The sequence below is a fragment of the Henckelia pumila genome, chromosome 2, assembly GCF_033568475.1.
Source record: "Henckelia pumila isolate YLH828 chromosome 2, ASM3356847v2, whole genome shotgun sequence".
NCBI classification, from domain to species: domain Eukaryota; kingdom Viridiplantae; phylum Streptophyta; class Magnoliopsida; order Lamiales; family Gesneriaceae; genus Henckelia; species Henckelia pumila.
Window position 1 is genome coordinate 5419264 of NC_133121.1, and position 57339 is coordinate 5476602.

Genomic DNA, 57339 nt, shown 5'->3' on the forward strand with positions numbered 1-57339 from the left:
ATGAAACACATCTTATAGTCACTGTATATTCTAAATAGTTCCTAGTCGATTGAGCCGTCCGTTAATAAGGATAAGGATCGCTCGAGATTGAGACTAGCATTTGCGATGCCGAGTACCACGTTTCATTGGTATGGAACATAGAGATGTTCAAAGCATGCAAATGGATATTCATACGATGAATGATCGAACTATCCTATCCGGACTTTCCAAGTGGTTATCATTTATCGAGTGGATAAAGTCCGCGGTTTTGGTTGTACACCATTAGTCCTTACTACTTGAAACATCATTGAGACTCTATATGCTATTACTGTACTTTGACTCGTTTACCGACTCTATTGGGGTCATCAGGTGTCGGGATTGGGTACAGTTACGACACATATAGGAGTCGATGCTTTGTTGTCAAGGATTCACCACATACTTGCTAGTGTGGATATCCTATGCAATCTGAGGAGATATTAGTGTGACGAATCTCTGGCCAGAGTACATGATGTGTTTTAAGAAATGGTTTTTTAGTAGCACATGCGATGTCACTATTTGATCTTCAAGATGCATTGCATAGTTATCGAATCTCGAACGACTCTCGATTTACCAATAGTTGTTGATTCGATCTGGATATATGGATGAAGGGACCGTATTGTACGCTAACCAAAATCTATTGGTTCTTGCAGGCACTATCAGTGATACCTAGGGAATCATGGGGCGATGTTGCTAGGCGCTCTTACCATGATTCGATGGACAAGTCGGAAATTATTGTTCCGAGTCACAAGGAGTTATGAGCCCACGGCTAGCTGTATCCCTGAACCATTGAGGGTCACACAAGTAATGGATTTTTAATCCCCGTTGAGATAATTAAATTTAAAGAGTTAAATTTAGTGAATAAAGAAGTGAAACTTCTTATATCAGAGTAGAAGAGTAAGATTTCCTAAAATGACATAGGGATGGGCATTTTTGGAAATCACTGAATTCGGATTCAGAAAATTTATCTTGACTTTAAAAGATGCAGAAATGGTTTATGTGCACATTGGTGAAATTGGTTTATCAATCTGAGTCACGATGAATTTTATATTAATTTTTGAACATGCGGGTTTTGCTTGTCAGGCTTGAACTTATGACTAATGGGCCCTAAGCTGTTAGCAGCCCACATTATAAATAAGTTATTGCAGTACAGAAATTACACAACAGAGGTCACAAAATTTTCGAAAACCCTAGCTGTTTTCTCTCTAGTGGCCGCCGCCCCCCTCCTCTCTCTGTTCGAAAATTCCAGCCTGTGAATTTCGAATTTGCAGTCTGGTTTAACGGATCAAATTCGTTAATTCTCTTCGTAGAAACTTCTGATAGATTTTCTAGTGCAATCTATCAGAGGGATTAAACTTCTGTTCGTGGACCTGATTGAAAAATTGTTCGTCCATCAGTTCCTGGGATATACAACAAGAGCAGAGTTATCTGTTGGTGTCCATAATCTCGTTTTGAGATTTCAAGGTAAAAATTTAATTGTTATTTAATTTTTACACGCACAATTTAATCGTAAAGTTTTGATACCCATGATATGGAATCGTTCCATATAAAATTTTAAAACTTCCGCTGCACCGGGTGTCAATTCTGATTGATCTGAACACCGTTTTCCAACATTTACAATTTTCATTCAAATACTTTTTCACAAGATTTCTAGCATACTGTATTTGACACACAAAAATTCCACCATGCATTTGTTTCACTTGAAACCCCAAGAAATAATTCAATTCACCAACCATACTCATTTCAAAAGAAGACGACATGCACTTCACAAATTCATCAACAAGTTTTTCACAAGAAGCACAAAAGATTATGTCATCCATAAAAACTTGGCAAATAAGAATATTACCTTGAGACTTTTGCACAAACAATGTCTTATCAATTTCACATCTTTTGAATCCAAGATTGAGCAAGTATTTGGTTATTAATCTTCCATACCATGCACGTGGTGCTTGCTACAATCCATACAGTGCCAACCTTTTTGGTTCACTGTTTGACACAAAGCACGAAAATCTTACCTGTGAAAACGTGGAGCTCATGAAAATTAGTCCAGCCATCTTTCGATAATCCACATTTTCTTTCCTTCGGGTTTGCATATCTCCATGCACATCTCCAATGACCTCACTGTCTTCATTGTCATTTTCAGCAGTGGATTGTTCAAATTTTTGTTTCTGGAGATTCTGTAGGAGGTGTTGTCACAGGTGTTGTAACACCTTGGACAATATCTAAAATTCCAGAATTTTCAAACAGATCATAAACTTCATCTTCGACAGTTTTCTTCTTCAAATCTGCAAAGTCATCAAAAACAACATTAATAGACTCAAAAATTGTTCGAGTTCTTAAGTTAACCATCATGTAAGCTTGAATATCCGAAGAATAACCTAAGAACAAACACTTGTCACTTTAATCATCAAACTTTGCAAAATGATCAATATCATTCAAAACGTAACATACACAGCCAAAAACATGAAAGTACTTAAGGTTCGGGCCTTTTTCCCATGAGAGTTTCATAAGAAGTCATAGTAGAACCATTTCTCAAATATACTCTATTTGAAATGTGACGTGCTGTGATTAAGGCTTCTGCCCAAAAATGTTTTGAGATATTTTCAGAACTTAACACTCTAGTCATCTCTTGCAAAGTTATATTCTTCTTTTCAACAAATTCATTCTGTTGTGGGGTTTTGAGAGCAAAAAATTCATGATAAATACCTTTTCTTACCACATAAATTCTCAAAAGAAGAGTTTTCGAACTCCTTACCATAATCAGTGAGAATTTTGGTCACCTTCAAGTTGTGAAGATTCACAATCCTAGTGAGCAAATTCTTAAAAACATCAAATGTAATTGATCTTTCTCTAAAAAAACTTACCCATGTATGTAGTGAAAAATCATCTACACAAAAAACATAATATTTATTACCTCCACAGCTTTCCACATCCATTGGACCCTTCAAGTCCATATGTACAAACTTAAGACAGAGTGTTGTCTCAGATGTTGGCAACATCTGGTGCAACACCCTGGTATGCTTTTTTTTTTTACATGCCTCACAAATAAATGAAATTTCAGATTTTGAATTAGACATACCTCTAACAACATCAAACTTACTTAAATTCTTCAAAGTCTTGAAGTTTTCATGTCCCAACTTTCGATGCCAAAGGTTAAATTCATCCATATTTGTATGCGTACAAGTCATCTCTTCTTCAAGTTGGTAGCGATTATCAGATGACCCTGTACCTGTCATAACACACATGTTAGAACTATCAAAAACTTTGCATAGTTTCTTATCAAACTGCACATGCAAGTTGTCATCACAAAGCTGACTAATGCTTATTAAATTTGAAGTTAATCCTTCAACATGAAGCACGTTGCGAAGCTTAGGCAAACCAGCAACATTCAGTGTGTTTTTTCCTACAATATTTCCCTTTGTTGCTTCTCCATACGTCACTTTTTCACTCTTCTGTTCAACATAATCTGTGGGAAACTTCTTAGAACCTGTCATATGACGTGAACTTCCACTATCAAAGTACCAAGCATCTGAAACATTAGTTCTTAAAGCAGTATAAATCATGTAGCAGTGAATATCAGCTTTTGGTACCCAAACCTGTCTTACAGTAGATCTGTTTTTGGAGATGTTGTGGAAAGGTGTTGGCAACACCTTCGGTGCAGATCTATATCTGTAGTCTTCCTGCAACTTAAAACAATATGGTTTTATATGACCAGGTCTATGACAGTAATGACAAACATACTTACCTTTCCTTCTAGGCTTTAAAGATGCAGCAGGTTGTGACTTTGGTTTTGGAGGATCGGTTGTTGTGACCTTTTCTGTTAAGTTTTCTGGACAGCTATTTTCTTTGACAAATACAAGAGCTTTTGAACATTCACCAACCTCAAATTTACTGTTTTCAAAACCTAGTTGTGGGGATCCGGGTTGCTAATCTTATCTTAGGGCAATTTATTATAATTAACAATTAATCAAGTACACAAAGGACATAAAGAACCAAGAGCTAATTTTTTTTTTTTTTAAATTACACTGTCTCGCTCGATCGGCAAAAGTTGCCCGATCGAGCGAGCTCAAACTCAAAGCTCTCGGTCCAGGACATATTTGGCCTCGCTCGATCGGTGAATTTTTACCAATCGAGTGGGCACAAAATTGATTTCTCTGCCTTGCACAAAAAGAGCCTCGCTCGATCGGTGACTTTCTACCGATCGAGCGGGCTATATTTTCCAGAAAATAGCAGGAAATATTTTTGTTGTCCAACTCGAAACATATCAACACATACTCTGATTAAAGCTTCAAAATAATAAACATGCATTCTAATAACATCTGATAAGCTTTCCTACACAAGTTACACATATAGTTAACAACTTATACAACATTCTTGTATTCTTTTCTAACATGTTTATCCACTCAAAGTACATGTCTTGCTGCTACAACCCGTATCCTCACATGCTAAGACTCTATCTCGAGCTATCCCTGTCTTTTCTGACCAGCTCCTGCCTCACCTATTGCCATGCACACATACAAAATAAAGCAATAGCCGGATACCTCCTGTGAGAATAAAATCTCAGTATAAATAACAAAACATGCAATAACAATAGCATCTCATCTAATGCTATAAAATAAATGCAATGCATGTTTGAAGAATAGGCTATCAAAGCTGATATCAATAAATCTTGGTTCTTTGGGATCCCGAGGAATAAAATAACTATCAAACCGCTGACACTCCCAATCGAGGCGGCATCAAGTATTTTAATCCTCTGACTTTGGTGCAATTATAGAGAGTCTTCTGGCTCTGAAAGCGAAGGCTGCAATCCATGCCACTCAACTATAATTCTCCAAACGTCATTTCGCAATCTAGGCTAATCTGCCCTTATGCTTTACAGGCTGGAGTTCAAGATGAATGCAACATAAGTTGTATGCATTAAAGACTGTAAAACATCTTGAACATATAATCACATAATCAATCAAAGCATCAAAACTCATATATATCACATAGAAGCACATAACAAAACAATAGCAAGAACGTATGTGATTTACTCGAGAATAATAGCTATCTCGAGGGTTCTATCCCATCTGGATAGCTGTCATTTATACCTTTCGATGTCGAGTCTGAAAGTATTTTAAATCTGTAAATACAATCAACAACAACATGTCAAAATCTGCTCAGCTTCTAAACTTCATTTCAAATACAATACTAGCAAACCTTGCTTCAACTCCTTCTCGGTTCGAATCGGGATTCTCGAATCGTCAATCTTCGAATGAAAGCTGAGAAATAACATATCGAATAACTAACAATATCAGATGCAACTCAACCATACTCCTTTTAATCAATAATATCAAAGTCTTGACATTTTGCGAATTGACGGCGTAACGGCTACAAACCGGCAATCCAAACAATATCACAATCGATCCAACAATCCATATAACTCATTATCTCTAACATATCATCACACATAACTCGAAAATCATCATAATCAGATAGGTTAGGGTTCGAATTTTGCTTCATAAAATCATATAAAATCCGAACGATAGTCTTTTTTCCGAACCGTCTGCGAATACGTAATCGGTACAGCTCATAAATGCTTATATTTTAAAATCATAAATTTCCATCTTCAACATAAAAATAAAGTCTGATAAAGATGAATGAAACTTGTACCAAAACGAAGGTCTCGGAGCGGTGATCGCAGATATATATTTATCTGGAATTTCTGACAACCGGAGCGCGAGTTATCGAAGCTTTTCCGGATCAAAAATGGAGTTTGGAGGGTTTCAGCCGATTTTCTGCCTTCTTGTCTGATGCTTCACGTGAGAATGATATATATTAAGTGCAAGTTGAGATAAATATAGCCAAATTGCAGTTTAGTCTCTGAATTTTTGGCTATTTGCAATTCAGTCCCCGGAAAAGCGATTTAATTCAATTTCAACCCTTTTCAATTTAAGAATATTAGAATTTAATTCTAAACTCTAAATATTCTCAAATTAAATATTCTCGAATTAAAATTAAATAATCCCGGGCCTTACACTAGTCCAGCCTTACCATCTCTTCCCATCATGAGCAAAGAATCAAGCTTGGTTGTGCTTGAATTGAATTTAGACAGTGTAGCCTTAGCTTTCATGAGTTCATCCTTAACCTTACACAATTCCAGGTCCTTCTTACTCAACACTACTTCAAGTCTTGACATAGAAGCCTTCAAATCAGCATTCTCCTTTGAGAGAAAAGTGTTCTTCTTATTCCGTTCAACCCAGTCAGCATATAACTCTTCATATTGCATTCGCACATCTTCAAGAGACATTCTTTCATCACCTGCATCAGTATTACACACATTATCAGTAGTAAAAGAATTTAAACATACTGACCTTTGGGAGATGTTGCGGCCAGGTGTGGCAACACCTAAAGGATTGACTTGCATAAGCTTCTTTCTTTCCATCAAAGCTGTCAGGGATGTGTGGCTTTCTTCTTCATTCTGTTCTTTACCTTCTTCAGAATATTCACCACCCAAAGATGTGCTCATTCCTTTACGAAGCCTGTTTGCACATTCATTGGCAAAATGACCATAGCCTTGACATTCATGACATTGCACCATGTCAATCTTCTTTGCAGTAGGCTTTTTATTTTCTTCCAGCATAAGTAGAGGCTTTTGAGAATCAGGAAACTTCCTTGATGATTGATCAGGCCCGCCTATTTTCAAAGTTTTGTTAGCAGCCGGAAAAAATGGAGCTTTGAGTTTCTGATCGGTCTTCTTTGTCTCCCTCATCTTCTTCAGATAATCACCAAACTTCTTTGTGATGAGTGACAACGAGTCATCTCCCAAATCCGATTCAAAAACTTCTTGAGGTTTGAAGAATGAGTTTGCTGTTGTTGACTCCATAATATTCCTGAAAAAATAATCCAGAATCAGCTCTTAGTGTATCAAGAGTAGGCTCTGATACCACTTGTAAGGGATATCATGGTTCATAAAAATTATCAGAATCAGATGTTGTCTCTAGGTGTTGACAATATCCTACACAACATGCAGCGAAAATATTAAAACGTGAATAGTAACAGCAAACTAACAGTAAACCAACAATAAAAATAATCAAGAGTAAATATGCACAAATACTAAAGTAATAAAAAGTTGCACATACAAATATATTCAGATGTTGTCACTAGGTGTTGACAACATCTTCAATAACACCTTGATTACCATGCATCAAAATTTTTGAAAGCATAAATAAAATAGATAAGCAACCAAACAAATCAGACTCAAATATTTAAGCAAGAGTATAAAATACTCTTGCAGCGCCTCAGGGCAAAACTTTCACTAGAAAATAATCAAAGAGTTTTACAAACCCTAAAACTAGTGAATTATTGTAAAAATCAATTTTCTCAAAGCATGTGAGAAAATAAAGAATAAATAAAAACAACTCCCTTAAAAGTCTACTGAAAGTAGAACAATAAAACCGAATAAGGAGTTGGTTCTGATTGCCGAAATATGAGAACAACAAAAGGTCTTTCGACCAACACTTTTGCAAGTGTAAAGTACTCCAAGTGTTCTGGAAAAACTTCACGGCAATACAGAAACGCAACAACCACTGTTGTGCTATCTTCGATCTTCTTCTTCAATTCAGAGCTCTTGATTTCTCGTGAATGTATCTCTGAATTGTCTATATGAAGCCCTGTGGTGCGCTCTCTTTATCTCGCTCAAACTCTATATTTCTGCACACCACGTTCTGCACGATCTGCTCTCCTATTTATTCAATGTGAAGGACACCCAATTAAGCTTGAACAATCTTATCTCCAATAAACCTTGATCTTCTTTCCTTTCAAACTCGAACCAATCTACAAAGATAAAAAAAAATAAAGATAAGTTAGGAGATACAGATATATTATGATAAGTGAATAATATCTCCTACAAAATAATCAAGTAAATATATAAATATTTAAACTCTTTCAAATATAGGAAATATCATTCTATAATCCAATCAACCATATTTTAAATCTAGAAATATTATATTATCTCAATTCAAATCAAAATTATTCCTAGTTTAAAATATATCAAGCATATAGATAAGAAACACAATATTAACTATCAATCCTAGAAAGACAAAACACAATATTATAATCTTTCAAAACATCCTTTCAATTTGAATTAATTTATGACTATAGGAATTTCATTCTTTTTTTGGATAAAATAATTTATTTTTTTAAAAAAATTTCTAACATAAATTCAAGAAAACCAATTGAAAAGTTTAATCAATGAACAAAACCACAGCTCATAATTGATTTCTCTTCACTTCACACCATAATTTATTCCAACTTGAACAACACATTTCCTCGAATATTCATTACAAGTTGAAGATAAAGCTTTTAGCACATAACTTCCATCTCTAATATCACAAACAACCAGCATTAACTATAACTATCAAGGGTGGAGTTCGTTTCACAAGTTTTGGCTATCTGATATCTTCATCCTCTTCACATCGTACGCAGGGACGTTTACGTCGCTTATGTTGCTGCCAGATAGCCCAGCTTGCTGTTCTTGAACCTGCACAAGAATAATACTCCCTCAGAAACTATCTTCATCGTCCAAGAAACTCTAGAATTTTCGATTCTGTATCCCGTTGGTGCATTTTTCTTCCATGTGTTATAATGTGAAATAGGATTTCTACACATTCATGAAGTTTATGACCAATGCAGTTCCAGGTAATTTAACACCATAAAGATATATATTCATGCCACTTACATTTTCATCTGGAACAACTGCATATCTCTCTGTCGGAGAAACCGAAGATTTTTCTGATGAGAGAGCTTAATTTGGTTACTACAAGATTATGAAATGGATGAAAAGATAATGTACTGTGAGATACAAAACAGGAAGTGCTTAAGGCACCTGATGATGCGTCAACTTTTGAGACTTCGAAGTGTTGTCCACTTGATCCATCTCTACTCAAGGCCACTATAATTTTAGGAGCATTTCTACAAATTTCATATGGTAGCTATGAATTTCAAGAGTAAGCAATGGAACATGAATAAACAGAAGGGAGGGTGATATGATATTACAAGTCAACAGTGTCGCCATGGCCGAGTTGACCATTAGTACCCCTTCCCCAGGAGAAGACATTTTGCCTTTCAGTGACAGCAAGGGTATGCCTCCAACCGCACGAGATTTTCTCAACTTTCTGCAATGATCAAGTAGGATAGGAGAAGCTAACAAAAAGAGAATTCGACGTAAAGCTTCACTGTTGAAAGAGTTCCGGAAAATGGCAAGGTGAAAAGTTGAACCAGTCAAAATTGAAGGAATTGAGGCTAGAAATGAATACATGCCTGATCAAGTGGAAATGTGATTTGTACCGGTGAGCAATGATCTATATTGTCGCCAACGCCAAGTTGTCCGAACTGTGAGGCAAAGAAGTGCAGACATTTAAAATGGTTCCAAAGACCATGAAAGTTCAGGTATTACGCGAGGCATACTATTAAAAACAGAGAAGTCAGTAATGCAAATAGTTCTTTGAAGTTGGAGTGACATGATAATGTTCTGGCAACATAGAAACGAACTAGATGTCCGACCTTATTCCAACCCCAACCGTAGAGTTTTCCATCTGTTGTCAGTGCCATGGTATGCCTCCAACCTCCCGATATCTGAAAAGATAACAGCCACCAGGGAAACACATAAACAAGAGTATAACAAAGAACATCCACCAGTTGTAGTTACACAGTCCTTGAGCTTTGTTGGAAATGAGTCCATTTAAAAAGCCTATAAAAAACAGTTTGTTTCAACTTAACAAAACGACCAAGAAATGCGAGGAGTTTACAAGGATCCACAGTGGCTCGTTCCGGTTTACATTAGGTTGAACGCAACCAAAACAAATAAATAAAAGGTTTTCTGCTTCCTAAATTATGGCAGAGAGAAAGCTTACTTGAGAAATACAATTTCCACCCAAGGATTCCAGCCTATGAGGGATTAAATGATCCTCAAAATCCCCATGTCCAAGTTGTCCATATTTGCTCCATCCATAAGTAAACAAACTACCAGAAGAGGAGACTGATATAGTATGCCGCCATCCGCATGCCACCAAAACCATCTTTTCACCCTGCAACATGGTACTACTATAATGGTAACGGAAAGGCACTCAACTAAACTTAGAATTAGCAATGAAATTTGACCCATGATTAGCGACTATATGGGTAGACCCCCTTTTAATGATGAGCAAAGGAGATTTCTTTGCGCATGCAATTATGTCTCAGACACTTTTCTTTTTCAGCACAACATATGAATCTCACACAACTTTGATGAGCTTGTCCAGTATTTATTCTTACAACAAGTTACTAGGGTCTAGGAAGGACAAATTATCGAAGTCTACAAGACTTTCAGGAACAAAATATATGGTACCATAGTTCCAAGCTTCCTTGTGACAAACATGCACATGTCAGACCTTATTTCCTCTGCTAGTTCACTTCCTTGCAGTAATAGCCTTCTTCGTGAAGCAAAAACTCAGAAACTGGGAGATTTTTAAAGTATGCCCTTTTCTGACCTTCTAACATTGTGCACGAATAGGACTAAGACATTAAGGCAACATCTAATTAAGAATCAAGTTAGTGAGAACTGGTTTTTCTCAACTTGCGCATTCTCATACTCTTTACGCATTAAACAGTGAGAATATGTAGATACATAGATATTATGATACCAGAATGAAAAAATTATGGCAATTTACTCATATATTAATAAGAGCAGTAAAATACCTCCACAGATGAAACTATCCCTGGTACTAAACGGTCATCTCTATCACCTAATCCCAAATTACCGTATCGACCCCAACCCCAGCCATAAAGCTCACCATCTTCTGTTACTGCAGCTGTATGTTCAGCACCAGCAGCAACCATTTTAATAGATATTCCCTACAAAATGCGAAAAACTTTTGTTTTATCTGTAAATGGATTAATCAAAAGTTTGCAACATTAAATACATTAATGTGGTTCTTCCCAAGATATAGTTTGAAAGAAATATTAGGAAGGGAAAAGAATACATATATGCACCGAGTTCTAAGATTATGGTGCATTTTTTGTTAAGAGGACCAACAAAGGAGAGACAAAGAATTCCATTCCGTAATTAATACATAATACTATTTAACTAACAATACCTGGAAAGCTTCAATCTTCCTGGGTACAAGTGAATCCTCTGTGTTCCCAAGCCCCAGTTGACCATTTTGATTCCTTCCCCAACTGCAGTTAAGTGGAAGTAAGATCCAAGTGCAAAACTAAGATATACATAAATCTTCCTAGGATAAGTACTTTAAACTGCACATGGCGAAAGTTTTGCAAATCATATCACAATCCTTGAATATATAATATTTTCATATGTTGCTTGCTGGAATAATTTAATATATGACTTACCATGCCATGGAATCGTCTGTATCTCACTCAAACCTTTAACCATTGCCCAAAAAAATATTCCCCTCTTGGTAGATTCATAGTTTTAGAAGAGCAAAGTGGGACAAGCATTTGCTTCCAAATTTTTACAAAGTAAAAGAAAGATTTTCTTTGAAAGGAGTATAAGAAGCATTATCATCAGCTATAGAAATTCTAGCTTTGTCATCTCATCCAGGACAAAAGCAGCTCCTGTATAGGGAATTGAGCATCTTTTACTATCATAGAGATAGTGATACTAACAATAGATTTTCTGCGGTTATTTGTAACTCATCAAGATTTATGAATAAAGCTTTCTGAAATTCCGGATTCTTATCTAAGCTCATAAGAGTATGAACGTGAAAATGCAGAGAGTCCACAGCATTGGAAACCAACCTCTGAACCTCGCCTTCCATTGTCACAGCCAAACAATGGCTGTCCCCACAAGCAATTTGCTTGATCTGTAGGCCTTGTAAGGCTTTGATTGGTTGAGGAGAAAACAAATCACTCGAGTTTCCATGGCCTAACCTTCCAAAATCACCCCTACATTTTTGGTATAGTGAACCAATATTAATGCAATGATTTAAGATAGTTTAGAAGCATTCTAACTCCCAAGAAACCAAAGATTGTGCATTTGAAAGGAAAGAAAGCTTGCTAACATCATTAATAGTTGACGACTAAGTTCTGTTGCAGGTGAAAACTAAAAGACAACACTCTTGCACAAGTCAAAACATCATTTAAACACAAATATTTTGCAACAGAAGACATACCATCCCCAGCTATGTACTTGTGTTTGTGACTCCGAGTAAGCAGTCGTATGGTCAGCTCCACAAGACACAGACACGATTTCCTTACCATCCAATCCAATCAAGTGAGTAGGCGAAAACCGATCATCTGCATCTCCATGCCCTAATTGTCCATCTTCACCTCTTCCCCAAGAACAAACAGCATTACCAGCTGCAACATATGAATAAAATAATTAATTCACTGCATTCAGCCCCTACCATCAAGATTGTCAATTTAAGGCAACACAGAACTATAACTAAGTTTCTCATCACTTCCCAGTCCCATGAAGCGAATTCAACAGATATGAACAGCATGAAAAATGCTCACCAACTATTAGCAACTAAGTTCACAAGTGATCCCCCAAAGTTATTTTCACTAGGATTACAATAAACAGATCAAATCCAGGATTAGACAAAGAAACCAACTCCTACACCCCCTAAGCCATTTTATCAGCTTCATTTTTTAACTTTTCTAGTCCGCCTCCTTTGTTCCTAATATCAAGAAATTCAACATGTTCGAAATGTTCATCCTGAACTTCACAAGCACACAGGGAAAATAATTCCGGCACACTTGAAATTTGCCATACATGTCACTTGCTTTGGATTTTCGGAACACAGTTAATATAAATGCAATTACAGGTAACCGAGTCTCAGAATAAATTGTCAAATGCATGCATATAAATCAAATATTTTGTCAGTAATGTAATCATAAATCAAGAAAGAAGTACTTATGATTGAGTCAATCTAAGAAAATACTATAAAAATCCAACAAAAAGATTGGAATCTTATAACCATTATAAATAAGATTATACCATTTTAAAGTGTATTGTATATCATCAAAATCCAACAAGTTGCAAAGTTTTTAATTAAAAATAAGCTATAGCCAATCACTCTCCTCGAAATTCACCCCCGGTCCAAGAAACAAGAAGCAGCATTAAACTCCTATTTGTACCCCCAATATTTGTCAAAACATAGGCACCAGCTAGTCAAGGAAATATCCAAGCAAGAATGCATCATCGACCCCACATAAAATTAAGCAAGTGTAAACTGCATTAAGTGGAGTACCCCAGTCCACGAAGAAAATATCTATGAATTAAATAAGCACTTACATCAAATCAAAGTCTTATCTTATATTAAAGAACAAATAAATGAATTGCCAATGTTCAAACCAAGATTAATTGCAGACACAAACCTATGTACCACGATTTGCCAAGTACAAGCAAGTGGGGACCGAACCGGCCGATTTGTCGACTGGTTGCCCCCTTAACTGTGCAAAAATACTAACAAATTCTAGACAGAAATGTTTCAAATACATTTTGAACATGAACCCAGGCCAAGATTCTTACTTTTTTCACTGATTCAAAAAATGGATTCAACCCCTGTTGACATGGATCATCTGCAGAATCTTACAAGATACTTGACCAAGAAATGGTAACCATTTACAAAACAAGTCGCCCCTGATTTTCCCCCCATAAAGCACAAACTTTAACCCAAAATATACCAAAAGACAGCTCATTTCCTGGTCTTACGTTACGTATGAAACATAGACATAAACTTACCGAGTACAGCAACAGAGTGACTTGCGCCAGCAGAGATGAGAAGAACCCCACGAATCGGGCCAGAAATATCCTCATTCCCAGAACTACCGCCACTATGCATTTGCCCTTCTGCCATTTCTCCAAAACGCAAACTTTCAAGATTTTTTTTGTGGGTCTTTCTCGGTTTCTTCAGTGAAAACAATTTCTTGGGATCTTTGGGTCGAAGCTATTTTTTTTTCTCCAACTTCCAAGCAAGAAAGTCAAAGAAAGTGGGAAGAAAGAAAGTGCTTAGAAGTGATGAAGTCAGGATTTTGACAGTGAATATTGAAAACGAAAGAGATAACAGAGGAAGAAGAGTGTGGTATAAGAGTATTTATAGTGAAGACTGATAGTGATTGAATGAATGCATGTGTCCCCAGCATGTATCTGTTTTCAAATTTGGCGTGAAACATATTTTTTTTAAGAGATATGCTTGTGTCCGCGGGTTCATTTCTTACCTTTATAAAGGTTACCACATGATAGATACAAGAGTTCTTATTCATCAATATATGTTGAGTTATTAAAAAATAATTAATCTCATATTTATTGGTAAATGTACATCGTTAAATCTATATCAAAGCATATATCTGTATAGGTAGGATCTAACTTACCGTGTTCGCCCATATTTGTATATTAATTTCTGGGTAATAAAAATTTTAATATAAAAATTTTGTAAAATTTCATGATATATTAAATATAAAAATTAATGATAATAACAAAATCTCAGTATATAATTAATGTAAATTTCGATATAAAGTATATCGGATTTTTTTAAATAGTATAACATTATTTGTTACATTATCATTTACTTTTGGTTTTGACTTGAGCTTTGGGCTTAATCTTTGCATGACATAGGCTCGACTAACACATTAATGTAATATTTGGAAACTTTTTTTAAAATTATTCTCAGTTTTTTTTTACTTTGAAAAAATGAAAATTATTTTTTTAAAGCATTTATATACATTACCTGAATGATTTTGAATTTGATTTTGCGGTTTCTTATTTTAGATATGAATGGAATAATTCCTTCTTTTTTATTTTAATAATATGAATGGAATAATTCTTGCCTATGAATCAAATTGGAACATTTATAAAGAGTAACATTTTATAAGAGTATTGAACTGTATTATTTTAATCTCTTTTTAAAATTTTTTTTTTGTCAATTTATATATTGTCCCAGATGAAATTCATAGTTACTTTTCTTCGATGTGTATTAGATAAATTCAAGCTAATGTAATAACTTATAAAATACGCTAGTCATGTAAATTGTACCAGACAGAATTTGTGCGACAGGCTGTCTCGAGAAATTTTTGATAGGAAAATTGAACGCTGGAGCATTAATCAAACAATCACATACTTCATCAACTCGAACATGCTTCATAAGTTATTTATTGTCATTTCTTCGTTTTACCGCTGTCTTTTGTTGGTTACGTTTTATTAATATAATTTTATTTTAATAATGAATATTTAATATTTACAATCCATAATTTTTAATTTATAGCTATTTGAAATATATATATATATATGTGTGTGTAAGTATATTGTAGTTAGCATGTGAGACTAATAGTTAACATATACCGTCAAAAAAAAAATAGTTAACATACTTGCTTTGAAAAAACTAAATATGTATCATTTTGAAAAAACAAATATCGAGACGAAGATATAATAAAAGATCTAATTTTTATACCAAAAAAAAAACCTATTGATTTGTTATTTTAAAAATTGTCTTTGTTAAAAATTAAGAAATTTTAACTGTATCTTTGACCGTATAAACAATGTGTTCAGAAACTGTAAATAAAATAATAGAGATTAAAAAAAAACTGTAAATAATTAAGAGCAAATTGGTGATAAATCCCCAAACCCAAACTTGACTTAGCCCTAACTCCCTACCCATAAGATTTTTTGCAATAGCTCCCTAGGACCACAAAACTTGAATATTTAATTGTTTAATTTTTGTACTGGATTTATGTTTTTTTATACTTAAAATCTAAAGACTTTATGCTAAAACCTGAAGATTTTGTGCTTATTCATGGTACAAAGAATTATCCGTAAAAATGGTATCAAAGTCTTAGGTTAATTATTCAGACATAATATTATTCGATAATTCATGCTTTTCTTTGTTGAGAAGAAGATTTTTTTAAAAAAAAAGATGACTTCAAACGAAGGTTTGAATCAAGAGGATTTTATTCATATGAAATCCTATAAACAAGTTAATCTATTCACAATAGATTACTTACAACAGGTTGTGATTAATGCTCTTAATTTTGAAGAGATAAAGAAAAATGATTTCTAACTCTCTATTTTTAGAGATTACCCCAGATTCCTCTAAACTCTCCGGAGATCTTAGAGAAATTCAAAAGACGGTACAATATTACAGCAATCAGCTGTATGAAATATCTCGGCAAATTGAAGAAATCCTTAAGAAACAAGAAGAAATTCTTGGAAACCTAAAAGATCTTCAAAATAAAATCATAAATCTAGAACACACTTCGGGTTTTAGAAAAAGAAATACAGGAGGAAGGTTACCACTCTCATTTGGTACCGAACCTTTGTTACATCAGAAAGGTAAAACCAAAATGGTCCAAAAACCTTTAACCAATGATGAAATGATGATTAATCTTATAAAAGCAGTATCAGAGAAAAACACTATCTGATGACTACTTTAGAAAGATTAAAATCTTGAGGATCTACAAGATCTTGCGGATTCTTTTGCGAATCTCAAAGTAGTAAATCTAAAAATGAATTTCCCTGAGGGTGAACAACCCATAGGAAATCCCCCAAGATATGTGGTTAAAACAGAAGAACCACATAGTGAGTTCCAGGTTGGAGAAAATTCACATCCAGCAGGAACCAGATCAAGAAGGAGTAAAATCTCACTCCATCAAACTCCTTACGAAAAAACTGTTTTAGATCTTCTTACGGGGTTATGTTAAACCTTGATGTTTTGGACTTCAAAAACAAAGAAGATCTTATAGATGATTGGACGTCAGCTATGAGAATAGCAACAGGGACATTAGATCTCAATAAAGAAGGATTCATTAAACTTCTAGAAATGAGTCTAATGGGATCTGTTAAGATCGCATGGGAGATGACTATGCCAGAAACTAAGGAATCAATCTTAGCAGGAGAATTCCTCAGCGAGATTGGAGAAAAAATGGTCACCCTATTTAAAGCACAATTCATAGGGGTAGACTATTTCAATAATCAAGATACAGAGAAAAAGAGAAGATATACTCAAGCTCTTTATAGCCTCGAGTTACATGATATCTGCTTAGTTGATGAATACATTATGTTATTCACTAAATACAGATGGAATTCGGGAGTCGAGGAAAATATAGTTATTCAGCTATTTTTTTCAAAAATGTTAAGTTCTTGGAGAGAAATGCTGATTAAAGAATATGTTCCAGACAATCTTGATACATTGGCAAGACGTGCCTCCTTTTTTAAAGGAAAATTAGCAGAATAGTGCCATATGGCAGCATTACAGAAGAACTACAAGAAAATAAGGGGTATAGATAAGCGTACACCTTTGTGTTGTAGAGAAAATGATCTTCCAACGATCATTGGAAACAGATCACAAGGATTTAAAAGGAAGAAATTCAGAAATAATCCCTATAATAAAAGAATGAAAAGTTCTTGGAAACCAAGAACATTTTGGTCCAAACAAAAGGCCAGATCCTATAGATCAGGTAGAAGAAGTGAACCTATAAGAACATCCCCAGCAACAGGCTCATCACAAAGCAGGGGAAGAACACCATCAAGAAGAACTTTCAAAAGAACTCATACAAGAGCAAGTAAAAGTTTCAAGGATTGCAACTGCTGGACATGTGGAGCAAGAGGACATATATCTACAAATTGTCCAGAAAACAAGAAAAAAGGAGTTAAACTCTTTGAAGCAACACCAGATATGGATGATGCGGTCTTCTTTCAAGATCTAGTCCAAGTATATCAATTTGAGGATATCCCCTCAGATGAAAGCATATACGAAGAAGAGATATTGTTTAGTCGAGAAGTTTCTGAAGATGAATCAGAATCAGAATCAGAGAAAAGAGGAAGTGTTTCGCCATGAAACACATGAAAGTTTGGCTGGGTTCTTTAGTCAAACCACGATATCTCATAATATGGTCCAAAGGATTATGAGAGAAAATCCAACATTATAGAAGTACCAAGGATTTTCGGCAGGACAAGTTGAAAGAGTCTTAGGAAACCTAGGGCTAAGACAAAGAAGACATAATTTGATTTATAAGGTATCCAGAAGGGAAATGGCGATCCCTATGGAACTAACCAGTAATCAAATTGAAATGCAGTTAATTCTCTTTGAAGAAATTCGAGAAGAATTACAGAAATTAAAAGCAGAAGTAGCAAAGACAATGTCTTGGATTCATATTGGAGCAATCCAGATTATGATCAAGACTACTTTTAAAGAGGGAATAGATTCACCTATAGATATCGTAGTATGCGATAAAAGAATGGGGAATATACAAGATGCGGTTCTAGGAACTATCTCGGGAAATTTATGTGCAGGAAAAATTGTGGGAGTTATTTATCCAAGAATAGCCTACAATTTAGCTGATAGAGATTTTAGTCGAGCCTTGACTTTGCATCAAAACTTCAAGGAAAAAAGACTAATGAAGGAAGGTAATAGGCCATATTCTATTACGTATCAAATTTCATATACTCTTTCTAATACTCACCATTCTGAATTATTTATTAGAAATGAGTTCATTGAAATTCCAGAGATCTTTGGGAAAGTTGCTCAAGCAATATATCCGGAAAGAATCGAGTTTCCTTTAATTCAGGAAACAGACATTCAAATTCAAGACAGACCGGTTCTATACAGAGACCTTAAAATAGAACCCCGAAGGTTATCTTTCCAAGGAGACAGAATGACAAGCAGGAGATGAGACAAATCTCCTATTCAAGAAATTTCACCAGAAAAAAAAAAGTTTTCTATAATAGGAAAACTTAGATCTCCAGAAGGATGGAAAGAAGTGAAAATAGTATTCGAAATTACAAGTCATCGGAACTTGTTTCCTTGTAACTCGATTTACTATTTGGAACAACAGGAAAAAGGAACTTACCAAGGAGTCATAAATATTGGAGAATTGGAAGTTCAAATCTGGGGAATTCCAGGAAAAGAAATAGATCAACTCATTCTTGGTCTAAAATTCCTGGAGGACCATAAACCATGGAAACGCCTTGAAAAAGGAATAGAGTTCATGGCAAAAGAAAAGACTTGGAGAATTCAATAAGAATTCTACGAAATGGAAAACCAAGAGAATTGGATAAGGGACAATCCCTTAATCAGATTCGAGAACTCTGTTCACAGACAGAGGAAGAAGCAACAGTTGAAATTAGTAAGTCATGAACATGATTTATTAGAACGCATTGAAGAAGTAGAAAGGAGTAACCATACTTTACCTTCTGAGGCCTTAGGGAAACTAAAGGTAAATAGTCTTAATCGGATTACTGAGTTACAACACAGTCTGTTAAAAATGGCAGGGCCATTTAGTAATCCCTTTAAAAAATGACAACAAGTCCTTTCTCCATATACATTCTGATAGGGATGTTATATGAACAATATAAGGCTGAGTATTTTGCAGCTTATATTGACTCGGGAGCAGGAATTTGTACAGCAAAAAGAGGAGTCTTCCCTGAAGAATGTGAAGAGGAATTGCCAAAAATTGCTGGACGAGATTTCTCTCAAAGAATTTAATTCTTTGCAAAGGAATAAAACAAGCAGAGATCCTTATGGGAGGTGCAGGTCAAACACCTTGGTACAAGGTAAAAACACCACCAATATATTTCCATGATACAGGAGCTGATATCCTGTCAGGAAATAACTTCTTACAAATGTTTAAGAAGTACACACAAGACAATGAGTCAAGAAGACTTATGTTCACTACAATTTGTGAGCATAAAATTATCGTTCAAAGACTCAAGGTTGCTTTTTATCGACAATTGCCGATAATATTTCGCAGCCAGCGTGGTGATAAAAGACAACTTTTTCACCCAAAAATGAAAGATCCAAGAAGGTTTGGAGAAACCATGTTGAAAATAACAACATAACAAGAACTCCAAACAGAGGATATGGAGCTTCTCAAGGTAACTCTAAATCATAGAGATATAGAGTTAGAGAATAAAGTATCCCTTGAAGATGTCAAAAAGAGGCTCAAAGAAAGTTACAACGAGCATCCATTGGCATGGTGGGATAGAAATCAACTCAAAGCCAGTTTTACTCTAAAGGAAGGCAAATAGTATGAATTCGTCAGATATAAGTCTATCCCGATGAACATAACAGATCAAAGGGATATGAGAATGATTATCAAGGAACATTTGGACCTTGGTTTAATCAAAGAAGGAGTTTCACCATATAGCAGCCCAGGTTTTCTGGTAGAAAAATCATGGTGAAATAAAAAGAGAGAAACTCAGGCTAGTTATTAACTACCAAGATATTAATAAAATCCTGGAGTTTGATGGGTACATCATACCGAGTAGAGAACACCTAATTAGCTGTGTACGAAATGCTAGAGTGTTCTCAAAATTTGATTGTAAGTCTGGATTTTACCAGATTCGAATGGAAGAAGGAAGTAAGAAATTCACAGCCTTCTCTACTCCACAAGGACACTATATTTGGGAAGTTATGCCTATGGGATTAGCTAATGCACCCCAGATATTTCAAAGAAAGATGGATAACCTTTTTAAAGATTATTTCAACTTTATGTTTGTTTATATTTATGATATTCTTATAGCATCAAAAAATATAGACGAACACGTTAAACACTTAGAGATTTTCTCTAAAATTTGTAAACAAGAATGACTGGTTTTATCTAAAAAGAAAGCAGTCATAGCAACGAGAAAAATTGAATTCCTCGGTATTGAGATTGATGAAACTAGAATAATTCTGCAACCCCATATTGTGGAAAAGGTAAAGAATTTTCCAGATAAACTCAAAGATGTAAAACAACTCCAGAGTTTTCTTGGAGTAGTTAATTTTGCAGGGATGTTCATTAACAATCTAGCAATGTACAGAAAGGTGTTCAGTCCTTTGTTAAAAAAGGATGCTAGGTTTATATGGACCGATGACCATACTAAAGGGGTAAACCAATTAAAAGAGATATGTAAGAATTTCCCAAAAATGGCTATACCCGTAGATGAAGATGATCTGGTATTATTTACGGATGCCAGCGACGATTGGTGGGCAGCAGTCCTTACCAAGATCACTCCAGATGGGGAAATACCATGCAGATACTGTAGCGGTCTTTTTTCAGAATCTGAGGCTATTAGATGGCATATCAACGAGAATGAATTTTATGTAGTTAAAAGGGCTTTTGAAAAATGGCCATTATTTTTACTTGCTAAAAAATTCACTCTGAAGGTTGATAACACCCAGGTAAAAGCTTTCCTAAAAAATAAGATTGAATCTAAACCTGAGAAAGCTAGGTTATTAAGATGGCAAGCATTATGTCAAAATTATATTTTTGATATTGTTATTATTAAATCTCATGAAAATATTCTTGCAAATTTCTTAACAAGAGATGGAAGGCAGTGACGTGGATTCCATCATGAAAATGCAGAGGCATCTCAGGGAACGCCTTGGGTTGCTTCAAAACGAGTTCAACCAGTTAGCCATTAATGCTGAAATGGCCGGCAGGTTACAACAAGCTGATCGGATCAAAGTATCTAATCTAATTACAGGATGTATGCAAGCTCAAACACAACTATGGGCTGCTATTCAAGGGCCAATTGTGAAGGCTATAGAAAAACCATTGGTTTCTCATAAACAAGATATGCTAAAACCATTGGTTTTACAAGAACAAGAAATACAACCACCGGTTGTGAAACAAGATGTTGAGGAATCCAAAACTCAAGAAACAAGTGCTAATCTATCATCAGCCTTTGATGATCTGGATGAAGCAACAATTGATGAGGATAACTCATCAAGTCAACCCTCCGCCTCTGGGGTAAAAGATGAAGAGATCAATCTTAGGCCCAACACTGACAAGGGAAAATCTAAGATTGATACTAATCCATCTATTATTTCTCCATTCCAGGTTTATCAACAAAGGTGGGAGAAATTGAATACAAGGAGTGAAATCAACCCGAACACTTGCAGGGTTGATGTTGCAGGAATATATCCAAGGGTTTGGCTAAAAAATAATGTCAATCCTAAAGATGTAAAACTCTGGTATGAATTTGGGGCTTTGGCCTCAGTTTATACAACGTCACCAAGCTTTTCGGAGATATCACAGTTACCAAAATGGATCCAGGAAGCAGTCCAAGAAACATGGGCAAATAATGATCATTTGTCCAGAGGAGATGTGCTTGAGTTATACTTTTTTAGTGCAGCTCCAGAACCAACAGTGAAAGGATCACACGAACCCTTTCATTTCATCAAGCTGAGGAGACCTGATATAAACAGTCATAAATTTATCAAGGATCCTAAAACTGAAGAAATACCCTTGGTGTCCACTTTCGGGGAAAATGAGATCTCAACCATAAGGGCATGAGGTATTTGGGTTTATCTTACTGAGATGGACAAAGTCAAGTTTCCATTCAAATTTTATCAGAATTCTGTGAATGGATCGTTCCTGTTGAACACAATGACAGGAAAAACTACAGCATTTGCGAAAGAACTCTTCGAAAAGAAGATAAATCTTTTGTGGAACAGCAAGCTGCCGGGGAGTAAAGAAACTCGCCGAATATTTTGTAACATGGCTCATATTGGACGATGGTCAGAGAATATCTGTCCAGAATGCCCAAATCAGAAGGAGCCAGAATTTGGAAAAACCTTTAGACCCCGAACGGATCGAAAGGGTTTTTTCGAGACAAGCAAAGTTGGACAAGAACCACCGAAGATGCGTTTTCACAGGGGTCTACTTCAAAAGCAAAAGATGCCCCAACAACAATAAAGCAGGCATGTGAGGAGAATAAAGCCAAAAGAAAGTGGCAGGCATGTGATTCCTCCACTAGTAAAAGATGCCATCAATAATGGCATAAAAAATTCCAGACAGCTGCCTCCTCCACTAGTAAAAGATGTCATCAATAATGGCATAAAGAAATACAAGACAGCTGTGAGATTCCCTAAAGTTTCTCGGTAAAACGAGTGGAACTACAGCTATAAATACAGGCATTTGAGGAAGCTGAAGATATCGATCATTTCCTTCAGTTTTTTACAAATAAATTGTTGTAATATTTCTCTTTCTATTGTATTAAGTTTTCTTTTATGTATTTCAAGAACAAGGCTACTATGAGTAGCTAAACAAGTTATCTTCTCCTCTTCAAAGGAGTTGATTTATGTAATAATATTATGTCTGAATAAATTTTCTAAATCTCTCGTTCTTCATGCTCATATTTTATAATTAAATTCATATACCATACGCCTTAAGGTAGAAAACGAATTAAGGCTGTGCTGGGTGTCGTTGAAGGAGCTTGTGCAGAAACCATCTGTTGCGACTGCGTGGTTGGAGTGTGAGGAGCACTTCATAAAATTCGGCAGGTATGACCCGACGACATTATGGTCAAAGAGGTATTTAAATTTAATTCATCTTACGGAAGCATATTGGACCCTAATCTGGAGTATATCGGCTGGAAACCTTGCGTAACTAATAGTCTTGCATGGTCGGGACTGATTCGATAGGTACAACAAAGCCACGTACAAAGGATTAGTTTTAATTATATTTTAATTCAAATATGGGGACCACTAGGGAGTGAAAATAAAGAAAATGGTGGGTAGAAAGTTAAGTTAAAGAAAAGTTTGGTAGTGTGGAGTTTAAAATAATTTGCCCAATAATTAATGGCCTATACATACGGCAGTAAAGGAGTGGCTAGCTGCCTAGCTCCTTGATCCATAAATTTATCGCACTTGGTTAGGTTTTTGGTCCCCAAAACAAATATTTATTAAGAAAATTAAAGTTACCCCTTTTTTAGATCCTATAAATTTCTTGGAAATTTTCCTTAAAAAATTTATTGAACTTGTTGAGTTTTGAACGTGGATATTTACAAAAGCACGAATTATATTTCAAGACATTTACATCAAAGAACGTCATTCGGTAAACGACTTCTTCATTGGTTATTAAGTTATAATTAACGGTCTATATTCATGATTAGATTGAATCAACTCAAATTTATGATAAAAAATAATATTTTTAACATAAAAATAATATTTTTTATATTAAAAATATTATTTTTTATTGATCAAATCGAATAAAATATTTATCTCACAAAATTAACACATATAATTCTCTCATGATATTTTTTTTTAATCTCAATCTTAAGATAATAAGGCCAAACATGGTGGTGAGAGAGGCCCTTAGTTGGATGAAGACTAGAGGCTTTTCGAATGTAATTGTTGAATCAGATGCAAAAGTGGTGATTGATGCTTATGTTTTGGTGGAACCCGACTCATCTAGTTTGGGTTTTGTTTTACATGATTGCATAATCCTTTTTAAGGATTTTAATTATTGTAGTTTTGTTTTTGCGCATAGATCAGCGAATCAAGTGGCTCATGCCTTGGCAGGGAAGCGGTTTCTTTAACTGATTGGGAGATTTGGGTCACTCCGTCTCCTTTTTTGATTTACAATGTAATTATGCCGGACTTGGTGTAATTTATATCAGTGTTTGTTAAATTAAAAAAAAAAGGCCAAACATGGAGTCATGGAGTAATTGTTGGTGAATATAAATAATCTAATAATTTTTTCTCGAAAAAAGAATAATAATAAATCATCTAATAAATAAAATTTGGGAATGGTACAATACGAATGCGACGAATGGGAGATAGGTCACGTGGGATACTGGTAAATTGTAGTAAATAGCTACCCCAGGCAGCAACAATATTTTTGTTAGGAAGTATATCCCCATCGAATATTCAATGCATATTCCACAATATAATTATGATTTATTGATAAACTTTTTTTTTTTTTTTAAAAAGACGTGAAACAATTGTATATAACGATTAACGACACGATTTTACGTAAGGAAAAAAAAATCAGAATAATTTTACGATCTCGGATATCAAGTCTCGCCACAATTTTTATACCGACTTGTAAATGGTAAAATTGAAATTGAAACGTTTGAATGTAATGATTCATAAGGGTCTCGTTTATGTTATCTTTGACGTGTTTATATTTGTGTGTTTTTGGTCGACTATAATATTAAAATCGAGTTTTATTCGGATGCCTTTGAAGTTACAAATTTCTAATCTATGTATTAATAATCTTATCTAATCTCACGTTTTTTTTGCTATATTATTTATTCATCTTTAAATTATTTATATCACATCAATCAAATCATTAATTATTTATATTACATCAATCAAATCATTAAATTTAAATTATTATATTACCCTTTATAAATAATATTATTTATATTTTATTAATTATTAAAAAGGATAAAATGATAATTTACTATTTTTATATAAAATATAACCAATCAAATCAAATCTTATATTAACTATCTTTTTTAATTAATTTTTTATTACAATATATTATTTATCTCTATATTATTTATCTTATCTTCCACTCCAAACGAATCCTTTATATACAGAAACAGATGGATTATAATATGGACACCACTCGACAATTTCTCTATAGGTTTTGCCCAAATTTTATAATACTCGTTAGTTTTTTGGTTTTACTGCATGGTTAATTGCATCCCTTCATTTTCGAATTTTCCTATAACTTTCTGGTGTTGGTTGAATATGCATATGAAATATTAAATGCTAGCTTACCGTTTAATTAATTATATTAAAAGTAATTTTGTTGATTTTAATTAATAACACAAATAAATAAGCGTGAGTACAAATTAAAATTCAATGGCAGCACTCATAATAGTTTAATCTAAAATATGATGGAATATTAAATCGAGAATAAAATTTAAACTAAATATATTTTTTAATTTATTGCTAAATATAATGAAAAAAGTATGTTAAAGGTCAATAATTAATGACCTTGAAATTCAAGTATTAGTCTTCTTCTTAAAATTATATTGTAATTTCTCAAAATTTATCATTAAATTAATTCAGGAACAAAATTTAAGCTTGTGATGGTTTATACATATGAATAATTTATGATAATGATTTTAATGTGCGATAAATCAAGTCTTTTTCTTCTTTCATTTTTTTCCCCCCTAAAAAAATTACTGGGTTCTTATATATGAAAATTTTATAATTATTTTAATTTGGTATGCACATGTACGTATTACGTCTGCTAAAATATTGGTATACCTTAAATGTAAGGAGGGTTTTGTAATTGATTCGACCTCCCTTTTTTTTAGCTTTTTTTATTTTTTTTTATTTACTAAAATGTCACTAACATTTGTGTTTTTATTTTCCCCCTTACAAAATGACACCTATTTCATTTTGATGATTATTTTATTTGTCCACGAAAACACTACATTTTTTTCATTTTACCTTTTTTTTTTGTTTAAAAAAAAAACTATATAAATACACAACTCGTACAAGTTATATATTATGGCTCACCTTCCGACCCTTTGTCCCATCTCTCCAACTGGCTGTGTGTAGGTGGGTGGGGTGGCATGCCCGAGCAGGAGACTATCGAAATGGTGTGTGTATGTGTGGTGGGTGAGTGAGTGAGTGAGTGAGTGACATTACACTTTCTTTGTCTGTTTTAAGGAAGACAATTCTTTTAGCAGATTAAAGACTTTTGTGTTGTATGTTTCTCAATCAACAATTTCGGTCTTGATTTACAGCATTTTGATTGATAATAGAAAAGGTCTTGTAATGAAGAAATTTTTTAAAAATACAATCTATGTTTTGGACTCTCAGATTAGTTATCAATGGAAAAATGTTATATTTAACGAAATAGAAAAATATGAATAGGGGCGTCTTGTTTCCATTTTTTCTTTTAAAACAAAAAAACATGTTTCCAGTTCACCCCACCCTGTTGGGCACCAGAATATATATTGGTATGCAAGGATTTTAATGAACAATTATGATGAGATGTTGGAGGTTTATTTTCTGTTTAATATAAATACTCAACAAAGAATTATGCGGAGCAAAGAAAGTACGGGAGGAAAATGATGAACAATGAATTGTCAGTCTTTCACTTCATCTCATTGCATTTTATAGTGCAATGATTTTAAAACATACAATGCAAACATGATCACGCAAGCTATTAATTAGCCTTGACTTTGAACATTAACTTTTGAATACAATGCATGTGATGGCTTCCAATTTTGACAACGAGAACAATCTATTATATATATATAAAAATGTCACTTTAGTTGTGAATTTACATTTTTATCCTCATTAAAATTCATTTAATGATTAATTTTTTGTTATTTTCAAGACTTTTTGAGGTTTTTTTTATGTAATTCTATAGATTTATTCAATGCATATTTAATTTGTCACTATTTATTTATTCTAGGTAAAATTAATTGTTAATATTTAATTCATGTCCTAAAATTAAAGTTTAGTTGTTAATTTACATTTTTATCATCATTTTAATTCATTTAATAGTTAATTTTTTTGTCATTTCCAAAACTTTTTGAGGTTTTTGAGGTCATTCTATAAATTTATTCAATGCGTATTTAATTTGCATGTCACTATTTATTTATTCTAATTCATGTCCTAAAAACTATGTCCTAAAATTAAAGTTTTATTAATTGAAAGCTATATTAAATTTTTTTTTCTCTACATCAAAGAAATTTATTTATTTTGTGAAATTATTTTCAACATTTATATTCAACGCTATGCTTTTAGTCTTCATTCTTCTAACATAATATTTTGATTATTAAAATTTTAAACAAATAACAAATTAAATCAAATCATTAATTTTAATCATCTGATTCAAAACAAATAGAATCATATCATAATCATAAATCGATATTGTATTCTACTTATATGGGAAACGTATCTCATACTTTATTCAATCAATTCGTTTATTTTTTTGGAATTTGGTAATTTAACTAAAATTTCTTGTATTCCTGTTTTTAGGAAGAATAACTATAAAATTAACAATGATGCCTTACTAAGTAATATCTTAGAAAACTTTAAGGACAAAAAATATTTTAGTGTTGAACTAAAAGTGTAATCAACATTGATATTTTTTTGTCCAAATTAAAAAAATATATAATTATAACCAACTTTCTTGTTGATGTTTGAACTACATTATAATATAATATTTATTTATATAAAAGTGGTTATTTAGTTATGAATTTAAAGTTTTGTATTTATTTTATTTCATTTAATGACTAACTTTTTGTCATTTTCAAGGTTATTTTATGTCATTTTGTAGCTTTTTCAATGAGTATTTAATTTATGTCTATTTATTTATTTATGTGAATTAATTATTAATATTTAATTCATGTTCTAAAGTTAAAGTTTTATTAATTGAAAGCTATTTTAATCTAAAAAATATATATTACTTTTAAAACTTACTTTCAACCTTTATCACCATCGCTATGTTTTAGTCTTCTAAACTTTTTAACATAATATTTTGGTCATTATAGTTTCGCGAAAAAAAATGAATAGAATCATTAATTTAGTCATTTGGTTCAAGACAAGTAAATCAGATCATAAATAATTGAGACTATATTTCACATATAAATGAAAGATATTCTCATATTTTATCCAATCAATTTGTTTTAATTCGTTTATTTTTTTTTTTTGAATTTAGTAATCTAACTAAAATTTTGGTATTCTAGATTGTAGGACTATTATTATAAAACTAATGGTGATGACTATGTAATCTAACTATGATAGTTCACTGAAAAAAAATATTACAAGATTTGAAGAAATAAAAAAAGTTTACCTTGATTATTGCATGTTATATGTATATGATTTTTCAGAAAAAGGTAAAAAAAAGAGACATTTACATATTAATATTTTTGATTTTAAAATAAGATTATGACAAAATTATGAAACAATTATGTTTATCATTAATTAAATAAATAATTGTACGACTAAATTAATTTTTTGGCATAAATTTGTTAATATTTTAACATAAGAGTTTATGTTAGAAAAATTTATTTTGTATTGTATTTTTGTTAGGACAATAATTATTTTATATGCTAAATATTATTTAATGTATATTAAATTTGATTTTCAAAGCTAACGAAACAAAGTTATTCAATACGCTAAAAAATATACACAAACTTGTGAATGTATTATGCATGAGCAAAAAACTTGAAAATCAAAGCAAGTCATATAGACATCATGTTTTATCAGACGTAAAATATATATATGATTTATATACACTTTATTCATAGAAGATCAAATTTTATCTTCAACTAAAACTTTTAAATTAAAAAATTATTATTATTTTTCACTAACTTCTTAAATTTTAGGTTTTGGTCACTAAGTTTTCAAAATTTGTTTTTTATATACTAAATTTTATTTTAATCTATTTATACCTAATTGTTATGGTGACACTGGAAAATGCTTTATTTTGCATCAAAAAATACTGACATGGGCATTATAATAATGATGCAACTTAAAAAAATTTTGACTTATTAGATGTCACGTCAACAATTGGATTAAAAATAGTCAAAATTAAAAGTTAGTGTATTAAAACTTAAATTTGACAAATCAATTGACTAAAAAGTAAAATGTGATGTGTTAATGGAACTAAAAAAATTATTTTTTTCAAACAAATTATTGTTTTGACTTTCAAATAAATTACTGTTTTAACTTACAAATCAATAGAAGTAAAATTATTATTTAACATATATTACTTTTGTTGAAGTGCAATAACTATTCATACTGAGAAGAACAATCGAAACATGATGTTTGAGATACAACATAGTTTAAAATATTGGATTAGTATTGTTACCAAATACCAATGACTATAATTATTGAAAATGCAATAAGCATTCGGCCATACAATATGTATTAAAGTAAATGTCATGACTTCGATTCACATTGATTGCGAGCATAATTATTGGGAAGGAGATTATTGGGTACAATAATTATCTCTTTGCTATGTAAAACAATCAAAATGTAGTGTTTGAACTGTTACACATATTAAAATATTTGAATTGCACAATTATATATCAACTATATATAGCTTTTAATAAAATGCAAACGCTCAGTCTTACAGTTTATAAAAAATCAATGTATTTTTTTTACATTTCTCGACAAATATATAACATATGTTATTGTTTTAAAGTCATTAATTAAAAAAATAAATTGAATCCAAGGTGTAAAACATAAAAGCATCGATTAGATACCACAAATCGATCGTAAAGAGAAAAAATTAATGACATAATGTTCTCACTTCAATAACTAATTAGAGATCATTTCATTATAACCAAAGTTTGAAATTGATAGTAAAATATATAACACTTAATTAAAAAAGCTAAGCAAACAATTAATAAAGTTATTATAATGTGTCAGGTGCGTTGCACGTGCAATTTTCTAGTTAATACAAAAGTCAAATGGATAGAAAGCCTACATATTTTGAATGCTATTACGACTCATCTTTATTGACAACTTCAAAATATACGCATGTCCTTTTAGCCTACCAACAATGACTAATAATTGCATGTCACGACATTACAAATTAATAATATTTTACACACACTCCAACATGTAACAACTCGAAATTATCAGACAAAATCTATTGATTTCCTGAGATTTTTATCAAAATCTTGGATTCAACTTGAAGAGATTTTTTGGAACTTTGAAGGGTCACTGAGGTTAGCGGGAGTCTGCTTGTGGGAGTCAAGCAGAGGCACTTGTTTGTCTCATGCACAACGAACATGTCGAAGAAGGTTTCGAACATCTTTGAGGTGTCTGATTTCAATTCAGAAATTGTGCATCAAAGAGGAGCAGACTAGTTGCATGCAAGAAACAAACATTCATGCGCAAGCGCAATGAAATTTTAAGCGGCGACTACCTACCTGAAAGCAAGTCACCAAACTTTGAATGGAAATGTATGAGATTGCTAAAAATGACTAACAAAGTAAAATAAAGTAAAGGCAACTCTTTGAAAATAAAGGGTTGTTGTTGGTCAGTGAATATATGAGCAAAAACTCTTAAGCGAACAGCCCCTGCGACGCATGTTCACCAGCAGGAACCAGATATATTGACCTTAAGCTCTTCGTATCCCATTTCCAGCTGTTCTTTTTGGATTTGTAGAGCTGAATCTGCTACCGATTTTCTGCACGAATGTATGTCGATGCTCTGTAGTGTTGAAATATCCCCCAAGCTTGATGGGAATTTCTTAAGCTTCCAGCACTTGTGTATAACAAGTTGTTCAAGCTTAGGAAAATGCTCGCTGGACATGTTCCATCTACGAATCTGTAGCGCTTCTAGCTTCAAGAATTTGAGCTCCTGGAACTCATCCTCATTCGTCTTCCATTCTTTCCCATCAAACCGAGTATACAGCAATTTCAGAACCTCGAGTCTCGGTAGTCTCCCGATCATTGACATCTCTAAAGAAGACAGTTTGAATTCGCGCAGAGTCAGTTTCTTGAGACTTTCAGGAAAGTTGATCGTGCATGAAGACTTGAACTCGCTGTCTAAGCGGGATATACTGAGTGATTCAAGCCGAGTAAGGCGATCTAGCACGAGATATCGACGACACATCTCTACAGAATCCCACAAAGGTTTAGTTTCACACTTCAACCTGCTAAGGGATGGTAACCATTTCAAGATTTTCTCATCATTCTCATGAACCATTCGAAGATTAGAAATGCTTTCCAGGTTGCTCATTTGCATGCCCTTTTCCATGATTACGCGTCTGGTGAAAGAGTCACTGAATTGTGCGTGCTTCCTGATGTAAAGATTTCTCAGTTTCACCAGATTCAGGAGCGTCTCTGGGATTTCTATGGTTCCATGGCCATCAAGAACAAGAAACTCCAGTTTCAGAAGGCTCCCTATAGATGGAGTTATGCAGTTTGCTGTTAATTTCACTTCCATGTATCTCAAATGAACCAGCTGCTCGACTCCAGTTAGATCAAGATCTTCTGCTTTTCGCAAGTCCTCGGGACGTTCTGGTGTGGACAAATCCAGGACCCTCAAAAGTTTTAGCCGCGAAGAAATTAATGTAACATCTGGCCAATAACCAAACCAAGAGCGGATGTGATGGCCAAAAGGTCTTGATTCATTGTGTATGGAATCACTGTTGATACACAGACGGTGATGCCGCTCATATATTGAAAATCGACTGCAAAATTACCATTATTCATCAGCAACCCCCAGTATAGTATGCTAACATGGAAAAGAAAATGAAAGACAAAGATGAAGTAAAGCTTACTCTTTGATCAAGTTTAGAAAGTTATCTTCTTTAGCTTTTCTCAAGCACATCTCACGCAATAAATCATGAATGCTACAAGATTTTATTCCACCATCCGGTCGTCTCCGGGATACTAGCACGAGACCTCTATTTATCATCTCCATCAGATAATCCTCTGCTACCTCATTTAAGCTCTTTTGTTCTTGTTTTTGAACAAACCCTTCTGCAATCCACAGTGATACTAACTTCCAAACTGAAATTTCTCTATATTCCGGAAATGCTCCGAAATATAGAAAACAAGGCTTCAAATGAGATGGTAAATGCTCGTAACTAAGCTCCAGCACGCTCATCAACTTGTTCGGGTCTTCAGAAATCTGAGAACTAAGGCTTCCGGCAACCTCACTCCATAAGCTCTTTTTCTTGTCCATGTTTGCAAGAGCTGAAGCAATCACAACTACAGCTAGAGGCAGTCCCTGACAATGTTCTGCAATTTTCCTCCCCAAGTCTACCAATTCTTGAGGGACATCGTCTTTCTGGAGCACCTTTTTTCGAAGTAACTCCCAACACTGATCATTCGACAGAAAGGGGAGTGGATGAATAATGCTATCTGATGGAACCACATCTTTATGTCGACTGGTGAGCAAAATTCTGCTTCCGTTTCCATCGCCCGGAAGATATCTTCTGATGTCATCCAACTCATATGAACTCCATACATCATCCAAGATAATCAGGTATCTGCGTCCCATTAAATTTTTGTGAAGCTCAACACCCAAATTCTCAGTCTCCATACCTATTATTTTGTCATGCTCAAGGTCACTGACAGTACTCAAAAGGTGGACTAACAGATTTCTTTTCCGATATATCTGAGAAACAACACACCAAGCACAACAGTCGAATCGCATGACAACCGTAGGATCATCATACAATTTCTTGGCTAAAGTGGTCTTGCCAAGTCCTGGCATTCCGAATATGGAGATGATTTGTAGCTGTTTCGGTCCTCCGGTTAACTGATCAGCAATTTTTATTATCTCATCCTTGAATCCTATGATGCCATCAACTCCAGTTAATTTTTTGATTTGTGGTTCTGTCTCTACCTTGGGATCTCTAGCATTTCTTGGAGCTCCAACATAATGATTCTTGATCTTAGGGGTCGGATACCAGATAGGAATATCTCCAACCAAGACTGAGTTGATGATATATCTGGAATCAACTATCTTCATGGTTTCTTCAAACCCCACTGAGGCAAGCTTAATTTTCGCAATGACATCAGAAATCCTCAGGGTAAGATACCAGATGGGGATATCACTGGCAAGAAATGAGTTGATGAGATATTCGGCTTCATATGTGGCATCTCGGACTCGTTTCTTAATCTCCATATGCTGCTGCTCCTTTAATGTTTCAAGGAATGATCTCAAGAGCATTAGCTCCTTTTGCAGATTCTTGATTTCATCCCAAACATCAATAATCAGATCACTCTTCTGATCCACCAAATGCTCGAGATCATCGAGTAAAGTGTCCACAATAAAGAGAGAATCAAGTGCAGTGTTTGGAGCAGCACAATTTGGCTTCTTGAAGACTGTGATGCAACACCCTTTGATCATCGTTTTCAAGGATTGGAACTTTTTGATCAATCTGGAGAGAGAGATATCGATCCGGCTATGTTCACCTTCATCTGTGAAAAAATAGAGATACAAGAAAATTCCAGCCTCGTTAGCCACAGCCTCAATATCCTTCATTAAACATTTGGTTTCATCAAGCTCAGAGCAACGAAAAGGTTCGTCTCCAAGAACTGAAATGAGAAACTTCAGTTCCTTCTGCAGAATTTCTATTTGATCTTCAGCTTGATCGATCAAATTTGCATGACAGCTGACTACTTGCTCCACGACATCCAGGAGAAAGTCAAGAAAGCTAGCCAGAAGCTCACTTGTTGTTCTGCAATTGTTAGCCAATTCCATCTCTGGAACTGTGAAGAATTCCCTCAGCCTTTCAGTGAAAGACAGAACCATTTTTGTATAGCGAGAGGTATCTCTTGATTCTTCGATACGGTTCAGTAGATCAATCGAACCATGATCACTGGAGCGAGATTTCAGGACGTAGCAAAGGACAGCATTGATATGGGATCCATTCCACCTAAAGGTGTTGAACTTCTTGAAATCATTAATGCTCAGACGCCGCAAAATGTGGGGGAGTTTTGAACTTTCAAGAAGATCCATTCTTCCCCTGGCTTTTCTGCAATCTCAAATGTCGATTTTGACAGAAGTGAAAGGAACTGAGAGTAAATACTAAATATATAGCCTCAAATAGCTCATTTCCTCATACTAGGAACTGTTGCATTCTTGTTTCCTGCTACAAAAAATTAATCTCATTTGGCAAAGTTGACCAGATTGTTCTTCATCAACGGTGGCTGGTTTTGGAGGTCGAGTCCCATAGAAGTTCATACAAAAAACATTAAACAGAGTCAACTGTGTGGAAGAGCTGAAAAGGAGAGAATCCAGGTTCGGTTAACTTTCAGATTCGAATATATTATTCCATCTGCCGGCAAAGAGCCCATACAAAATAGATTTAATTATAGACATTGAAAATGAGCGAACCCAAGGTTGACTTTCATATTATTGATCTATCTAAAGTAAGTATTGGTTGTGAACAGAGAAATATAAAGATGGATCATGCAGCTCACTTTAAATATGCGTCTGATTGTAAATTGTTTGTGGGAGAACGATCGAATCGTGGGGGTTTGGGCCGCTTTGTGATTTAAATTATTTGAATTTCACTGTTATAACTTTTCATAAAACGACAAATGTTTGTTAATACAATATACCATCCACCTTGCTTTCATAAGACAATGCCTCTTCTGGTCTCATTAGAGTGCAGTGGATAAAATATAGAGCCCACCAATTTTTAACACATGCAAGCAATTTAGAATATCTATTGAACTAATTGATGGGTTGAAATTTCAGACCTCTCCCTGGCCCCCTTCACCAACCACTTTAGTATATTATTTTGAATGAAAATGGCCAGAAATTGACAAGCAGGTAGCTCCAGTACCAGCTTTCACATAGTGAAGAAATGCATGCCCTCTACATTTTTTCTACTCTTATACAAAATGTACAAAAGAATATCAAATAAAGGTCAAATGAGCCGTCTGCCTCCTCAATCTTGGAGATCATCTAGAGTCACAAGGCTCTTACTTTTAGTTTTAATCACTTAACACGTGAAAACATTATTTAAAATCAAGCTCCAAAATCATTAACTTAAACATTGCTTAACTTAGTGAAATCGAGTTCTTTATTTGGAAACATGAACATGTTATTTCGACGAACCAGCACTTGACTTCTCTCCGATGAACGTTGAAGCCGAAAAACGGTTTTACAAGTGTAAATCTGACAAGATTTTGTAATATTACATATCATTCATTTCAAACATTGTCGAGGATTACTACTATTTTCCCCTTGCTTGTAACTTATTACCAAATCAATATAGTTCCACAAAAGTACATGTTTATCTGTCTCTGCTAGAAAATTCCTACTCCTTGGCTTCTTATGCTCACCCTTTAGTCCTGCTCACCGGAATCACTATCTGAAGAACATATATATTTCCAGGCAAAGGACTAATAACCAACTCACTGAGCATACATACCAGAGAAGTCAATATCACTAAATCAAGCGATATTCATACTTATCGGTAGTGAATTTGACTTCTCCACCCTGGGTCATGTTGTGGCCGTTTTACCTTCCCGTACACAAGCAATATTGATGAAATTAATCCCATCGTTCCAGGTCATTAGCACAATGTTCTTTAATCACTGTAAAACATGTAATCAGAAAAGTACCAAAATGCTTTCATAAAAGAAGTCAATCTTTCCTCTACTAGTGATAATAACTTTAAACATGGTATCATGGTTGTTTCCGAAAAACTAATCATTTTTCATAAAATTTTGCAGCCAGACTGACTTAACATTTCAGTTACAAACTTTAAAAATACATCCAATACCAATGTAACTCCTCAGCGCTATGTATATCTTTGGCTTCTTTCTTGCATACTATAATATACGCGAGTAACTTTGAACAAATATCATCATGAACTAGTAACCTTCCATTTACAGTGGAGGACATCCTATTTTAGTAGCCTTAATCTTGTCACTTACGAACCTATATGATGATCCCACAAGATTGGAATACATCAACACTATTACATGCCGTCTTGAAGGTTCACCGTTGAGGCGGTGCTTTAGATGTCAATGGTTGCTATATTGTGGCTCATGCATGGAGTGCTTTGGACCAATCTTCCCATTTTCGTTCCAGTATTTGCGTGGGCATTACCATTTTGAAGCTTCATTTGGAGAAATTAACTTTTCTTTAGCCTCAGATATTGTTCTTTCTGGTCAGCCTCTCTACTACCAACATAATTCTCACTCAAAACTTGACATCTTCTACTGGTTTTCTTGACCCTACCGGATATACTGCATCTACTAGTTATGCTTAGTTTCCTTCCACTTTCTTCATGTTTGTAGGTTGATTTTTATTCCTTCCACTTGATGTAGTTTCCATTATCAACTCTTCCCTACCGTTTTGACTGGCCATCACCATAAATTGTCTCTACTATTTGTTTTCACGCTTCTGGTGAAGTAACTACTTCCGAATAATATCTCTATAATTCGACCATAAACTACACAAACATAAAAATTGATAATTTCAGGGATCTTACACAAAAGGGGATCACCATGCTGTAATCAAATTATATGCATGATAGCAAATGGAGTGCCAATGCTCACCTTATGAGCAGAGACCCTTAATTCGGGCAATGACGATCAACCTAAGCCCCTCTAGATTATTATTATTTGGTTTTTGCAGCAGCTTCTGTGCTCCTTCAAAACTGGAATCCATGCATACAACCGGATAACTGTTAACTCCAAGTAGTCAGACAGCAGCACCTCTGGTAAGTAAAATAACAAGGCAGGCATGATAATGCATGTCTAGCTGTTAGGACAGTGAATAAATTCTTTCTTGCAGGTACCGATGATGTAACTCGTGGCTACTAGCTGATTTAACTCAAATTCAATTTAAGCTAAAATTCAAATAATACGATACAAAAGCATAACTAGGCCATTAGGTAACAAAACCCCCCTTGGCAGACAAGAAAGAATGCTAATACAATGTTATGAAAGTTGCTCGACCAAACCAAATTTCAATAGAAATTTCTTCTGGTTACAGTCCAGCATTTCACTCAAGCTACAATGTATGTGCTTTTGCTTCAAAAGTTTTTGCCTCGATTCTAACTTTTTCTTCAAACCGTGCCTAAAGAAATCAGGATAATCAGCAATTTCGCTAATTTGCCTCCCCATCACCTCCGCCAAGAAATTGATCCTTGGTCCTAAAGAATTACGTGCGCTCTTAATCAGAACTAGAGGATAGCCAGCCACCAATGCTGCAATCTGGCTCGAATCGAACCCACGTGATTCGAGGTATGTGACATTGGGTCTAAGAGACTTATTGGCGTCCCGACACAGAACCTCCGGGAAATTAATTGCAAGCCTTTGGAGGTGAGTTTCTGTAAGGCCTAATGATTTCAAGAATTCTGAAGTTGGACGGAGACGTTTGTCAATACTGTAACCCATAATAAATGGGTGTTTGACCAAAACTTTACCAATCATCCCATCTTTGGATAACCCGAGGCTGGCTAGAAAATCCACTATCTGCGATAGCTTGAATTCGATGCTATAACTGATGATTCTAGGGTTCAACAATATCATTTTTCCAAGCAGCTTCTCAGGTGCACCAAGAGCTTCAAAAAACGCAAGGAGCGGACAGAGCTTCTCCTCCACACTGTGCAAGAGTATGTGCGGAAATTTTGTTATGGCGGAAGCTACTTCCTTTGGTTTTGTCTCCAATGTTACAAGGCACTGAATCACTGGAATGAGTTTGTCATGCAGGTCAAGAGTAAGAATTTTGGGGCACTTTCCAACGAGGGCAGGGAGTTTCCTCTCTTGGATACCTATACTTTTCAAATAATCCCAGTTTTCTGAGGCTTTTACCCTTTCAACACCCTCAAGGCGCTTGCACTTCCGAAATATTTCATGAATACTTTTGTCATCAAAGCCTCTGTCTTTGAAAAACCACATAACGGAAGTACTGTGGAAATTTGTTTCCATGTCTCCTGACAGAATTTAGAAAGTTTAACAGGGAATTTTGAAAAAATTAACACCGAGAAAAAATATTCAGGCAAGATGGCTAAATTTAGAGTACTTGCACTTTACAATACAAAATTAATTCATTTGACAAAATATCTCGAGTATATTAATTGAAATGCATGACAAATGCAGGCATGGTCAAAATTACCAAACTTGGTTTCGTTCTCTTCTAGATAAACGATGTCTTATTCCTATGGCGCCAAACATGTTAAAGCAACGGCATACTCCTAAGGAGGAGATGGGGAGACCCATAAGATGGAAAAGATTTCAACTTATTCCTTGGTGATTTTCCAAAAATATAAGTGTTACACGCCCCTTACGCAGTTATGCATCCCATTGATCCCACATCCTAATTTTGAGACCACCTTCATGGAAAGACACGATAAAGCAACAGAAACAAAAAAAAGCTATCAAGCATCAGATTCATAGTTGAATATCCCAACATGAAATGCAGTCCTGGAGCCTTGGTGCAAGGACTCCTTTGGTCTCTCACCCGAGTGAAAAATCATAAATATAACAACCCAAGTTTAAAACAAAGATAAATTTACCTTGTACACCAAATTCCTCATCAGCAAGGCAAAAAATATATCTAGCGCACGCACATATTTCAAAAAATTTCAGTAATCCCATGTATTCATAAACTGAAGATAAATATTCGGTTAATAGAGCAATACTGCTAAATATGGGCGGTGAACTCGAAAAAAACATAATCATTCAACAAATTCAATAATCTTCATCAGTTACCAACATAAATATCTATACATTGGAAAAAAGATCATCCTTTTGGCCAGAAATCCCATTCAAGCACCCCCTTCATTTTCAAACAATTCTTATTTCAGTTCTAAAACTTTCTGCTTATAACCTTAAGAACAACACAAAGAACAACACTCCAAAACATTAAAATTCATCACACCAGCATTCTACTCAAAATAATCAAATTATCAGCTACAATGTCAATACAAGTATAGAAAAAAATTAATTAAAACATAAAATAAAGCAAAAAACACTTGATCACTCCAAAAAAATCGGAGAAGCACTCAAACAAAGACGAACATAGAATAACTAGAGAAGGAATCAAACCTCATACAATTTGGTTCAGTTTTCCAAGAGGCTTAGTGTCTCCCACTTGAAATTTTTCCGAAATATTATTACCTAAACTCTCATCTCTTATCTTTATCCACGCTCGCTCCTTTTGTCTCTGTTATATCCATTTTCATTCGATAAAAAGAAGTCGCATTTCAAAACACAGACGTTTGATAGTAACACAAAGAAATCGTGTTTCTGAAAAAAGCGATGTGGAGTGACCGAAGGGTTTGGTTCTAATCTATCTAATTGGCAAATGTACTAAATTTTACTATTTTGATACCTAACCTTTTCCATTTTAACAGTTTTTTTGGTATTGTTCATTGGAAAGCATAGTAAGTTGTAAAAATATATTCTTTAAAAAGAAAGTTGTAAAATATAACGTAAAATTGAATGCCTCAAAAAAATATCAAGTAGGTCTTCTATGACACGGTGTCACAAATTAATTAAAGAAGTTTTAACATCCACCACAAAATTAATCATTCTTTAACGATATTTCACTTCAGATAGAGTAATAATACATTTTAAGATGGTTGATGTTTATAAAATAAATTGGATCATTTCATGGGTACGTTTGATATTGGGATTGTTCGATAGTTCAACATGACCATATGAAAGAGATGTGATACATTGATGTTGAACCACATCGTATAAAGTGCATATATTTTCTCTATTTCTTTTAGGTTTTTGCAAGATTTGTATTAAATAACAACAAACACTATGATCAATATTCATGTGTTGAGACAAAACATTCATCTAAGAAAAATAAATCTAGACAAAATTACTTTTGTGTGTGTATGTGCAGAGACAAAACTTTCTCATCTAAAAAAAATAAATGAAGATAAAATTACAACTTCTCTTATACTTCATTCGATAAAAGATATCCGTAATTTCTTAATTTATTTTTTCAATTTAAGAAAAGTAAAGAAGCAATGATAAGTTAGTCAACGGCCTCAACTCCTAGCAAAAATAAAAATCATTGTGTCATTAAAAATATATAATTTAATACACAATAAATCATTAAAAAAAATTAATATACAAATATGTTAGAAAGAGCAAAGGAAAAACAATAGTATAGTTTAATGTTGTCCGTGTCAAACGTTTTTCATTGGTTATAATAATGACTCAAAAGTTCCAAGTCAAAGCAAGTAGGTAGCATGGTTGGCGGCAGCCATCTCTTCCCGGCTTCCCATTCTTCACTACCAACAACTTATATTTTAACTACAACAATCACCTCTAAATTACACAAAGAATAGCCAAAATTCATTTTCTCCCTCTTCGTAATTATACAGCACAAGATTCTTGTAGTATATCTGCTGGTTGTATTTTTGGTAGATAAAAATCAGTTCTTGGCTTGGTGTGGACTTTTTCCTTAGTCTGTTTCCGGGTATTTTCTCAATCTTCAACTGCTAAATTCATATACCCGTGTTACCAATATTGTCATTTCTCATTGGGGATCGAACAAAGAAAGCATTTTGGCTGGTTTTTTTGTTTCCCTGGTGAGTTTTTGTGTGGGTTTCATGAATATTTTGCTGTGGTTTTTGTGATAATATAGGAAGTATTGTATTGGGTTTTGTTTCAAGAACAGAAGTAAAGATGGGAGGGCGGAGTTCAAAGCAGTCCTCGAAACAAAATCCTTATGCAGGCAGAAATACAGGTCAAGAAAAGCAGTATTCTCAGAGGCAGCAACGTCGAAATACAATGGAGGAGCGTCAAATATCAGTGAAAGAATCCCAGAAATCGTCAGCTACATATGGAAATGTCAGTAATGACGAATTCTATGATGGGATTCCACAGTATCGAAGGAGTAGTTTATCCCAGAAATCAAGATCATTGAGGGTAAATAATTGCTTTTGGTTTCTGTTACTATGAGTTGGATCAGAGTGGATAAATTAAGCTTTTCTTACTTTGTTTCCTGTTATAGTGATGAGGGTTAATGTTGAATTGCCGCGCTATGTGATATAGGTTTCGAACCTAAGAGCTATGCTGGCAGTGAATGAATTGGTTCTAAGCATGTTTTGATGTATAACATTAACATTCTGGAAATAAGCTGCCTGTCAAAATTTCTTGTTGGCTACCTCCGTATGGGGTAATGCTGTTGTGATAATTTGTATATATCTTAGTTATTTTCGTTTGTCCGATGCAATGAAAAGAATTGTTCAAAAGATCCTACTTTTACTAAGCTTATCCATAAGAAAGTAGGCGAAGATGGTGTTTGTTCATCGTATTACCGTATTACTGAGTTTAAAAGAGAAGAGGATTCAAACTCACCATTCCTGTGGTTCGAGATTTTTGGTGCAATTTTACTTTCTTTGTGTTTCAAAACGAGAGAGGAGAAATTAGTTTAAGAATGGCCCTATCTTGTAATATTTTTCCTCTATTAAGAATATCAATACCAAATGTTGCAGGTGTCTGAAGTGAGTTCCCTTTTGGGGAGAGCAGGAAGTGTTGGCCTTGGAAGGGCTGTTGAAGTTTTAGACACACTAGGAAGTAGTATGACCAATTTTAACTCGAGCAACGGTTTTGTTTCTGGAGCATCAATAAAAAACAATGAACTCTCAATCCTGGCATTCGAGGTTGCCAATACGATAGTTAAGGGATCAAACCTTATGCAGTCACTTTCAAAACGAAGTATACGAAAACTAAAAGACTCGGTGCTTCCTGCAGAGAGTGTTCAACAATTAATATCAACAGACGAGGATAAACTTTTGAAGATTGTGGCCGCAGACAAGAGGTTGGCTATAAAGAAACATGAGTGTTATTTGTTAATTTTGTCTTCTTGATAAAAAGAGGGCATGCTTAAGTTTATATTTACACAGGGAGGAGCTGAAAGTTTTCTTGGAAGAAGTAGTTCGCTTTGGAAATCGATGTAAAGATCCACAGTGGCACAATTTGGACCGCTTCTTTGAGAAGTAACTTATCGCGTATTTATATACATGGCAGAGTTTTATGTCAGATGTTAGTTTTGAATTTTTTTAATGGGTGGACATTAATTACTTTTTCAGACGTAGCAGCGATCGTAATCCTCAGAAGCTCTCGAGAGAAGTAGCAGAATCCGTGATGGGGCAACTGATGACTTCAGTTCAGCTTACAGCGGTTAGTGTTATCATTTTTGCATCATATCTGGGATGACAACTTCCAGTTCACTGGATTTCTACCCTTTGTTGTGATTAAGTTTCTTGTGATTTTTCTTTGACCTTGAAGTCCTAAACTAGCATCCCACAAGTAGCCACTTGGGCCATGTGCTTGCTTCTTTGCCAATACCACTTGGGCCATATGCTTGCTTCTTTGCCAATAATTATTAAGGATTCATGGATAACCATACATGAAAAGTCCTTGTTTTTACATAAACCATGCAAACACTTTGGTTTCACAATCTGTAACTCCTCATGCTTCCCAGTTTCTTAATTCTCAGTCATGAATTTTGGACAAAATCCCAGTTTATGAATGTTTTCATTCCTTGATATATTCCCAGTATAATGTCTTGGCAATCATATTTTGATCATGAACAGATATTGTCAAAACTTGTTTTCATGTCTGACAATTTTTATAAGATTTTTTGTTTTACTTTATCTGGAAAAGAAAAACTTTATGACGTTGACATTAATTGATTACTGGATAAAAGTAATTCTACTCACATAGAATGTTCCCCCGCACTTGAGTATATATGTTATGTGATACTTGACCGGATAACATGCAATGGACTACATTGGTGTCCAGGAACAAACTCAAGATCTTTGCCTAGGCGGGGTGCGATTCAATGTATTTTTTTGGGTCTGCAAGACTTCAGTTTTGTTAAAAAATTACATGAACTTTGAAATCTTTGTTATTTGAGAGGAGCAATTGCCTATATTCTTCCCCTACTTAGTCTGCCTCTGTTGGTGTAATGGTCACCGGTAATGATACTTATTGATCGTCGGTCAATATAAGAATATACATCATCCGTTAGAGTTGCCACCGGAAAGATGAACAAAGCGCTGCCTTTTGTCATCAGGAACTATACCAGGAACAGCACGAATTGGAAAGGTTTGAACAAGATTATCTTCACAGGCGTCTGGAAGAGTTTAAACATAATGCTTCACATAAAGGTTACTCCTTGATCCTCAGTTCATGATCCTTGTACATGTTCTTCTTTATAATTATAATAATTTTCACTCTTTAGTTACAGTTGGGTCAGAACTGTGAAATTTTTGAACTTTTGCGGTTATCATGTACATTACAGGGGATAGGGACTACAACCTAACCATTATGGCAGCAGAATTGAAAAACCAAAAGAAGCAAGTGAAAAATTTTAAAAAGAAGTCGCTTTGGTCGAAAAGAATGGAAGAGGTAATTAATTCTGATCCTTAACTCAGATAAAATTTCAGTTTAAGGGAGCCAAGATTAAGGGTAAAAATTTTAAAATTTCCCACAAGTTATCCTTTTTTTATGGCAGGTTATGGGGCAGCTTGTAGATACTGTGCTATTCTTGAACCAGGAAATAAACAATACACTGGGCAATCCAGGTACAAGTCCAACTTAAAGGAGGTAGTATTATTCAGAATGAGACGAGTATCTAAGGTTGTGCTAAGATTGAAGGATTTGATCTACCGGAAGAGATTCGATTTGGGGAAGGATTTGAAGCATTGATTTCAAATCTATCAATCCAAGCACAACCTAGGATTTATATAAAGTTAGCCCTGCTGGGGCGTCTCAAGAAAGAAGCTTTGTGACAAGTTAAATACTTAAATGGTCTTTCCGACTTTCCTTTCTTCTTGTGAACATGTCTTCTTTTGATCAGCAGTAGTAGAAGGTGGAGGATCAGAAAATGGGTCGCACAGTAGCCGGCAGAGATTGGGGGATGCTGGACTTGCGTTACATTATGCTAATATCATTCTCCAAATTGATTCGATCGTATGTAACTATTGTTATTTTTCCTTTCAACTACTTTCGTGCATCAGCATTTCTTAGCTCAGGTCTTGCATGATCAGGTAGCTCGTTCTAGTTCAATGTCTCCAAACTCAAGGGACACGTTGTATCAGAGCTTGCCACCAAATGTCAAAGCTTCTTTGCGATCCAAATTACAGTCTTTCAAAATCGAGAAAGAGGTATTCGCTTGTAAAATAATGACTGGACACGATGTTCTATACGTATTTAAGTTCTTTAGTGTCTTTTCCGCAGCTCACTGTGACAGAAATCAAAGATGAGATGGAAAAGACTTTGAGTTGGCTCGTTCCTACTGCTACTAACACAGCTAAGTAAGATTATAAACCTTTTGAAAACAATTTCTCCGTGTTTTTCCCATTTGACCGCAGTTTTTAACGATGTCTCGTTGATTTTGTATCATAGAGCTCATCATGGCTTTGGTTGGGTTGGAGAGTGGGCCAACACTGGGTGAGTATTTTGTTTCTGTTTCAAATCTAACGTCAAGTGGTGTCTATCGAATGCACGTATTTTTGTTCATTCCTAGCCTCTTGCCATCGAACTGGGAAAAACTTATGGTGATTCTGAATGCAGCTCGGAGCAGAATCGCAGGACTGCTGCTCCAATTGATGTTATGAAAATCGAGACGCTAGAGCACGCAGACAGGCAGAAAACAGAAAGTTACATTCTTGATCTCTTGTTGTGGCTAAATTATTTGGTTAGCCGATCAAAATCTAGGCCCAAGGTCATTGGCATCAGAAAGATAACCCCTCACGATGAATCTGAAGAACAGCCAATTCACATGAAAAACAATTCAGTTTCATCACCATCTTTGTGCAAGGACGATCAGGAGGTGATACTTGACAGAAATGACATTGGACTTGGTGATGATATACAGTTGGATGTGATTGATAGAGTTGAGATCTGAGTTATCGTCGGTGGACGATACCATCTATCTTTGGAACAACTGGTGCTTGATCGAGTGCTTCGATTTGGTCTCATGCAATGACTTTGCAGCAAGAATAGGCAATGCTGTGGTCTGTACAGCACTGAATCATGTAAAGAAGTTACACTGTGAATAGAAGGATTCGTTTTTGTATATTTTCCCAGGTTGATGTGTCTTTTGTACGTATTCTTGTTCTACATCATACATTGGAGTGGTGAAATAATTCATTTGTCTTAAATGTCCTTGACCAACTTTTCTATAAATCCAATAGAACTGAAAAAACTACAAGCGCTAATATCCAAAACAAATGAATCAATAAAATCCCAAGATCAACCTAAACACCGAATACCAACAAAGGAAAAAGTAATAATAAGTTCAGATCATAAAGAATTCCCACCACCAGAAGTTCCTGAAGACTCGGCAATATCCTTCAGTCTCAATACTTTTTCAACCATTTTCCCCTTCTCAACTGAGCTATCCACAACTCTATTCAGTTTCTTCAACCAAACATCGTAGTCGACCTTATATGGTGTCCCACACAGATTATCCACATAATCTGCGAATGCCTTTAACAGAGGTGAAACCTCGCCTAGCCTCTGCTGAAATATACGTTTTGACCAGCATTTCTGCCGCCATTTCAGAGCTGATTCTATAGAATCTTGATGTGGCATGGCTCCACCGGAAACAAAGTAAATAATGTAAACGAGGCTCTCCACATCAGATGAGGGGCAAAGTTTACCATGCTGGAGTGCATGACTAGAAGAAAACTGCAAGTTTAATGAAGGGCTATCTTTATCCTCCAACACGGCACGTCCCCACGAAACTGTAATAAACAAGCTTTGTTTTCTTGAACCTTGGTAATCAAGAATACATAATATATTCTCCGGACAAATATCACCGTGCATGACGTTTGCTGTCCTTGCACTTCTTAAAGCTGCGAGACAATCTCGACAACAACGTACGGTTTCTTCTGCCAAAAATGGGCCATTATGGGCTATGATAGAAGAAACTGGTTCCCCCACCGGACACATGACGAGCATCGGTGTTCCACACCATGTATTGTCACAACGCCCCTTTGGACTTTGCTTTTCACATGTGCCAGAATGCACTATTCTACCTGTTGCTATTATTTCAGGTAGATGTTTGCTAGAAATACCCTGTTCTTTAAAAATGTTCAATACTTTAGTTTGCCTTTGGACTTGATACCATAGTTTCATGTCTTCCCAAGATGGCTCCAAACGAGAACTATGAAGACCAATGTACAAATTCAACAACTGTGAAGGACAGTCGTCAGAAACAACGATATAGAACAAACCATTCCCGTCTTCTACAATTTCTTGAATTTGGAAACTTAGAAGTCCTTGGTTGTGATCTTCAAGTAATACTATTTCACTCCGGCTAAGTTTCAAGCGCGATCCTCTGGATACAAAATTCTGATTACTTTCATGCTCTAATTCGATAATTTCTCTATGATGGTTGTGATAATTATGATAAGGGACTGGAGGGTTTTCATTTTTGATAGTACAATCCTCCACTCTGCGTTTTTCTAGACGGAGACTGTGGTTGCCAGCAAGTGAGGCCATTGATTTTCTTGGAGGTCCATTCCACTGAATAATGGAGTTAAAAATTGCCAAAAGTAGTTGCATTGTTCCCAGATCAGCCCAATTCACATTCCCAAGCTTGTTCCATATTCGGTCGACAGGGGAAACACTAACTTCTGCATGGCGTATTATCCAATCTGCTATAGACTGATAAGGGTTATTTAAGTCTATCTCAAGTTTGCCGAGGTCACCACCGAGTTTGACAACCCCTCCATATTTCGAGTCCAAAACAGATACAAAAACATGATTACTTTTAACAGCATTGGACTTGCTCAAACTCCGGGAAAGCAGTATATGAACAGCATAGAAAAGAGCCTCACAAAACACATAATAGGAAAATGCAAATTCCTTTCCATTTGTAATGTCTTGTCTGAACAACACGAAGTTTATTACACTATCCCAATGAGCAGATAAACTTCCCTTACTATTTATCATCAGAGCAGCACCACAGAGCCGATTAAGTCTTCCCCTCGATATTGCTTTCTCAACGGTGTAAAACTTGGATCCACGATCACAAGGACATGACACAAAATATGGAAAGGGTTTATTCTTACGCCAAAATGCATGCCAAAGTCCATTAGCAGCCGTAAGAAGAAAATCTTCAAGTGCCGAATACTCGTCTTCTTTGAGGTTGTTGGAGGAGTAAGGTGGGCAAGGCATGCGTATTAGTTGCTGAAATAGAACTCCTTCCAAAGCCAAATCAAACGTACGTATCTCATCCAAAGAGAAGAGGGTGCTAAAACCTTTTTTGCCGGGATTTGTTTTACCGTGTAAATTAGCTGTCACCCAATCATCCAGAAATTTTGTGAAGATATTAAGGTCTACAAGTTTTGTTGTGAATTCCTTGAGTACTTTGTACACCCTTTTTGAAGAAGGGATGAACTTGTTTGACGGGCTGGATGTAGTATGGATAGAAGAAGCTGCAGTCACAGTATTTCGCATGGTTGTTATATGCGATAATTAAGAAGATGAGCAACCAAAAGAATCAGTGAAGTTCAGAAAATGCAGGTTCTCTAGTTGACAAGATATCTACACGAAAAGATAAACTACATGACTTGCAATGAAGTGTTAAAATGAATAGGCAACAAAATCAATTATAAAACAATTTCAGATGTGTTTTCTTATCTTTCCTTTCTCATTGTTATGTTTAAAACAGTAGAATTCTCTTAGCACACAAACCACAAAACTCGATCAAAGTAAAAAAGCAGAGTTCCTACCAGGCATCCTGAAACTTCCATCGAAACTTGGACCTGAGGATGATGAGCCGGAATCATTTTTCTGAATACCTGCTCATTTGAACGGAGACCATTTCAGCTTGGAAAAACCATAAAAATGACAGTTTTACAAGTAGATAAGGAGTTCATCTCTAAAAATAGAGATGGTTTAGCAATTAACATCCATCACACAACATTTCTAGCTTAAACCAAGATGCATCTTCTCTTAGATTACTCGGACACAACTCACAAGCTCACCGGCTGCAATACTTGAAGAACCTAATTACCAGCCTAAAATTCAGCTATTTTTACCCCAAAAAAAAAAAAAAGAAACTGAACCAATCTCCATGCTTTTACTCTTAAGTCACATGCCTGCAGGCCATTTTAAAGTACAACTCTTTAGAACACCATCATTAAACAGCAGCTCTTCATGTGCAGGAAACTTAAAAAAAGAACAACTTTCGATTATCACAGCAAAAAAATAAAAACCCATTAAGCAAAAGTGAACATCATTAAGAAAATAAAACAAGAAAACGAATGAGTTCTGTGTATGTATGTGATTAGCTAGCTGATGCACTTAGATTTTAGACAACAAACGATTCACTCACCTCGCCTCATCTTGAACTCTGCTGAGAGATATATAACACAAGATTCCCTTTTTAACACAAATCAAACCAAGAAATCTTTCACATTTCTTGGGCAAGAAACTCCTCGAAAACAGAGTGTGGACCAAACCACGACGCACAAGAATGTTAGGAATGGGCAGGAGAGACGACAAGTAGGTGGAGAAAAGGAGAGAGAGTTCTTGGCGATGGAAATGAATGCATTGGAAAATATTCTGAGAGATGGAAAATGATACAAATCCGATTTGTTCAATGGTTTTAATGATGATGTTGATGGTGCCTCCCAAAAATTTGATGGCATTATCATTAATTTAATTCGGGTTTTTGTTTTCTTGCGCGCTTTCTTCTTTGTCTGCTCTGTTTCGCCAACCGGTAGCGATACGAGTAGAGAATATATGAGCAAGTGGTTGTGGGGAGATTCTTGAATCCTATATTTTAATGAGTTTTAGATAATTGCACTTTAGACCTTCACATGTATTAGGTTTTACATTATGGCCCTCGTCGTTTATGTATTTTTATTAGGAGCCAGATTTATTAAAATGCCGTAGTACGTGTTTTTTGTGTGTGAAAAATTAGTCATATTTTTTATATTTTAATTTAATATAGAGAAATATTATTTTTAATTATTAAAAAACAAAAGTAAAAAACACACGGCAATATCATTGGTTATTAACCTCTCTTTTTTTCATCGGCTACAAATTTATGGTGAAATAAAATGTTGTAGCATTTATGATTGGCTGATTATGATTGTTATGCCATTTTTTTGTTAAATGTCAAATCACCCGTATTCACATCTTTACCATTTCTTCAATTTTAAGTAATCATAAAGTTAACACTTGAAGTTTCAATAATAATAATTTTAACCCTTTCTCAATTTTAAATTAACCCTTTGAAAAGCCTTTATTAGTAATAAATATCATATCTATTCTCTCCTTTTTTTTTGGTTATTTGTTTCTATTTTTTTCTATTTCAAATTTTTTTGAGGTAAGAACATGTGACCGTTATTTTTCGATATGCACAAAATAAATCCTCGGGTTAATACAATAATTTGCAGAACATGTTAACCAACCCCACAGAACAAAACAAACCTTGTATTATAGGTTTGGTCGAAAAGATGTTAGCGAAGAGAATTGAACTTTTAATTATTGGTTAAACATTCACCTGCTTCATCAACTCAAACGACCGTAATGTATATGTTCTTACAAGTTAGAGATATCGTTAGACACCACTTTGATTAGTGATGAGAAGACCAATAATGTATAATATAAAGATGAAATCAACATAATTAGATAAAAAGCTCATTTGTTTGAGAAGCTGGAGAATAAAAGTGTTTTTTTTTTCAAAAAAACAAAAGCACTTTTCTTAAAATTGTTTTGTTTGGTTACAAAAACAATTTTAAAAAACACTTAAAAATGTTTTTTTAAAAGTTAATTTTTTAAATTTTTTTAGTTTTTGCTTTTAACTATATTTAAAAATTTAAATAAAAGTACTTTTCAATAGGGATGGGTGTTTTACATGCGGGTATCGGGTACCCGACCCGATCAGGTTTACCCGATCGGATCGGATAATTTCAAGAAAATATCGGGTTCGGGAAAATACCAAAACCCGATTAATTGTGTTTGGGTTGATGTCGGGTAGAAAAATATCTACCCGAAATTATGTCGGGGACCCGACATATATATTATATATATTATTTTATAATTTACACATATAATATATATTATTAAAACTTAAAAAAGGGAGAAAACTTCTAAATCCCTAAAATTCTTTATCGGTCATACGCGATAGTTAGGGATGGCAACGGGGCGGGGCTGGGATGGGTTTGCCATCCCCATCCCCGTCCCCGAATTAAAAACTCATCCCCGTCCCCATCCCCATCCCCGGTTCTACATATTCGGGGAATCCCCGTTCCCGAACCCGTGGGGACTAAACCCACATCCCCGAACCCGAACTCGAACCCATTGTAGAGATGGAAATGAGATTGTGATGAGGTGGATCCCCAAACCCGTCCCCGTAGACATCAAGCTTAAAATATTCAATTTTCCAACAATTATATTTTTACATTTCAAAAATCATTAATATTACATTTTTGTGTACTGCCTTAGGAAATGTTCAAACTCTAACTCTAAAATTTTGACAATAAATTCTAGATTTATATAAAAAAAATTGAGACATTCTAATTCTCAAATATCAACTAATTAAACTTAGTGATTCAAATATATTTAACATATATACGCTGAAAATTCTAAATAAATTCAAGAAAAATTTATTATATGATGATGAGTGTGTGTCTTTATTATTATTATTATTATTATTATTATTATTATTATTATTATTATTTATTTTCGGGAATATCGGGGCGGGTTCGGGGGTGGGGATAGCATCCCCATACCCGCCCCACTCCACTTCGGGGATTTACAAAAATCCCCGAACCCGAAACTCTCCCCCGAACCCGCCCCCGTTTCGGGTTTTTCCCGCGGGGACTCGAACCCGCGGGAAAAATTGTCATCCCTAGCGATAGTTGGGTTGCGGTTTCACTCTTCTTCTTCTTCTTCTTCTTCTTCTTCTTCAGTCTTCGCACTTCGCAGGTCGCAGCCCTTCAATCTCGATACGCGATAGCAGCCTGCAGCCCTCTCTTACTCTTTCTGTCGGCCGATTGAACTATAAAGGTTTGAATTGAAGCTTCGATGATTGATTCATTGAAGGTTTTGAAGCTCACGTTTAGGTTTATATAATTCTATGTACATCGATTTTATGACAAGGTTCAGAAAGCTAGGTGTTTGTGAAATGTGATGGATTTTTTGTTTTGTTGAACTTCTGCCTGTTTTTAATAGCTTGAGCTATGGATATTTGATGTTGATTTGTTATAATTGACTGATGCAGAGTGCAGATTTCTTACCCCTAATGGGGTGTCCAAGTTGGTGGAGTAGGTGAACTCTTGACCAGTCAGGAGTTCGATTCTCTTTGCCAACACCTTCTTGGACTAGTCTGTCACACAGGGCTTGCCTAGTGTGGTTTACCTGACTGGCGTAGTTTGCAGGTTATTGCATTAGTTCGGGGGTTTACCCAGAGTGCACCGAAAGGTAGCGGCTGCGGGTTCCCACGTCACAAAAAAAAAAAAAAAAAAGAGTGCATATTTCTTTTGTTCATAATTCATAAATCTGCTTGAGAAAAATGGATTTTTCGATTTTTAAGGCTATTAATGTCGAACTACCCGAACCCGAGAAACCCGACCCGATGTCCACCCCTACTTTTCAATATTTATTCAAACATCAAAATGATTTTTGCTTTTTTAAATATAAAAACTTTAAAAAAATCAAATTTATTTAAGCATTTTTTTAAGCTTCCAACTTTTATATCCAATCTTATATCACAACTTCTCGTATAAAAATGGAATTTAATTAGAAGTTATGTTTGAACTTTGAAGCAAAGTATGCATCTGGCCCAATTGTCGGCCCCTTTCATTGGTTCTCAATCTCTGTCTGCTGCCACTTTTCAGCTTGGATAGCGCAAAGATCGCACCTTTTTCAATTCTCCCTTTTCCACTAGAAAATAATGGTAATATTAGACGATAATTTAGGCCCTAATTCACCCTTTTCACTTCCAAATTCATATGCCGCGGTGGTTATCGGCGGAACATTTGACCGCTTACACGACGGGCACCGCCAATTCCTCAAGGTGCGTGATCCCATGCGCGTTGCTTCAATTATGTTTCAATCATCGGATGATCATCGGAAATCTGGTTTTGCAGGCTGCGGCGGTGGTGGCGAGGGACCGGGTCGTGGTCGGTGTTTGCGATGGTCCTATGTTAGCTAAAAAGAAGGTACTCAAATTAAATGGTTGATAGTCCCTTGTTTTGACTAAGTAGTCAATACGCTTGATAATTGTTTCATTTGAGCGTGATCACTAATAGGTTACAACTTACAAGCCTCACCAGTCACCCCATTTCTCAGTTTTTTTATTTAATCTGTAAGTGGTGACAAAATCTTTGTTGCTGTCATTGTGTTAATTAGTAGTCGAATGCTGCTGGGAGTTGCAGTCACAGTTGAGGCACCTTAACATGTGTTGTGGATAAAATATAATGAATTTCTTACTAACCAATTTTGGGGGAAAATCAAGTGTGGTAACAAAAGTTTGATTTGACTAAAGCACATTTTTGTTGATCTCATTTATAGTGGTTGGGTAAGCTAGGTTTTTTTATTTGTATTCATGTGATCTTCTTAGAAAGCTAACTATGCTATGTAGAACGGTCACATGGGATTGGCATGTGCTTTATTTTCCTTGTGATCTACATGTGTATGTTCTTTCCATTCAATAGCAATCGACAAACTTATGATGTATTTAAGCTCTCTCTGCAGTATGCTAATCTCATAGAGCCAATTGAACAAAGAATGAAGCACGTTGAGGATTACATAAAGGTACGCATTACATGTGAAGAAGATGCTTACAGTCAGCATGGAATAAGTTACTTATTCTCGAGCCAACATAGAACCTATTTCCTTCGTGCATTGTGATCATGGCTGCGTGATTGACGGCATTTGCAATTGGATACTGGGTTTGAGTTGTTTGCATATTTGGTATACTTCCTGTTTGTCGAGATACTAACATGTGAAAGCATGTTGTGTTCTACTTTATGAAGGCTCTCTTTTAATAAATGTGGAACAAACGGACTTTGATTGATTACACAAAGACCGTGAAACACTCTACTGTGTATCATTTTTACTGTATGTTGAGATTGCAGAAATTTCAACTTTTGATGAACATAATGCCTATTTCTCTCTTTAATTTTTCCCTTCAGTCAGTTAAACCAGGGATAGTTGTACAAGTAGAACCCATTGTTGATCCATATGGCCCTTCAATCATCGATGAGAATCTGGAGGCTATAATTGTCAGGTCCATATTTTTTCTCACAACAATTTGAATTACACATTATTCTTTTTGTTTATTAATTGCGGGAAAAAAAATATGACGGTTCTATATCTATATTTCTTTAGCTTTACTTTGTGATGATCCGAGTATTAAGGGTACCTCCCTCCACTTAATGAACTTGGACTTGTCTTGATGGCCTATGATCCTTATAAATCTTGCTCGAGCTAAATGCTTTTGCTTAGATACACTAGACCCTATACTTGCATGGTTAAATTTGTTTCCAAGTTTCATGCAACGACTTACTAAAGTTACTGGTAACAGCAAGGAAACATTTCTCGGTGGACTATCTGTTAATAAGAAGAGGGCAGAGAGAGGTCTTTCTCAACTAAAGGTTTAATATATCAAAATCACACAAGTTATGTTTCGTTATTGACTTATTGCGTACTTTTAAAACTAAAAATGTTGTGTATCTCCTTCAGATTGAAGTAGTAGATTTAGTCCCTGGAGAATGTGGTGGAGACAAATTGAGTTCTACAACATTAAATGTATTGAAACAATTATCAAATGTATTGACTACTTTGTCAAAACAAGGGACTACCAACCATTTAATTTGGGTACCTTCTTTTTAGCTAACATAGGACAATCGCAAACACAGACCACGACCCGGTCCCTCGCCACCACCGCCGCAGCCTGCAAAACCAGATTTTCGATGATCATCCGATGATTGAAACATAATTGAATCAACGCGCATGTGATCACGCACCTTGAGGAATTGGCGTTGCCCGTCGTGTAAGTGGTCAAATGTTCAACCGATAACCACCGCGGCATATGAATTTGGAAGTGAAAAGGGTGAATTATGGCCTAAATTATCGTCTAATATTGCCATTATTTTCTAGTGGAAAAGGGAGAATTGAAAAAGGTGCGATCTTTGCGCTAACCAAGCTGAAAAGTGGCAGTAGACAGAGATTGAGAACCAATGAAAAGGGCCGACAATTGGGCCAGGTGCATAGTTGGGGCTCGGTCGATGCTGCCTCTCCAGGCACTGCCGTGAACCATTAGTCGGAAATTAAAAAACGTTCAAAACAAAAGAAATCTAAGCCATGATTCAAGAATTAACTCTCATGTAAATTGGTTGAAATCGATAAATGAGTACGCAATGCATCTAAAGTATTTTTACCCCAAAATATTTTTACCTACTTTTGACTTTCCTAGTCTTTTTCTCCAACAATATAAAACAAGAACCAAACACCCATCATCCCATTCGAGTTTTATATCAAGAATTTTACAGTATCGATATAACACAATTGAGTTCTTGATATCAGCACCAGAACTTCGATCTCTATAACTTCGATCTCTATACGCCGTTATCAAAGGTAATCCAAAATGGGAAAGACAAAACTCATGTAGTATACATGCCTAAGAAATTTTATGAGTTTCTCAATCTTTTGCTTCTTGCTATATAACTCCAGGTGCATAGAAAACCAAAACCCGATAACCTATATTATTATAACTCAAACTGCTAATTTGTTTGAAGACTTTCCTTGGTCTAACAGCAGCGTGTACAGTGGGAGCAGCGGAGCAACGGGCGTGGGGAGAAGCTATTTCACGAGAGAAAAGTGGAGTGGAATCTTTGCGTGGGAAATATAATTTTTCAATCTGCGTAACTTCTGTACAAACCATGGTTGGGTTTTTCAATAATTTTTTTAGAAAATATGGCACGTCGGACAGATGGCGGTCCCGTGAGCGATGGTCGAAAAGATGGATGGCCGGTGAGTGGACGTTGATGGCGAGGAGAAGCGACGCCAGAGATGAAGAATCTTGTGCAAAGTGTGAATGTTGATGGTGAGTCCCGGGAGTGACGATCGGAAAAGATGGCGGGTCGGTGATTGTCGGCCGTAAAGTTGGAGGGCTAGTGAGCGGATGTTGATGGCGAGGAGACGCTATGCGAGAAAAGGGGAATATTTGGTGGAAAGTGAATGTTGATGGTGAATTAGCCCAAACGATGACGCGGGAAGAATGTTTGGCCTTTTGAATTTTTCAGACATAAGGGTTAACCATGGTTGGTGATGCAACCTTATCCCATTTTTTTGACAATTTTAAAAAATTAGAATACCTATTTACAGGCACTGCCTTGACATATATCTAACGGTCCTCATTCATCAATAAATGTGAGGTCCATTATTTTTTAGTGGACCCCGCATGTATTGTTAAATGAGGACCCTTAGATCTATCATTGGGATAGTGCCTGTAAAGGTAGGTTGAAATGAACCCTTGAACGGTAACATCGAACTTACCCATAGTTGGAGCACTCCTTTACTTCAAACATAACTTCTAATTAAATTTCATTTTTATACAAGTAACATGCCTTCGTTGGGAGATAAATTTGGATATAAAAGACGTTTTTAGATAATATTTGAATAAATTGAATTTTAAAGCCTAAAGAAAAGGGAAATGGTAAACTAAAACTTTATTTCTTATCTTAATATAATTTTATATTTAAAAGTTATTTTTCCCCTCAAAAAGCCATAATTCGACTTCTATGTGATTATGTAGAGAAAGATTAATTTATATTAACTACTAATTGTAAACACATGTTGATGATATTATCATTTTAAAATTACAAAAATAATACATAGACAAAATATGTTTGTATTTTTTAAAATACTTATTGATAAACATGAAATGATGACTTTTTATGGAATAATCTTACGTTTTTTCTAGTTATTAATTGCTTATTTTTCAGAAGAGTGGGTGGTAGTTGCCATCTAATTAAATACATTAATATACAAAAAAAAAATATGGATTTTAAGGGTAGATTTTAGTAATCTTGAGTTCATCTAAATGATTACTTAAAAAAATTTTATGCAGCCCAAATCAATTTGGTTCGGAGTGAAAATATATACATAATTTTTATAATGTTTTTCAAATTATTTTGAAATTATGTATATTTTTTCTCATTTTCAAGTATTTTTTTTTTTAAAATATCTTAATAGGAAGAGAGAATCTTGTATGATCACAATTTTCCTTTTTTGCTATTCCTTTTTGAAGCTCATATGATTAGTTATGTCATGTGTGACATTAGATTTGAATTTGATGATTCTAATTTCTTTAAGTTTGCATGCGTTGATGCCAAAATTTCTTTGCAATCATTTTCATATCAATTACATTTTATAGGATTTTTCTTTCACAGGTTACAAGATTGTAGTTAATTTTGTGAGATAATTTTTTACCAACTCGGCATGTGAAAAATTATTATTTTATATATTAAATTTTTTTTATTGTCGATATTTTCACTTCTTATTATATATTCGCTACCTTTAATTTTGTTGCAACTTGCTATTTTTTCCCGAATTATTTAAAAAATCATGTTTCTAATTAATTCATTTTTTTTAATATCTGATAAAAAAATTCACCTTTCGAGTTTTTTTTTTATTTAAAAAAATGGACAAAAGTTTGAGTTTTAAATTTTAGACCGTGACATTTAGTGTCGATTGCGAGTTTGGACATTCTCAATGGTGTGATCATTTCATAATCACGACGAACCAAAGTAACATCAATGTTTTCGGATTTGGATCTCATACTGTGGCATCCCCACGGTAGGGGATGCTGTGGGGGTAAACGCTACCCCACAGCCCACTTTGTTTTTTTTTTTTCCCCCTTTTTTTGGCTTTTTTTTTAAAATATATTTTTTGATTCTTTAATTTTTTTTCATTGTTGGAGTTTTTATTTTTGCTAAAATTTTGGGATTTTTTTTCTCTTTTTTTTGTTTTTTGTTTTTATTATACATTCTAATTTTTTTTTATTTTGTCAAATTTTCTTATATCATTTTTTCTTTCTTATAATTTATATTTCAATACTACATAATAATGCACCAAATAAATATTGTTAATATAGAAACCCAAATAAATAATTTATACGTTGTGTGCTTTAATTACTAATCGAACCAAAAATTCGGTTTGGT

General features: G+C 34.8%; 6 protein-coding genes across 14 annotated transcripts; 2 read left to right on the forward strand and 4 right to left on the reverse strand.

Moving 5' to 3' along the window:
* Positions 1-8248: 8248 nt before the first annotated feature.
* LOC140882675 (ultraviolet-B receptor UVR8-like) lies at positions 8249-14102 on the reverse strand. 2 transcript variants are annotated; one of them, XM_073288815.1, is made up of 12 exons: positions 13739-14102; positions 12165-12351; positions 11791-11937; positions 11130-11211; positions 10732-10887; positions 9909-10082; positions 9559-9630; positions 9312-9387; positions 9052-9166; positions 8882-8967; positions 8735-8787; positions 8249-8536 (listed from the first exon to the last, which is right to left on the reverse strand). In XM_073288815.1, the coding sequence occupies exons 1-12, from the start codon at positions 13851-13853 to the stop codon at positions 8432-8434; spliced, it is 1368 nt and encodes a 455-aa protein (XP_073144916.1). In that variant the 5' UTR covers positions 13854-14102; the 3' UTR covers positions 8249-8431. The 2 variants fall into 2 exon arrangements, with proteins under 2 accessions (XP_073144916.1, XP_073144915.1); XM_073288814.1 differs by having other exon boundaries at positions 9052-9170; positions 9316-9387; positions 13739-14097.
* A 16191-nt stretch (positions 14103-30293) lies between these two features.
* Positions 30294-34397, reverse strand: LOC140883818 (putative late blight resistance protein homolog R1A-3). Its single transcript, XM_073290409.1, has 2 exons — positions 31975-34397; positions 30294-31884 (listed from the first exon to the last, which is right to left on the reverse strand). Exons 1-2 carry the CDS (start codon positions 34164-34166, stop codon positions 30780-30782), a joined length of 3297 nt encoding a protein of 1098 aa, XP_073146510.1. The 5' UTR covers positions 34167-34397; the 3' UTR covers positions 30294-30779.
* A 2598-nt stretch (positions 34398-36995) lies between these two features.
* LOC140881337 (transcription termination factor MTERF6, chloroplastic/mitochondrial-like) lies at positions 36996-39357 on the reverse strand. 4 transcript variants are annotated; one of them, XM_073286556.1, is made up of 3 exons: positions 39221-39304; positions 38689-38781; positions 36996-38106 (listed from the first exon to the last, which is right to left on the reverse strand). In XM_073286556.1, the coding sequence occupies exons 2-3, from the start codon at positions 38768-38770 to the stop codon at positions 37109-37111; spliced, it is 1080 nt and encodes a 359-aa protein (XP_073142657.1). In that variant the 5' UTR covers positions 38771-38781; positions 39221-39304; the 3' UTR covers positions 36996-37108. The 4 variants fall into 4 exon arrangements, with proteins under 4 accessions (XP_073142657.1, XP_073142658.1, XP_073142659.1 ...); XM_073286557.1 differs by lacking the exon at positions 38689-38781 and having other exon boundaries at positions 39221-39357; XM_073286558.1 differs by lacking the exon at positions 38689-38781 and having other exon boundaries at positions 39228-39309.
* Positions 39358-40369: 1012 nt separating this feature from the next.
* On the forward strand, positions 40370-45281 carry LOC140880027 (protein PSK SIMULATOR 1-like). Of its 5 annotated transcripts, none has more exons than XM_073284075.1 (13): positions 40370-40722; positions 40812-41062; positions 41632-41957; positions 42043-42135; positions 42229-42319; positions 43218-43311; positions 43446-43552; positions 43659-43728; positions 44004-44116; positions 44194-44310; positions 44384-44460; positions 44552-44596; positions 44720-45281. In XM_073284075.1, exons 2-13 carry the CDS (start codon positions 40820-40822, stop codon positions 45051-45053), a joined length of 1710 nt encoding a protein of 569 aa, XP_073140176.1. In that variant the 5' UTR covers positions 40370-40722; positions 40812-40819; the 3' UTR covers positions 45054-45281. The 5 variants fall into 5 exon arrangements, with proteins under 5 accessions (XP_073140176.1, XP_073140177.1, XP_073140174.1 ...); XM_073284076.1 differs by having other exon boundaries at positions 40370-40610; XM_073284073.1 differs by having other exon boundaries at positions 40371-40610; positions 40779-41062; positions 44720-45280.
* Positions 45282-45438: 157 nt separating this feature from the next.
* On the reverse strand, positions 45439-48735 carry LOC140880026 (uncharacterized). Its single transcript, XM_073284072.1, has 3 exons — positions 48495-48735; positions 47890-47958; positions 45439-47592 (listed from the first exon to the last, which is right to left on the reverse strand). The coding sequence occupies exons 1-3, from the start codon at positions 48502-48504 to the stop codon at positions 45452-45454; spliced, it is 2220 nt and encodes a 739-aa protein (XP_073140173.1). The 5' UTR covers positions 48505-48735; the 3' UTR covers positions 45439-45451.
* Positions 48736-51954: 3219 nt separating this feature from the next.
* Positions 51955-54007, forward strand: LOC140885005 (phosphopantetheine adenylyltransferase-like). Its single transcript, XM_073291920.1, has 6 exons — positions 51955-52187; positions 52261-52332; positions 52868-52927; positions 53308-53402; positions 53700-53769; positions 53858-54007. Exons 1-6 carry the CDS (start codon positions 52065-52067, stop codon positions 54005-54007), a joined length of 570 nt encoding a protein of 189 aa, XP_073148021.1. The 5' UTR covers positions 51955-52064.
* The last annotated feature ends 3332 nt before the right edge of the window (positions 54008-57339 follow it).

Bases quoted from the DNA above. Each gene is read 5' to 3' on its own strand.
- LOC140882675 (XM_073288815.1), bottom strand. From the start codon at position 13,853: ATGGCAGAAGGGCAAATGCATAGTGGCGGTAGTTCTGGGAATGAGGAT. The intron at 11,212-11,790 runs GTTGGTTTCCAA...ACTTAACTGCAG, and splicing joins ATGGAAGGCGAGGTTCAGAG to TTGGGGAAGGAATCAAAATG. The intron at 9,631-9,908 runs GTAAGCTTTCTC...TTATCTTTTCAG, and splicing joins GTGGAAATTGTATTTCTCAA to ATATCGGGAGGTTGGAGGCA.
- LOC140883818 (XM_073290409.1), bottom strand. From the start codon at position 34,166: ATGGATCTTCTTGAAAGTTCAAAACTCCCCCACATTTTGCGGCGTCTG. The intron at 31,885-31,974 runs GTAAGCTTTACT...GTAATTTTGCAG, and splicing joins TTTCTAAACTTGATCAAAGA to TCGATTTTCAATATATGAGC.
- LOC140881337 (XM_073286555.1), bottom strand. From the start codon at position 38,854: ATGATTATGTTTTTTTCGAGTTCACCGCCCATATTTAGCAGTATTGCT. The intron at 38,107-38,688 runs GTAAATTTATCT...AAATTCTGTCAG, and splicing joins TGAGGAATTTGGTGTACAAG to GAGACATGGAAACAAATTTC.
- LOC140880027 (XM_073284075.1), top strand. From the start codon at position 40,820: ATGGGAGGGCGGAGTTCAAAGCAGTCCTCGAAACAAAATCCTTATGCA. The intron at 41,063-41,631 runs GTAAATAATTGC...CAAATGTTGCAG, and splicing joins AGAAATCAAGATCATTGAGG to GTGTCTGAAGTGAGTTCCCT. The intron at 41,958-42,042 runs GTTGGCTATAAA...ATATTTACACAG, and splicing joins ATTGTGGCCGCAGACAAGAG to GGAGGAGCTGAAAGTTTTCT.
- LOC140880026 (XM_073284072.1), bottom strand. The intron at 47,593-47,889 runs GTAGGAACTCTG...CTGTGACTGCAG, and splicing joins TGGAAGTTTCAGGATGCCTG to CTTCTTCTATCCATACTACA.
- LOC140885005 (XM_073291920.1), top strand. From the start codon at position 52,065: ATGGTAATATTAGACGATAATTTAGGCCCTAATTCACCCTTTTCACTT. The intron at 52,188-52,260 runs GTGCGTGATCCC...CTGGTTTTGCAG, and splicing joins GGCACCGCCAATTCCTCAAG to GCTGCGGCGGTGGTGGCGAG. The intron at 53,770-53,857 runs GTTTAATATATC...TATCTCCTTCAG, and splicing joins GAGGTCTTTCTCAACTAAAG to ATTGAAGTAGTAGATTTAGT.